The 72,089-nt window shown below is 38.1% G+C and overlaps 1 protein-coding gene and 1 long non-coding RNA gene across 13 annotated transcripts; one reads left to right on the top strand and one right to left on the bottom strand.

The window, feature by feature from the left end:
* Positions 1-12,294: 12,294 nt before the first annotated feature.
* Positions 12,295-51,118, bottom strand: FMR1 (fragile X messenger ribonucleoprotein 1). Of its 12 annotated transcripts, none has more exons than XM_054471750.1 (17): positions 50,786-51,118; positions 40,914-40,966; positions 37,261-37,354; positions 34,511-34,582; positions 34,097-34,245; positions 32,848-32,941; positions 32,646-32,762; positions 30,286-30,456; positions 30,116-30,194; positions 26,502-26,611; positions 25,512-25,646; positions 24,971-25,033; positions 22,773-22,859; positions 20,103-20,298; positions 18,376-18,558; positions 17,809-17,891; positions 12,295-14,742 (listed from the first exon to the last, which is right to left on the bottom strand). In XM_054471750.1, exons 1-17 carry the CDS (start codon positions 50,834-50,836, stop codon positions 14,581-14,583), a joined length of 1,899 nt encoding a protein of 632 aa, XP_054327725.1. In that variant the 5' UTR covers positions 50,837-51,118; the 3' UTR covers positions 12,295-14,580. The 12 variants fall into 12 exon arrangements, with proteins under 12 accessions (XP_054327725.1, XP_054327730.1, XP_054327732.1 ...); XM_054471755.2 differs by having other exon boundaries at positions 12,295-14,691; positions 18,376-18,522; positions 50,786-50,933; XM_054471757.2 differs by having other exon boundaries at positions 12,295-14,691; positions 18,376-18,483; positions 50,786-50,933.
* Positions 51,119-51,219: 101 nt separating this feature from the next.
* Positions 51,220-53,569, top strand: LOC129024965 (uncharacterized). Its single transcript, XR_008497143.1, has 3 exons — positions 51,220-51,395; positions 51,636-51,738; positions 52,024-53,569. It is a non-coding gene; the product is annotated as an uncharacterized LOC129024965 (long non-coding RNA).
* Positions 53,570-72,089: the final 18,520 nt, after the last annotated feature.

Raw genomic sequence — 72,089 nt, 5'->3', positions numbered from 1 at the left:
TGTTTCTTCTGTGGATAGTTTCTTTTGCTCTGCAGAAGGTCTTTATTTTAATTAGATCCCATTTGTCAATTTTTGCTTTTGTTGTGATTGCTTTTGGCATCTTGGTCATGATATTTTTGCCAGTTCCTATGTCCAGGAAATACCAATGTAGGTATTTCCTACATTGTCATCCAGGGTGTTTATAGTTTGGGGTTTTACATTAAGTCTTTAATCCATCTTGTGTTAATTTTTGTATGTGGTTTAATGAATGGATCTGGTTTAAATTGACTTCAATTTAAGGATATTACTGTTGATAATTTGGGTTGACCTTATCCAATTAGTTGAAAATCTTGGGTCTCCTTGAAGAAAAAGAAATTCTGTCTGAAGACTCCAGCAACAACTCCTGTCTGAGTTTCCAGCATGCCAGCCTACCCTATGAATTTTGAACTTGCCAGCTCCCACAATCGCATAAGCTGATTCCTTAAATACATCTCTAATCTAATATGTATACAATATATATTTTATATATTATATACTTTATATATTATATGCTTTATATATGATATATATTATATATAATATAGTGCATATATATATATATATACACACACACACAAAATACTGGGTTTGTTTCTGTAGGGAACCCTGACTGATACACTTGATACACTATGGCTCTAATTAATTCAGGGCTCTGCACTCTCTCCTCCTGTGGTCTTGCCCATTCCAATCCATTCACCACACTGTAACTCTTGTGTACTTGTAAAATTGTAAACCTGATTATGTCACTCTCTTGCTTAATATCATTCAACGGCTGGTGATTGCCCCAACAATCCAAATTCCTTTCCCTGGTTTATGAGCACTCACCTTCTCTGTACCTTGCTTACCACCCTAGCCTCAGCTCTTGCCCCCTCTCCCTCATTCATATGTTATGACCATACCAGACTTCCCCAGACTCCTGATGCTGTCTCCTGCCTTTGTACATGCTTTCTTCTTCTTTTCACATAGCTAGCTCCTCTTCCTCCTTCAGGCGTCAACTTAAATATCATCCTCCGACCAGGTTCAATCCGCATCTTATACTTTCCAATAAGGTTTGGTTACAATATCATTAATCCTATAGTGCTTGAATATGAAAAAATAATTCAGTTAGTTTAAATGAAGAGAGAAAGATATGCTCAATATTTACTGCCTCCTCTATGAACTGTTTGGGAGCTTTTCTGAGTCAGTATGTCTTTAAGTGGCCATACATCTGCCTGGTGGTTTTTCTTTGTTTATACTGAGTTGGGATTCCTCTGTTAAGCTAAGTTGCTGCCAAACCTTGCACCCAATTTTGTCATCCCATCAACAAGGTGGGAGAGGTGAAGAGTGCCCATTTTCCCTTATCTGGAGATTGGCATGGGACATCAACGTGTTTAGAATAGTCCCTAATTCTTTGAGGTTTCCAAGTGTGGCTAAAGCTGATGAAACTCTAAAATCTCAGTGCCTTAAAGCGGCAAAGGTTTGTTGCTTGCGCATGATACATGCCCAACACAGGTTGGCAGGGGCACTGCTGATCGTCCCCGAGAACTGTGCTGACAGAGATATCACCATCTTATGATGCTGCCATCCCAACTTGAACTTCCAAATTGTTGTATCGGGGAAGAGCATGTAGAGAATGAAACCATATCACCTCTTCAATGGCTACAGTCAAAAAGGACATGTATCCTTTCCACTTCCACTTTATTATCCAAAGGAAGGTGCAGGGCCATGTTCACTCAGGCCCTGTTCAGGGAAGCATGTACCTGGAAGAAAAGGAGAACCAGGAAATTTGGGGAGCCCTCGAAATGTCTAATGCCAGTATTATTACTAATTGCTATCCGTTATTGAGCACAGGCCATGTACTGAGCATTGTGCTAAGCACTTTACATTAATCTTCATAGGAACTCTGAGGTAAACATTAGTATCTCCATTTTGGAAAGGAAACAGGTTCAGAGAGGTTTCATGAGTTGCTCAAAGCAACCATTGATATTTAAGCTGGGATCTGAACCTGTGTCAACAGACTGGCAGTCAATGCTCTCCACACACCTGGAAGGTGAGTCTGGCCCTTCTATTGCATATCCTATGCTACATTACTGCATATCCTACGCATACACTATAGTACGCAATACCCTTCTAGAACTCTGTGCTTATACAGAGTTTTGTATGATGCCTTGGCCTGGCAGAAGTGAGAGATGCATATTTTGGGCAAACTTCTGTTCACATCTCTTGATCCAATTGAAATCCTAAGCCCTCCGTGAAACCCCTCCTGACATCCCCCCACAGAATTCATTGCTCTAGCTCAGCTGCTCTCAGCTCAAGTCCAGAGCAGGGTACTCATCACATGGTTTTATTATTATCTGTTAACCTTGTTATTTTTCCTACTACACTGTGTCTCCTTGAAGAAAGAGGCTGTGTCACATTTCCCTCTGTATTCACAGGACACAGTGAAAACAGCTTAAGTACAGCCAGCATTGATGACACATACATGCCAGGCATGAGCCTAAGTGCTTCACATATGCTCACTAATTTCACCCTCATATCACCTCTATGGAGTAGGGGCTATTATAAGCATCGTCCATTTTACTCATGAGAAAATTTCATTTGTAGAATGCTTAAATAACTTGCCCAAAGTTTCATAGGTAGCAAATTGCTGTGCTGGGGTTAGAACCCAGGTAGTTTAACTCCAGAGCCTAAGCATGCTTGGTTGCTCTGCTACTGCTTACGCCTTCTTTCAGCCAATATCTCAGCCTTTTCCTTCTAAACACTTTAGTGTGTATTTCCTAAAAACAAGAACATTCTCTTACATAACCACAGTACAATCTTTGAAATTAGTAAGTCAGCTTCGTCGCATTGTGTAATCTGCAGACTTTATTCATACTTAGCCAATCATTCCAATAATGTCATTTATGACAAAAGACAACATTTTCTGGTTCAAAGTCCAATCCAGGATCATGTTACATTTAATTACCATGTCTTTTTAGTATTCTTTGGTCTGAAATAGCTTCCCAGTATTTCTTTGTCTTTTATGACTTCAATAATTATGAAGAGTGCAAGCAATTTATTTTGTAAAACGTTCATCTATTTGGACTTGTCTGATGTTTCCATATGATTAATTTCAGCTTATTCATTTTTTAGCAGGAACACTACAGAAGTGAGGTTGTATCCTTCTCAGTGCATCATATGAGGAGGCACATTATATCTATTTGTCTCTGGAATTATTCTTTTATTTTATGTTAATTTTTGTCTCCCAGTTTATTTTTCTTCTGTATCCCCATCATCAAACACGCTGCCTGACTCATGGTATACAGTCAATAAACATCAGTTGAATGAACAAATCTATTTCTCCAAAAGAAATTGTAAATCATAACCCTGGCTTCTTCCCTTCCCCTTTCTCCCCACATAATAATCAGCAAGTCTCACTGATCCCATCTCCTAAATGTCATAAGAATCCCATGATTCTTTTCCATTCTTACTACCTTAGCATTGGCTCATAATTTCAACAGCCTGATCTTTCTGCCTCTAGTTTTGCCCATTCAGTCTGTCTTTGAAAGGTGAGTGAAAGAATACACTATTGTGTTATGTAGAATGGGCATAAGAATAGGTTTAATTGGGGGTAACATACAAGCCAAAGTGTTAGTAAGATGAAGTACATGGGCTCCTGTTCTTCTGGGAGATGTGCCTGCCCACTGGGACTAAACATAAATTGGATTTTTCAGTGGGGTTTCTGGAGTATGTGACTATGCCAAAGGAAATTTTGTAAAATAAGGAAGGTCCTAAAAGTACAAAGTTTAAAATAAAAACCTGTAGAGTTCCCTGAGATCTCTAGTCATGGAGCCCAGGCCAAACTATGAGAAAAAGATCCAAGGCTTAGATTGGGAGTGTTTTGGAGCCATATGGCTAACTCCACCAGTTGCTGAGTGATAGCTCTACTTGTATTGAAGTATTCATCCAGAATTGGGTTGACCACAATACACATTGCCTAGTTGGTAAATAATCCAAAGTTATGCAGATGTCTAACACAATCTGCGTTAGAGAGTCAACATCTTTGATAGTGAGATCCCCAGCTGTCTCATCGGTAATCTCCTCTACTGAGGCTTATAAACACCTCTTGATGAGAGAAAAACCCATGTAAAATAACAATAAACTGTGTCCGTAATGCTCCCAAGGAGAGCCTACTGATGGTGCCAGAAGCTGAGGATATAGTCTGTGCCCACTGGTTCTTTGTTTTTTGAAGAGTTGTATGACTACCCTCAGGAAGTGGACGACTGTTTGAAGGGAAAGGCAGGGGAGGCAAAGGAAGCTATCTTAACTGCACAGAAAAACTAATCCTGAAAGCAGGCGAGGGGTACACAAGTGCTACTTTGAGTTGGGTCCAAGATGATCCTCTGCATTCGTTTGGTATGGACATCACAGAGGATAGACACATGAGTGCAGAAGGCCAAGGAAAATGGTGGCTGAGGCCCCTTGCCTATAGGAACAATACTTGAGGCATCATTTGATAGTGGGATGCTAATATGATCCCCCATAGCCAAATCCAGTTGGGAGTGACATATACAGCTTTGTGATAGTTGGCACTAGGGGTCACTGCCTCAGATGGGTATAGTCTGTCCCTATCTGGAATAGGAAAACAGAGAGGTTTTTTGCCCCTTGATCCTCTACTTGCTTCTCAGGGTTGAATTCGCCCGTGCCCAATCAGTCAGGGTCTGTCAGCTACCCTCAGGAAAGAACCAGACTTTCTTTTATTTCCTAGAATGAAAATCTCTGCAGAGACCATGGGGGTAACAATCCCTTTATCAAAGACAACCTCTTGAGATCCAGGAAGATTGTTACAGCACAGAGCTGACTAATGATATGAGCATGAGAACCACAGCAGTGTTCTCAAATTGCAGAGGAGGCATGTGGCAATCCCAGATTCAGAGTTGTCTGGGGATGTGGGGGGCAGGGGAAAGGTCACCAGCTGCCATTTCAATGAAAAAAGAAAAAAGAAAAGAGCCTCCAAATTTATGTTCATCCACATTTCTGTGATCCATGCAGTACAATCCTCCCAGCTATTCATCATGGTTAACGTGGGACCAAAAAAGGAGGGAATTTGGCCGGGTGTGGTGGCTTATGCCTGTAATTCTAGCACTTTGGGAGGCCAAGGTGGAGAATCACTTAAGCTCAGGAGTTCAAGATCAGCCTGAGCAACAGAGTGAGACCTCATTTCTAAAACCAAACAGAAAAGAGGGAAATTATTATTACATAATGTGGTGGCCACTGAAGTGTACCACTTCAATCTCCTATTGTGGAGAGCATAATTGACTGACAGCCCCAGATGCTGCCCTTCTGGATCCACCACTGTGTATGCACCAAGGTTGTGCTTCCTTCTGGCTACTTTCAGCCAATAATTAGCCACTAATTGAGCATAGTGGGGGTACTAACGCAAATGCAGAACCATTCTTGCAAGTAGAACTTTTTTAACAGATGATTTCGGATCAAGCACTCCTCATCAACCTGGTTGAAATGTACTTGAAACTGCACTATCGTTGAGGATCTCCTTACCCAGTCCTTCTTTCTTCCCTATCCTTCATCAATGTCAGATCTGTGTCATGGTCTAAACTCTCTCTTGATGTTCTCTGGCTCCCTCCTCTTTAATCTGTCATGGACTCTCACCCCAAAATATCTTGCACATTTAATTCTGTCTTGACATCTGCTTCTCAGAGGACCTGAACTAACACATGGAACATGGCAGTGTATACAGCTAATGAGAATTGTGCTAGTCAGCCTTATAGAATTTGTTCTTAAAGTGGCCAGTGTGATTGTTCCTTAAGCTGGCCATTCGAGCACTTTATTTCACCTGTTGAATGAGAGTGGAAAGAAGCGTAGGAGTGTCAGTGAATTCCATGCTGACAGACTCGTTGGCCCATTGTTGTTTGACACTGGCCATAAATGAATTGTCATATTGTATCATGTGAGAACATGTCAACACATGACAAAGGTAGTAAAGTCAGTCACACACTTTAATCTATGTGTGCTGTCTGACTGGGGCAGGTGGAGTGCAACCCCATACCTAGAGAGTGTCTAAAGCAGTCAGGACCCACTATATGGCATTACATAGAGGCAGGGGGGCCTATAAAGTAAATCTGCCAGTATGAGTTGGTTCTGACTTCTGTACGACAGCCCTTCATGATGGTTTTGTTTCTGTGGTGGGTCTAAATCTGGATCTAGTAGGTCACCATAAATAGGATGGCTCACAGGCTCAATTGACTTTCTCATTCCAAATGTTTTGCTTTTCTCAGGATGTGGCCTTTTTTAAGAGATAAATACATATGTGACTTATTAATTGAGCCTGTGGATGAGTTGCATCTCTTTCCATAAGGAGCACCACATACGTATGACTTTAATGGTCTCATCCTGGGTGGTCCGACATCCTGACCTAAGAGCGAGGCCGGTAGCAGCAGCCCACGTCTGTGTAAAGACATTTTCATTCAAGAAGCAGAATGTTTTATTGCTCAAAAGCACCACTCGAAGTACTTCTATTAATTGTGCAGAGCAGCCAGTGCCATGGGACATCAACACTTATCATCATTATAACCAATGGCTTAGTATTCCATTGAAATTGAAGCCATCTTTGAGCCAGTTGCTCAGGCAAAGCAGGAGTGAAGCTTTCTCCATACCTTCTGCATAGGCAACCACTTATCCTTGCAGCTGGCTTGACTCTCAATTGGATGTACTATTTCCATTTCACATTTCTTTAGCTTGTCACACTCTGCCAATTATTATTGTCTCTCAGTTCCAAACTATCCTTCTATAATCTGCTCTGTGATGCTGGGGCTGAGACTCTGCACATCACAGTTCTCCTTCACCAGCTGCTTCCTATTAGGTTCTGACAACAAGGGGCTCTAGAAGGAGACTTGAAGATGTTAGTTCTTCACTCTGGTAGAAACAGTTTGTTCCAGTAGCAGCACTTGAATCCAGTTCCCAGATTTTTCCCTCCACACTCTCTGAGCCAGCATCGTCATGTCTCCTCAGACACCAGCGTCGGTCAGTTGGCTGGCACCCTCTCCTCAGTGGTCTAAGTCCAAGCCCCATGAGGGTCTGCCTCCAAGATACCAGTACTAACTAAGCAGTTTCCCTTTCCTAAAGGTCTGGAGTTTTAATTCCGTGGGCCCCTCCTTTGAGCTTTGGGTTCTCATCATACCAGCTTCATCCCTTCATTCCACCAGGCCTCAGGATGGTAGATGCTTCCTGCAGATCCTACTTCTATTACCTTAATGTTCTTGTTCTGCATTTTCAGCCCTTTAATATCTGTTTAACCAATCCGTACATCAAACTCTCTGTTAAAATTAGTGGTGTGATTTCTGTTTTCCTGACTGGTGGATACACTCACTGATACACTAATCTTATGAAATTTGGTTCAGTGAACCCATTGTAGAGTGGAGATGTTAGATCTGACAATCACTTCCCTTCAGTGAGACAATAGTCCCTGCCAGGGATTTATAATGGACAAATAATTGTCATTTAAAAGGCACGTACCATTCAGCAGTGGAGAGATTTCCCACCCCAGTATTGGCAGAGTCTTGTTGCCAGGTGTATCAGATGTAAGACCTGTCATAGATACATAACACTCCATGGGAATCAGGTTGTATTTTATTGTATTGCTTCTGAGGCTTCTTGCTGTAGGGGTCTCCACTTAAATTTGGCTACCAGTCTGGTGACTATGTACAGATGCTTGAATGACATTTTGAAATGTGAGATGTGCTGCCTCTAATACCCAAAGAGGCCGAACAGGTCATAGGCTTTTTCTTTTTCTTTTCTCTTTTTTTTTTTTTTTTTTTGGTAGTGTCTGTTAAGGCCAATAGACTTTCCTTATTATGCTATGGAATGTCTCTTCAGGCTGTTGCTAATACAGCCCCCAAGATATGTACTTGGGTGGCCTGGCTCTGGCATCTATCCTCATTCAAGGGCCAGGCCACCTGTGGACACTTGTGCTTAGATTAGAGAGCACGCATTACAGTGAGGACAGTTTCCTCTGTGAGGGGCACTACCAAAATGTCATCAATATAATGGAATGGGCTTGCCCAACCCATTACTGATAAATTGCACTTATTTGCTGGAGGAGTGTGAAATTCCCACAACAAACCAGAAATTAATGTTCTGTCAGGTGAAAGCAAAATATTTCTTCTGTTTCTGGAGAAATTTGGAGAACATTAGTAATATCTAGAGTAATTCTGTCCAGTTGAAATATAATGTGAGCCACATATGCAATATTAACTTATCTAGTGGTCATTATTAAAAAGGGTAAAAAAAGAGATAGGTATAATGAATTTTCATGGCATATTTTAGTTAACCCAAGAGATTTAAAATATTTATATTTCAACAGCTAAATATAAAAAGGAGACATTTTTCATTCATCTTTTCAAACCATGTCTTCAAAGTCTCATGTATTCTACGCATTCGGCACGTCTTAATTCAGACCAGCACATTTCAAGTACTCAACAGCTGTATATGGCTTAGTGGCTTAAGAACTGGACAGCGTAGTTCTAGGACATACCACGTTGCCAGTAATGGCTGCAATCAGTTCAGTCATCTGTTGGTGTATCAGGCACTTGTGAGTGCCATAGTGGCCACTGTTAAAATCACAATGATCCATAATGATCTGTAATCTGGGGCCAAGGACACTGGATTTGCTCACTGGCTTAACAGGGCTGTGGAACTGGAAGGTAGTGTAGCCTACGATTCCCTCCTGACAACGGCAGTAAATCTTGTATGAGGGGAATATTTTCTTTTGGTACATGCCAGCTTTAACTGCACAATTCTGGCAGGCTTTGGAAGTGCAGGGGGTTCTGCGAACTCAATAAGACTGATTCATAGTATTCACTAAGAGAGATTGCCATGCTTGCATCCATTCAGATGTTCTGCTTTGCTGGGCTGAGGGGACTCAGCATGTCCATATCAATTGTGGAGTCTGACAAAGGGACGGTGAGTGAGCATGGTCTTATGAAAGCAGCCAACAGCATCTGCAGTAATTATGCTGAGTCTCCTGGTTCTAAGTAAAACCAATCCCAACTCCGGCCAGGGAAATTTACTGTGGACTCGATCAGGTCCAAGAACGACAGCTTCTTGGGCTCCTGTGTTTTATTAAGTCTAGGTCTGTTAAGTCCTTCCCCTACCTATGTTCCAGGCTACATGGATTAGGACATGAAGTTAGCATCTCCTTGAAGAGGGCAGAGGAACTGGCCCTGGGCCAAGCTTGCTTTTGGTTTAAATGGACTTGAAGAGCTCCCCAGCAATCGGCCTAGAAAATCAATCTCAGGTGGCACAGAGGCCTCTGGGGGTAGGGAGTGTCTGAGAGATTTGTTTCAGCAGTGTTAAGATGTGGCCAACTGCTTAGCTTCCTCTAAACCCTTCTACAAGGACACAGGAGGCATTGGAGCTTTGCTGGCCAAGCAGTGGGGAAAGCTAACTGCCTCCATCTCCAAAGGGAACCCTCCCATCCAGAACCTCCTTGCATCAGCTCTCCATAGGGGGGTTCTTAATGCCTACTCTAATACCAGCGTTGTTTCCTGCACCCTTCTCTCTGCAAGCTCCTTAGAGTGATTCTACCTTTCCTGTCTATCTCCTTAGCTAGTCATCACTTTGTTCCAGACCAAGAGTCATAACGTACTGCCTGTGCAAGCCTAGGAAAAGTCTAGAGTGATGCTCTTCCCTTGACTTTTCATTTTTGCTGAGACATATTCTTTCCAGGGCCCCTTATCTCATTACCCCCCTTTGGGTGGGGCATATATCAGCTCCAAAGGATTATTTCATCCTTTACACTCTGGCAGAAGGAGCAAAGTTAGGGATGTCTCCGTATAAGAAACCATCAACTTTTCCAGCATTCTCTGAATTAAGGTCATTTGGTTACTACTTATCCTAGATGCCTAGGATTTTCAAGCAAGTATGCAAAAATGCCAAGTTGTCTCAAAACAGCTTTAACCTCAGTAGAATGGTTCCACTTGGCACTCAGTTTCTCAGGAAGTCTCCTCTTGGTGGTTATGTGAATCTGATTGCTCTGAACATCCAATTCAAGAACAAGGCAGGTCCATTTGCTACCTCCCCATTGGTCAGCCTAGCAAATTCATCTGGCAAAAGAGAATCCCGTGATAAACCCAAAGTGCTTGCCATTCAGCTTCACTACTTTGTAGGTGTAGCCTCTTCATCATATAAGCAATTAAAGCCTCGGGTTACTCTTGTGACCGTTGCTGGGAGTCCAATTCCCTGTTAGTGTTTTTGAAATCCCACAGGATATATCTCAATTCCTCCCAAAGGCCCCTGGGTGGCACACTGCACAATGACAAGTCTCAAATCTAAAAGTTGTGGCTGTGTGCAGTGGCTCAGGCCTGTAATCACAGCACTTTGGGAGGCCAAGGCAGGCAGATCACCTGAGGTTAGGAGTTCAAGACCAGCCTGGCCAACATGGCGAAACTGCATCTCTACAAAAAAATACAAAAATTAGTTGGGCATGGTGACATGTGCCTGTAGTCCCAGCTACTAGGGAGGCTGAGGCACAAGAATCGCTTGAGCCTGGGAGGCGGAGGTCACAGTGAGCTGAGATCACGCCACTGCACTCCAGCCTGGGTGACAAAGACCCTGTCTCAACAACAACAACAACAACAACAAAAAAAAAACCAAAAGAAACAAAAAAACGTTTAGACTGCATCAACTATTCTATTGGCACTTAGGGGCTGAGGGTTTTCTCACAACTTCTTTTTCCTTAGGTCTCACAAAGGCTGCCAGACTTGGAGTGCCAAAGGATTAAATTGTCTCAATGTCCCTTACACAAACTTCCCAGGACCTCTGTGGCACATGAACACCAATAAGCACCACACTAACATGCTTTGCAGATGTTAGCTTGGCTGGGTTTCCCATCACCAGCCCCAGCAGGGATGCTGTCCATCCCCAGTATTGCTCAGTTGATCGCTTTTGCAGTTTCCAAAAAGCCAGAGGTGAAATAAGCGGATTTTACCTCATGTTGGGCACCGTTTTTGAGGTAATGGGTTATGGCAAACTGCACAAAGCCACACAGAAGAAAGTGGTTTTAATGAGGGAAACTTGTCAGCAAAGGGTCAGGAAGAGACATATGGATATTATTCTCTCATGCAAAGGCCAGAGCACTGCTAGCTGCACCGTGGGTCTGTATTCCAGGGGAAGGATAATTCTTCCCTGTGAGTTTAACACAGAGCAAGCCTCTCTCACTAACAGAAAACCCCTTAGTATATTAAAAAAATTAAAATGGATTTCCCCAGTTTCATTATGGCACACAGAGAGAAATTGAAATAAAACTTTTTAAAGGACCTCACATAAACAGAGAAAAAAAGATGCTCAAGATTTAAATTCTGGTACATTAAGCCTTATGAACAATCAAGACTAGCACATGGTAATGACTATTTCAGAATAACTGGTTATCAGAGGCATAGAGGTTCACAAGGCTGTTTATGGCCATGAAACTGAAACTGGCTCAAAAGGGTCAGAATCATTTTGCTGCCTCTAAAAGACGTATATTCCGAGCCACCAGGAATTCTAAGACCATCATCAGATGAGAGATGGCTCTGAGAGCGCCAAGTTGAGTGTTAAGCTGGCTGCCTCCAACAGGCTGTTCATGTGTAGTGCTGAAAACTACTGTGAAACAAGGAAAATCCAAACAAGTTACTTGAGTATGGTTTCAGCCTACCCACCACTAATGATGCCCAGTTAGACAGAATGGGTAGCAAAGAACCACAAAAGCATCAGAATGAAAAACAAGAAGAGCAGAAAATAGTTATTTTTCTGGGGAAAAAAACTCATCAATGTAGAGGAGGCTGTCTAGCATCATTTTGGATTCTAACACTGGGTAGAACACTGACACTGTCACCTCTCCATTTGTACCTTTTAGGCGGGTAGGCTGTGCCAGAGTTCCTTGAAGTGATTACAATAGTCAATTCCCAGGCACATTCTACCTACAAACCTCTCATTTATTTTATTACTGAGATGTTTAAATCAATTTTTTTTTTTTTACTCCATAGACATACTTTTTTCCAAAGGGCAGGGTATGTTTATGTGTGCACAAATAGGAGTATATGTTTAATATGGTTTAGTGGCACCCTATGTAATAAATGTGTTGAAATCTTATGTCTGGGAATATGGAGAATTATTTTCAAGTATCTTCGTTTTTGCCTTTTAAGGGCTCATAAAAGATTATTTGCAACATACATTTACTTTGTATAACTTTCCCCCCCACATATCATTAGTTTTTGTCAAATGTAGAAATTTAAAACCAGGAGCAAACATCTGTCAGACTAATTTTTTGCTTTTTCATAAGTGCAACTTTTTAATAAAAATTTACATCTAGATAAACAATCTTCAGATTTTTGAAACTTTAATAAGATTTTAAAAACATCATGACTTTGAACTGAAAAACATACACGTTTAGCACACAAATATTGTAATATGAATCAACTCCAACTCCATTTGAAAACATGTGAATCAAAGTACAGTTTTAGAAGTTAGTAATTCACATTTAAGCAAGTTAGCGCCTTGCTGAATACAGCCTTTGTAAAAAAGAGACTTAGTGCATATTGTAATGGTACACTGTGGTTTTGTACCATTTGGTTGAGTTTTTCACTTTATTAAACAAGTTCTTGAAAGTTTGTAGATAAAGGCTAACTTCCTATGACGTGAAATTTCCAATGGTAACAGTTACATTTTGTAACAGAACACTTTCTATAGATTTCTTTTCCTAGCTTAAAATTTTAAAAGCAATCATTTGTAAGGATTGCATCAACATCAATTTAGCAGAGGAAGATCAAACTTTATTGAAACTGCTTGCATACAAAATATATTGCACTATAACCAAACAAATGTCAACATAAAATCCAATCTGTTGTCGCTAATATGTACAGAGAATATTGCCCAAGAGCAGTTACATTACAAGGTCATTCTACCTTGGTTAATTATCTACAGTATTTTAAAACCAAACAGCTTACAGATGATGTGTGCAAGGTACCAATTTCTGTTTTCAAATACTATACATTCCCAGAATAAATAACTAGAAATCAACATTAATGTTTGGCAATACTTTTTAAAAGACTTTTTAATATTTGTGAAATCATGTGCAGTTTGTTGCCATTTTTATATGCTTGTTTGTATGCAAGGAAAAGTAACTGTAAAATGAAAATTCAAAGAAACAAACTCACAAAATACATCAGAGGCAGAACTTCAGTTTTTACGGCTCTGTACAGATTCAGTGGTACCCCTACTAGGAGTTACTTTTTAAGAAAAATATAACATCTTAGAGTGAAGGTCCTTCACATATTTTTCCTCAATAAATTTCACTTAAAAAAAAAAAGGCTCAAAAAACAAAACCAAACCCCAACACTTCAAAAAACAAAAGAAAAAAAAGAAAAAAAACGTATTACTTGTTAACCGATCTTAGTCTTTTCCAATTCTGCTTAAACATTAGACCATATATTTCAAAGTTTACAAAACATTTAACCTGCTTCCAATGTTTCTTAGACAAAGTACCTGTACTTCGCAGGATTATTATGCATACATGGAAATGACCTTCCTATCTCTCCAAAATAAGCTTGAAATTAAAATATGAAAAATTTCACAAAACTTGGGGCAGACAAAATTAAAAAAAAAAAAAGCTCTAAGTTAAAATTGGTCATCAGGCCAAAGAGCAGGCATATCCTCCTAACTTTCCACCAGGAAGATTTGTTCCTAGCTGAAAACATTTTAGCCTCTCTCAAATGAAGATAGTTCTTTCTTCTCCTGTCTATACAGAAAAATTACACATCTCTCTCAATAACACTATTTATCAAACTTCAGTGCAACAAAACAAAAACAAAAACAAGTCCTATTCTTTATACTGCCTAACCTGATGTTTATGTAAGGAAAAAAATATGGAAAGCATGCATTCTTCTATAAAGTACTAATGTTTGACAGGGTTTGCTACATCTTTAACATTTAGTGTTTCCAACTTATCTTCCCTGAACTCTGCATCCAAATATAATATTCCTACCTGCCAAGATATAAAAAAGGCACAGATCATACAACTTTTTTTGCTAATGAAAATGACAAATGTCACATCACACACATTTCAGGGTCCACTAAAATACTGGAAAAGTGGACCAAAACATAAACTGACACAGGACATGAAATGACATAGCATTTCATGAAGACTTCTATACGAGATTGAAAACAGAAGTCTAATATGATTACCATAAATGCTATATATTAAGAAAAACTGAGAATGTACTGGTGAATGATCACCCAATGCAGGAAACTGGTCCAAATTAACAAAGAATATCACTGCTCAGTACTTTAGAAAATAAAACTAAAATCTGCCCTGAAGTGCTAAGTAGTTTTAAAAGCAATGTTTCAAATTTTAAGGTATCTTTTTGTGCAAATCTGAAAATTGTTGCTTATGGCCAATACCAAAAAATAAAAAATTCTTAGCATAATTTGTGTTCATTTCATGCCCTGTGCCATCTTGCCTACTATTTGTCTTTGGCCTAACAAAGTTTTCTAATATGGAATAAGAATTACGGAAATGGTATAGGAAATATAACTTCAGAATTATGCAGTTTAGGGTACTCCATTCACGAGTGGTTGCTGACCATCCACGCTGTCTGGCTTTTCCTTCTTCTGGTTACGATCTTTACCCGTGCGCAGCCGATTACCTTCACTGGAGGTATTCTGTAATGTTTTAGTGTGGACACTCCTTTCATTATTGCAGTCAACTCTGATCTAAAACAAGTTATAGTTGTTATATACACAGACCATATCCTACTGTAATCTGTAATTGGCCTGACAAAGAAATTTAAACCTGAAGTGTAAATTCCACATGTTAAAAAGAGAAATGGAGATGAGAACAGAAGAAGTGCAAGAAATTAATGTAAGGCAGGATTCTTTATTTGGTTTATGATTTTAAAACACTCTTCTTCTTTAACTGGAACACACTGGTCATCTCACTGCATCCAAAGTTAGAGAAAAACTCACAATCCTATCATGTCTTCTTCTAAGTAGAATAAAACAGTGAGAAACAAACAGGTAAAATGAATTACTATTACTGATTACCAGAAGACATACATGCCTCTAACACTAGAGTTAAAATAAAATTAGTGATTCTCCAAAGATTGTGAAGCCCAGGAAAAGAGAAACAAACTGTTTTCCTATTCTGGCTTTACCCTCAAATAACTCACTAACTAGACTTTAATTTACATCTTTATATCTATCACAGATAAGATCAAGTTTCTCTATACAGAGAGCTCCCACAGTCATACAGTAGAAAAACACGAGCTTTGGTTTATACTGGCTTGTATTTCACTAAGAAAATTCAGATGATCCTACAAACCTGAACTCTATCTGAAGAATGGAACGGTATAAAGAAAACTGAATATAATAATTTGTGGAAGGACTGGAATCCTAGGAGAGTATAAAGATTAATGTAATTTAAAAAATAGTGTTCTAAGAGCTATAAAATATTTTAAGTGCCAATGCTGAATACAGCACTGCTGATTCCAGAGGTACAAATGAAAGTTAACAGTGACAAATGGAACTAAAACAACTACAAATATTGATCTACTTCAAGCACAAACGCTAAAAACATCCCCAAATGGTTGTAATTTCAAAGTATGTTTAAGTAGTGGGTATGTGCATGTGTTTTAAATGTCTCGTTACCAAGGATTCAGTACTTTGATTTGTATTTTTTTTTTCCCCCAGACAGAGTCTCGCTCTGTCGCCCACGCTGGAGTGCAGTGGTGCGATCTTGGCTCACTGCAAGCTCCGCCTTCCAGGTTCATGCCATCCTCCTGCCTCAGCCTCCTGAGTAGCTGGGACTACAGGTGCCCGCCACCATGCCTGGCTAATTTTTTGTATTTTTAGTAGAGACAGGGTTTCACCATGTTAGCCAGGATGGTCTCGATCTCCTGACCTTGTGATCCACCCGCCTTGGCCTCCCAAAGTGCTGGGATTACAGGCGTGCGCCACCGTGCCTGGCCCCCTTTTTTTTTTTTTTTTGAGACGGTGTTTTGCTGTTGTTGCCCAAGCTGGAGTGCAATGGCAAGATCTCGGCTCACTGCAACCTCCGCCATCCGGGTTCAAGCAATTCTCCTGCCTCAGCCTCCCGAGTAGCTAGAGATTACAGGTGCCCACCAACACGCCTGGCTAATTTTTTGTATTTAGTAGAAATGGGGTTTCACCATGTTAGCCAGGCCGGTCTCGAACTCCTGACCTCAGGTGATCTGCCCGTCTTGGCCTCCCAAAGCGCTGGGATTACAGGCGTGAGCCACCGTGCCCGGCCAGGTTTGTATCGATTTTCATACTTAATAGAGAAAACATCACCTTTTAAATTCAGTATTCCATTTCATTTAGAAATATAAATGTGCATCCTTTTAACCAATGCAGTTAGACTGCCAAGTTCATCAAACATGTCAGTTTAAGTGGAGAATTACAAAATGGGTACATAAATATCTTATAGCTTTGTAAAAGACAGGTACATATAGTAATTTACCAATCTATCTATCCCTTGGACATGCTGGTCCTTAAGAACCCACCAATAGTTAACACTCACTTTGAGCTGCTATGAATTCCAACAAATATTCCATCATAAACTTTGTCTTAAAAAGTATCTCTCACTAATCTTGGGTGATGGTCCTAAATGAATCCATAGTCAGGAAGGAACCCTAACTACTTAAGAATTAAAAGTTACAGAAAAAGACGACAACATAGATTCAAAGAATCAGACACTAAGGTTTGACTATCATTTGGACATATGCTAGCTATGTGACTGTGGGCAAAGGACTGAAGCTACAGTGCACTCACCTATAAAGTGGAATAATAAAACTACCTCAGTGGGTTGCTGTAAGATTAAATGAGATAAAACATACACAAAGCACTTAGCAAAGGTGCCTGGATGTGCTCAGGAGATAATTTTAAAATTATTTAACAATTGGTTTAGCACTGGTGACAGCCAATTGAGAAGGGATCCTCGGACTAGGTCCTGGCTGTAAATAAGCAGATGACTGACCAAGCATGGAGACTAGCTGAATATCATCAGCTCTGTCTATCATGATTATTAGTTGTAAGAGAGACATCTTCTTTTCCTTATTTTCTATTCAAAGAGAATACCCTATCCCTGTTAACTCAGGGGAGCAAAGACACATAAGGTTTACTGAGGTCTCTAAGTACATCCCAGGATGTTCCTTCTCTGGGGGATTGTAGGTCTACCAATGTGGTATTAAAATCATAGTGTGGCTGGGCACGGTGGCTCATGCCTATAATCCCAGCACATTGGGAGGCCAAGGCGGGCAGATCACCTGAGGTTGGGAGTTTAAGACCAGCCTGACCAACATGGTGAAACCCTGTCTCTACTGAAAATACAAAAATTAGCTGGGCATGGTAGCAGATGCCTGTAATTCCAGCTACTCAGGAGGCTGAGGCAGGAGAATCACTTGAACCCCAGAGGCAGAGGTTGCTCTGAGCCGAGATTGCGCCATTGCACTCCAGCCTGGGCAACAAAAGCCAAACTCCTGTCTCAAAAAAATAAAAATAAATAATAAATAATAAAATCATAGTGTGGCTGTCAAGGTCTTCACAAATACTCAGACTGCATATTCTCTAGCGAAATCCTCTTATCTGTATACTTGTCACAAAGAACTAAGATTGACTACAATTGTAATGTTGAAGGTAAAATATTTCACATAAACTGGATTTGTAATCTTTGAACATGTTTTTAATAAAGTAAAATAAACTCATAAATCTCAAACTACCATATTCAAACAATTAAGATGAAAAGAGGCAGACAGGTTTTACCTGAAGGGATCCATCTGTTGTTCTTCCTTTAGCCTCTCTCGGATTACGTGGACGATTATCTGTTCGGGAGTGATCGTCGTTTCCTATGAGAATATTTTCAAAGGGTTCAACAGTTACTGATTCTGAAATGCTTACTGGAAGTTCTTTATTCCCACATCCTCTATTTAAACCAACCACAGAATCTGAAATGTAATCAATACCCCAGTGATTCCAGTTACACAATGGCTAATAATCTAGCCTGCTGCCAAGTAACAGAAAATATTTCACAGTTATTATAATTCTCCATCTACAGGTCAATGTGAGTTAATGAAGGGATACTGTTTAGACCCACAAAGATGCAGAACTAGTTATCAGCATTTATTCATATATCTATATGAACCATAAGGAAGGCTGCCTTATATTCTTTCTTTCTACACAAGTGGAAGGCTGACCCCTTTCCTATGGTGATCAGCATAAAACGGGAGAGACGGGATCTTGATAACAGTTCATTGCATCAGTAGAATTTCTCATGGAACTTCAAGACAGCTGTTACAATTCACTTTGATTTCTTAATAAAGATCTCCATACCTTTGAAGCCTCCTCCACGTCCTCTTCCTCCTTGTCCTCTTCCTCCCCCTCCACGCCGCCGTCCGTCTCCTCTGCGCAGGAAGCTCTCTCTCTCTTCCTCTGTTGGAGCTAATGACCAATCACTGAGTTCGTCTCTGTGGTCAGATTCTGTTTCAGAAGCATTTGATGCTTCAGAATTAGTTCCTATCGAGAGTTAAAAGTTATATACCATTGTCTGACTTTAAAAAAAAAAAAAAAAAAGAGGTTAACAGAAGCTTCCAGAGACGTTTCAGGGGTAATCCAAAACTCTTCCCAATTTATAAGCCCACAAAGAGTATTATCACCTTCCATTTCATAAAACAAAATTTTAAACTCAAAATGAAGGGCTTTGCAATATTTGAGGTAATTTCGGTTATAAACATGTTTCATTTTCATTTTTAAAAAGTATGTTATTAGCCACCTAAGTTCAAACCTTAATGTGCCATATCATTAAACAGCTGTGTTCCTTTAAACATCTATACTCTCTGGAGGAAAAGATTATCTACGACAGTTAAGTGTGATACCTTGATAAACAAAACCTCTAAAAAGAGAGCTCCTTTTAGCAAGATTTGGCCCAGGACAGAGGGGAATGTATATATTTTGGTCATTTCTGAGAGGGTGGCAAAGGAGGCCACCATGGCAACTGCTTCAGGGAAGGGTCTCTTGTGGGTCATGGATTGGATCTAGCTGAAGGCAGATACACGCTTGCCTGATGTTTGGTCCACAACCTGCCCTCCCACTCCCATTACAATAATTGATCATTAATAAAGAATTACTATAATAAATTCATTATGCCTGAAGGGGTTAATGACTTAAGAGGACAGGAGTGGAGAAAAAGAGCTCCACGGTGAGGCAGAAATTCATGAGTAAAAAGAACAGACTGTTGGGAGAGGGGTTAGGGGTTAGGTTCAAGGTTGGCCTTAGGAGTAGGTAACTCTCCCCAACTCCAGAATATCAACTCTACTACCTCTCTCTTCCTCTGTTGGAGCTAATGACCAATTATAGCTTCACCATTATAGCTTCATTCCTGTGGATCTTGAAGGCTTTTCCATCTTAAAGAGTTCCTTTTTGAAATGCAAATATGCGTGAGATGGATTATATCTTATACCATCATTAGCAAGTTACAAAGGAGATACACAGTTGAGCAAGAAAGACAGTAGGCACTGGCAGGTGGGGATCAGGTTCACTGAAAGGTACTGGGAGAGAAGAAAGAAGCACGGACAGAAAAGCTGGGAAGGCAAAGAGAAACTTCGCCTACTTCTTGACTGTGCCTAGGGCTGACTTTGGCCACGTCACTCAAAATCACCTTATGAGCCACAAGAGGCAGACCCCTGATTTACACAGTCCATCCAGCAAGTATGACCAGCACATACCTGACAAAAAAAAAATGAGCCACAGTACACAAATGAAGAAAGTTTTGACTATACAGTTATAAAATCAGGAGAGGCCTTAAGAAAGTCATCAACACACAAGGGCTTTGCAGATTTACCCCCAATCAGAGCATGAACAGAACTTGCACCTGCCCTGTGAACTCAACGTGTTTATTATCAGGTTTTTACTCTATGTCTCCTATAACACAATTTAAGCCACTGTGAATTGGAAACCATGTAGCGACAAATTGTTATAATGGGGTTCTAATGAATATTAGAGATTAGCAGCTGTAAGTCTAGGAACAGATAAAGTTACTGAGTAAAATGCTTAGTTTGTACCTGAAGTATATCCAGGACCGCGTCTGCCGTGCCCCCTATTTCTGTAAGGTCTACTACCTCGACCCATTCCTTGACCATCATCAGTCACATAGCTTTTTTCCTTATCTGTACGATTTGGTGGTGGTCTAGAACTAGCTCCAATCTGTCGCAACTGCTCATCAATTTGTAATCTCTCCAAACGCAACTGGTCTACTTCCTATTTAAAATATACAAGATAACAGTAAAAATAATTTGACATTTTACTTAATAAAACCTTTCTCCTTTTCATCAGATAAAAATATACTGGAATATTTCAATTTCAGTTCTAAATTTACAGTAAACACTGTTACACAGAATTATCAGGAAATTGAATGATCTCCTTAAAAAGAAAATTACTACAGATAACAGATTATTGATGTCGAGAATTAGAGATATAACAAAAACACTCAGCATTCAAATTATACTGAATAAAATTTAAAGTTGTCTAATTTGGCACTATTATCCAATTATTCTACTGCTAAGGCACAGATATGCTATTTTGGGGACTTCTTCATGATAGGATATTAAATAAAACATGCTAAAATGTATGAATATAGATAAATGACATTCAAGGTATAACCAGCTAACCTTAAAAATCACACATTGTAAATAATCTTGATTAAAATAGATCTGCCAGTTAATATCTTAATTTACAAAGCATTGAGTTTGGGCCATCTTTTGTTTAAAAAGAACATATACTATGGTTAAGGAACAATGATTTTTTCATCAACTGAAAATGCTGACTATTCCTCATGAGGGGAAAACAAAACTATTTAATAGCTGACCAGACAGCTAGGTCTTACATCATGCCTTGAAAACTTCCTAAAGACCACAACTCTGCTACAACAAGTACGAGAAACAGTATACATTTAGTTGATAGAAATATACACCTGGGGTCCAATGACAGACCCTTACAAAAAGCACTTCCAGTATGTTGGGTTCTGTTAAAACCAGATGAAACCTCATTTCTAACCACTGTCCTTCCAATCCACTCATGAACATCTCATTTACTGGCTACAGGGAATCAGATTCATAACTATAGTAGTAGTAGGTGTCTCAGTGAAGCAGAGGTTATCATAGAGACTGTCTATATGAACAGTCATTGGAGAAACCCCTGTAAAGCTAAGTGTCTAAAATCTTGGTTGTGGCAGCTTCTGGAAAAGAAAGGTCAGGTAAGGATTTGGTCAGTTTCATCTGTGCTCTGCCATCTTTAGCAATTTACATAGTTACACCAGAACCTGTTTTACATAGAATTTGAGCAAAGGAGAGACTGCAGCTGAGTGAGTGACTTCCTCCAAAGGTACAGTAATAGCTCATGGAATGGGAATATCTTGCAAAACAGAACAGTAGTCCAGGTTATTCCACTGGGGCAAAGCAGTCACCTTTTGGTGAGAGATGCCAGGCCCAAACAAGGGAAGTTCTGGTGATGGAAAGAATGGCAACAGGGCAGCTGCTGATAACCAAACAAGATATTCTTGAGAATAAATCAAAGGATCTAAGAAAGAACATTAGTCAAAAGAACAAGGGATTTGATACAATGTAATCCTAACTCTCCAGGCCTTCATAATGATTTAAGCTAATTATGAAGAAACACACACAAAAGATTACACATAAACATACTTAAAAAAAAATCAAAGAGGTATCCTACCCATGTAAACCTTGCTGGATGAAACCTTCCCACTTTTAATTAACTGGCCACCATAAGAATGAATGGCATGCCCAATATTACACTTTTTCTTCCTTTCATTCTTATTTACACACAAGCAGAAATCATGTACTTTTTATTTCTTTCAAGAAATCAGCAAAAAAATTCTTAATGCCATAAATAAAATAGAGTTGAAATGCTTTTTAAAAACATTTAATACCAGCTACATTATAATTTTGATATGTACGGATACAAATAAAACATTATGAAAATGAAGTAGATCAGTTTCCATTTCATTAAATTATAGAACATTTTGGCCAAAAGGAATTTCAAGAAGCATCCAGTGTAGGGAAGTGACTTGCCTAAAGTCACACAGCTAGTTCATTTGCTGAAGTCTTATAAGTAAATTGCTGGATTGCCAATCCAGTGCTTGCTCCACTACACCTTGTAGCCTCCTTGTTCCTATTTTCCAGTTTGACATTTTAAGGAGGCATAACTGCATCACACTAACTAAACTGAACATTTATGAGAAGACACAAGTAGTTTGTATTTTGAATAACAGTAAAGAGAAAAACAGAGAGGGTAAACATTTAAACAAAGAACTTCATGAAATGCTTAGATTTCCTTGATAAATGACATAAAAGGAACAATAAAGGCAAGAGTTATAGACACAAATTTTTGCCTGGAAAAAACCAAAATGCTAGAAAGGATCAAATGGATTAATAGGCTATGTACAGGATTGCCTAAACTGAGTGTAAGGGTTTAAGAGAAGAATAAAGGGAAGTATAAAATTTTATTGAAAACTGGTATATTGGTACTTAAATTTATAAAGACTTCCATTTTTTAAAAAAATTATAAGCTAAACAATGTATTTTCTCTATTACCTTTGACAAGTCATACAGTGTTTTGCACAGGCTAGAATGAGTCCTAACTGCTGAAAGATCTACTATAAAGTTTGTATATTTTAGTACAAAAGGATTAGAAGTTAAAGTTCTTTCTGTTCTCACCTTTAAATAGTTCAGGTGATAATCCAAAAGAACAGTGGCATTAGCAATGCTGTCCTTTGTTCCCACAAAAACAAATGGTACCATACCCTGAAAAAGAAATTGCAACAATGATCCTATAAAAGTAATGACAGATTAATCTGAAAAATGCAAATAATGACTAATTCCCTAGCACAGGATCTGGTGAATAGCAGGTATACAAATGTTTGCTGTAAATATAAATCAATATATGAAAACAAAAGTAGTTGATATACTACTTTACACATCTACTGTGAATATGAATAGATCAATAGCAACCTTTTAAACGTATCAGATTATTATAAAGACTAGTATTCAGTACCAGCAAAATCACAAAATGTATAATTCAAAATTATACAAGCTTTAACATGAGATGTATAAACAAAATGAGTAGTATAAGATGCTCTAATTCATTTACAAAAGGCTTTATCCTGATGAAATTTTTTTCTTTTTTTGTGAGACAGGGCCTTTTTATTCTGTTGTCCAGGCTGGAGTGCAGTGGCATGATAATGGCTCGCTATAGCCTCGACCTCCCCAGGCCCTAGGTGTTCCTCCCACCTCAGCCTCCTGAATAGCTGGGACTACACGTGCATGCCATCATACCCAGCTAATTTTTGTACTTTTTGTAGAGATGGGGTTTCGCCACATTGCCCAGGCTGGTCTCGAATTCCTGGGCTCAGGCGATCTGCCTGCCTTGGCCTCCCAAAGTGTCGGGATTACAGGCGTGAGCTACCGTGCCTGGCTGATCAAATTCTTTAAAAAAAAATCAAAATGAAATACCAAGGGTACAAAAGTAAAAAGTACATTACTTCTGCTAACCAAGTAAATAGAGTACACACAAAATACAAACAAAAACATCAGGATAAAAATGCACTGAATAATCTGTGAGACAAAAAAATAGGTACATTGACAAGCATAAGTTTTATCAAGCCCATACACATTTCAATAATGTACTCTGAAAATTTTAAAAGGCTGAATCACAAGGAAAGTTTGAACTTCTCTTTATGGACACTACTTAACATAAGAACAGATTTTTAAAAGGCATATGCTAAATGTCTGTACTCCTAGCCCATATATATATATATACACACACGGTGAGGGAAAAAAACCAACTACTTCTTGTTCACAAGTTATAGGGCAACCTAGAAACAACTGTGCAAATTAATAACTGGCAATTCATTTCTGCATGTTGGGTTTTTCTTCAACAAGCTTTATTTGTTACAAAGCCTTTAACTGTATTATTTCCCAAAATACCATGTGATGGAATGAATGCTACACCCTTCCCTCTGGGTCAAATATCACCAAAATAAGCTTTAAAATCCTATGTAATAGATTTAGTTAGATTGACTTTGGAGCAAATTATTTACAAATATCTTTTCTTGCAACATGTCTAAACTGTTGGAGTACCCCAAGGGCCACTCTAATTTAAGCACTTCACGAGTAGACCTGAATAGTAAATTAAAATGAAGAAAGGCAAGAATGGAATGATGGCCTTCAGTACGGACACCAGAAAAAAGTTACTCTATGTTCTGGGATAATGGGCTGCCCGGCAATGAGACATATCCAATCCACTTGCCGTTATAGTCCTCTTTGTAAAATGGCACCTTTGCTTTTAATCCATGAGTCCACAACATTTTTTTCCATAAACAGTTCTCACCGGCTCTCCCTGCCCTCAAAGAACTTACAATGTGGTTGAGGAGATCAACAAATAAACATCTATGTTTAAGTGCTATGCTAGGGGTGAGCACACTGCAAAACAGAAGGAGAAGGCTCTTGAACCAGTCAGGGTGGGGATCTTTGGCAAGTGCACAAGGAAAACTTTGTAAGGAATAAGGTCAAAATGAAGTGACATGTGGAGGAGAAAAAGCATTCCAGGCAGAGTAAACCTGTACATACGTCTAGAAGCAAAATAAGCACGAGAATGTTCAGAGTACGGCTTAAGCTTCTCTAGAGTGCAAGGGAGAAGATAATTTAAAGATGATAACTGGGCAAGTAACTGGGAAAAGCCTTACAAGCGGCATGAAGGTGTTTAAGCTTTAACTCCAGGGCAATGGATCCACATACCCACAAACACTCCTCCCTCCAGTCCCTAATCCTGATAATCATTTGTAATCTTTCTTAACAAGGGGAATAAACATTAAAATATAAACTGAAAGTGTATTTCTCAAGGAATGTTTTCCTACCTGCCAAGCCTTGAGTTCAGGTTTCTGGGATTCCCCTGCTACAACTGATGAAGCCACTAACACCTAAAGCAGTATAAGGAATGCAAGGGATGTCATTAACTATAACAAACGATACACAGAAGCCTGAACGCAGGACTTTCACTGCAGGACTTTTAAACCCATGTCTAAACAGATTAGTTCAAATAGAGAAAATTAGTTTCTAAAATATGGTTCAAGCAGTAACTAATGCATCTAAGAGAAGGTGTATTTTGAGCTATGATACCTGCAAAATTTAAAGAGAGAAGGCATGGAAGAAAGAGAGTCCACTGTCAAAAGAAAAATGTGACCACTAAATGCAACCCCATTATTTTGTGTTTATGCGCATAAGAGTTGTTACTGTGAATAAATTGAAAAATATGTATCACATTAATATGTAGTATCTCATAAGCTGGCAATTACATTTGAAAAAAAAATAGAACATAAGTAGCCTACAAGTCTAACCAATTGTGACATCTGAGACAAATTACTTGTATTGTAATTCAAAGTGACAAGTAATTCTTACCCTCTGGACTTTTGTACTGTTAGGTTGAGAAAAATGGGTGCTGTTTTCCTTTATCTCTAAATGTTTTTTTTCTTCTGGGGCATTAGGTCCAACCCTTGAATTATTGGAAGGAAGGGAATTTGGTGGCATAATTTCCTTGGTAAAAAACAGAAAACACAAAAGAGAAAAAAAGGACCAATTTAAGACTTTATTTAGCTCTATTAATGTTATCAATCATCATATTTTTTAAAAATTTAAGTTATTATAAACAGTTTTGGTTTACAAAATTACAGAATACAAATTGTAAGCAGAAAAAAAAGATTTAACTTTAGCTAAAAGAATCTTTCAAAAAGAAAGCTAGACAATATGTAAAAATTATGGTTCTTTGATGAGATAGTATCTTAAGAGTACTATTGCACAGAAAGGTGCATCCTCACCTCTCTACCCCATGCAAATACTTTAAAAGCTGCTACAAAAAGCATATACTTATGAAGATAAAAGGGTTACAGAATTTAAAGGTAAGGAGGATGGGGAAGAGATATTAAGCACAGAAATAAATTTAAAGCACACAGAATAAACACACATACTACACAATCCCCAAACTAAAAAAGTGAAAAGATGAAAGCCAGAAAACCTAACCTGTGTTCCAATTTTGCTTTTGTCAGCAACATTAACATTTACAAAGTGCTTTACAAAGCATTTACACATATATTATTTTATTAAATTGTCATTAACACTCGACCCAGTGATGTATGTCTCATATTTAAAAATTTATAACCACCCATTTTAAAGATTAGGAAAAAAGAATTCAATAAAGTGACTAATCCAAACTCACAGCATTAGAGGAGAGAGGGGCCATTATCTACAACTATAACATTAATTATAGCGGGCATGCTTGATAATCAGAATATCTGCATTCACTTTATGCACATATCGGAGGTCCTCAACATATCACATAAAAAACTTTTACTTTTATTTTACGAGCCACAAAATATTCGCACTGTAACATACCTCTTCTTGTGGAACATTTTTCTCATTTTCAGCCTCAATCCTCACCCTCACAACTCCTGACTTGTCCACAATCTCCTGAATCAGCTTTCCATTTTTTCCTATTACTTTGCCTAAGAAATAAATAAATCAAGGTTGGTTTTAAAAACACATACCTCAAAGCAGTAAGCACAGTCCTACTGTAAACTATTACATTCATACAGACAGATATTTTTATGTGTATGTACTGAATTGTAAGATTTCAAAACCAAAGTAGAGACTCTTTTCAACAAGATGGTTAATCTGGTTTTCCGTTTAATTAGGACATCATTGTTTAAACTCCTTTGGTCAGGTACCAGAGTTAACTAATACTTGCAAACTGATTCGGTAGTTTTGAATTTTTAAGGCAGTTCAAAGATAGCCTCTTATTTTTGCTCAAAAGGGTACACTTTAAACTTGCTGGTCCTGTGGTATGTATCATTCTTTCTGCAAAGTTCTATAAGAATTCAGAAAAAAGGAGAGATCATGGGAAATATATTCACTTATTCAACACTTTCAATTCTCATCTGTACCTGATTTAAATCTGCTTCTTTGTCCATGGTAAATATTTTCAGAATTCTGTATGAAAGGCACATTTATAAAAGATAATCTAAGTCTGAAAGTGGCTTAAGCAGCTATACATACATCCAAAAGGAATACAAATTCTTCAAGGTCAATGTGTTAACAGAGTATCACTCCTGTGCATTACTTACAAACTTTAGCAATATATTAAAAAGTGAAGGGATTAGTCACAGAGTAAAAGATTAAGAAAACTCACTTTAAGATAACTCAAAACCACAATGAAAAAGCTTAAAACCAGTTTAAGTATTTTTCAGTAACATCTATTAAAACTTGGGATTTCAGGTACCAGTAAAAAATAGGTACTTGATCATTTCCTTATTTATTTTACAATCATATACATTACTGGAAAATGACCGCTTTCATTTGCATCATCACACGAGTGGTAAAAGCAAGACATTACAAACTTAAGAATTACTAATTCTAGAAATGTACATGTGAACTACATCTGATTCTGAGGGCTCACCCAAGGTACCTAAGTACCCTTACATTGGCCACATCCACCATGTGCTTGCCCTCACCATCTCATCTTCCATTTTTTCCTTTTTGCCTTTAAAGGCAAAGCTCAAGGCAAAGTTGGGGGAAAAGACGGAAGCAAAAATTTGCTTTGAGCCAATGCTAGATAAGACCTCAGTGAAAAGCCTTCTCACAAAAAATTCTTGTGGCTCTTGTAATCAGAGCATAGCTTTGACATTCTTGCTGTGTGTGGCTGCCTCATTCACCCCTAGAAACTCTTTGACTGGTCATAGAACAGAACTGACACCATTAAATCAGGATTCTTGGTCTAGGTCCTTCTGTCAATTATTTCTGTTCTTCTATAATGAAAAGGGGAAAGGTGAGGTGAGAGAAGCTACTTGGAGTCTTCACACAGTTTGATTTTAAACTGCAACACTTATATTTTCATGAATTAATGTTGACTTTAATAAAGATCTAAGTGAGTTAACAAACGAAAAATGAGATTTGGGGATTTTTTATTAAGATAATATCTTAACTATCCTAAGTACTGTGTGTTAACTATAGCTGACTGAATAGTCATACCAATTCATTCTTAATGAGTGAAGAATCCAATTTTAATGGAAAGATAAATTAGTGCACACACTAAAGAGAGTTTGTGAAAAATAGAGATCACAAATAATGTTGGTTGACTCAAACAAAACGCATGCAAAACTGATTATGACACCTCTCTAAATATCTGCCTTGCAAAATCTTACACAAAAATGCTTTCTGAAAAGTTCCAACGTTCCCAGTGTTGCAATGGACCATCTCTAAAACAGAATTATCTCATTTTACTAACTAGAAACAACAAAACAAAAACAAGGCTGATTTACTTTTAGCAGTCTTTCTGGCTATTTCTGAGATCCTCTTCTTTCCAGGTAACCACAGGTAGAATCTACTTTTAATATTTAATGGCAAATAATCCAATTCTACATTACACACTTATTTCCAAATCCCAAAGAGCAATTTACTATGATTCTGTTCTACTGAAATGGAGTTGTTTTGAATAAGGTGAAGAACAGAGTCCCCTACTGTGTCCAGAATTGTCCCCTACTATATCTTCCAATTTAATTATCACATCAACTCTGTGAGGTGGATACTATTATCACATTTGATAGGTAAGAAAAATAATTCTCAAGGGGGCTAAGACAGTGACCCACAGTCACACTGCTACCAAAGAATAAAGTAGGACTGAAATCCAGATCCAACTCCAATGCCCAAGCACTTTCCCCACTACCATCATGCCACCTTCAAAACCAACTTTAATGAATCTGACACATAATTCTCTACTCATTTGCTATTAAAAAAAACAAACAAACTACTGGCTCTTTTTCCATAAGAATTCCTAAATTTACAATAACCTTTCTAACTACAAAAGGTATGCAATTGCTTGACAAGCTGTAAAGAAGAAAATAAATATTATTCATCACCCGACTGTCTTGAGATTAGCACTTTATCTTGCGCTATGCATACATTCCGTACACATACAATTGGTATGCAAGTTACCTTAGTAACATTACAAACACATTCTCCAGTTGTCTGTAGTATACAGCTGAGCTAACACTTCTGCATTATTTCCCTACTATTTGTACTTTATCTTCAAGCTAATTTTCTTTGGGAGATACATTTATCATTTCTAGTGTTTGTTAATGACAAGGAAGATGTTTATGATTCTATGCTGACAAAAAAGCAGGCTAAATTAGCACTGAAACTACGTAAACAGAATGTATGAGAAGTCCTTACTTTCTTCTTTAAAGTTTCCAAAGAACATGTATTACTTTATATAAAACGGCCATGATCTCAAGTTTAAAAGATAAAAAACATATAGGCAGTATGTCCCAATTTTATTTACAAATTAAAAACATATGTAGCTTTCTTGATAAAACTGCACCTGGTTTTGATATGTTCTACTAAAGATATCTGCAGCATTTAGGAGTATTGGTGAAGAGCTCCTAAATATTTGCTGATACTCACGATGGTGATGGTCATAAAACAGTACTCAAGTCAAAATGAAGAATTACTATTGACTTTGCAGAAAGTCCCAGAGACATTTGAAGTTTCTTCTAGCTTTGGAACTTTTTAGATTTAAGTAACCTATGTTCAGATCTTCAACCCTGAGATAATTAAAATGAATGCTATCATTTTATAGTCCCATAAGAAAGATCAAATACAAATCTATTTCAAATCATAAAGCTCCCAAATATCATTCATTTTGAAAAATTATTTAATTTTAAGATATAAAAAGTATACAGTCAGGAGGGCTGGGCAAGATTTATCCTTTCAGGTATTAGTAGGTTTGAACTAGAAAAGCAATCTCTTTTGAATACCTTCTGAAAATGTAACCTTTGAGCATCATACTTAACAAATATTTTTTTGTACGCTATAAGAACAGATCATATTTCAAAGACTATGTTTCAATTAAATGATACCCACCAGTAAGAAAAAATGAAATTCTATCACTATAAATAAACTGTTTACCTAAACTTAGTTGTTGTACTATATGTCAACAGATACTTCTGACTTACCTACTAAGTTCCTTGGAACTTGTATTACATCTTCAGCAAATTCGAGAAAGCTTCTAGCTTTTTTCACTGCATCCTGATCCTAATAAAAGGGGAAAAGTTTTAAGACAAAAGATTAGCCAGCTGAAATACTTGTTTGGGGGAAAAAAAAAACTACGCAGTAAAGTATTTACCTCTCCATAAATATGAAATGTGCAGGTATCTTCATCCAGATCAATAGCAGTGACCCCAGGTACTTTTCTAGCTTGCTGAATATTAGCACCATGAGTACCAATAGCTAGACCCATCAGATCTTCTCTTACGATAAACTGTTCATGAAATCTCGAGGCAAGCTGCCTTGAACTCTGAAGAGAAATGGACGTCTGATGAATACACTTTATCAACTATTACAACAACTGTATTTAGGCCAGCCATGTAAATTATCTTGACCCTGTATATGAGGGGTCCATAAATTATTAATAGTTTTAGGTGAAAACTAACAGGTTTTAGAAAATACCTCTCACAGCCTAAGTACTTTTTAGGTTACTAAAGGTCTATGACATTTTATATGTTTTTGTTAATAGGAAAGAACTTGTTGACATTTTCCAAGGTAACTGCTGAAAACTTATCGCAAGGCTGCCTTAGTTAACCAATGACATCAGCGATATAATAACTAAGAAGCAGGTCAAATGTTCCCCAGTAAAAACCAGCTCACTCGGTCTGACAAACTCAATGTTACTTATTTAGGTAAAAAAAAGTTTAAATATCATCTTTATAGAAAATTTTATTCACTTCATTTTTATTAAAAGGTATGAGTATATATTTTCTGGAAATGGTGCCATTTTTTATAACATCATTAGGTACTGTGGTCTAAACATTCCTCTGTTGAAATGACATTAAAATGACACCTCCCTCAAAACCTAAGGAATCAAAAATTGTTGGTACAGTAGTTAAACTGAATAAACAAAAAATGTCAAAAATTAAAAACTTAGTAAGCATCTGAAAGCTAACATGAGACCAGAGTCCGTAAGACCTTGTGATCTGGATCCACAATTATGATGAGCAGTTGTAAATATCCAGTGATGACGAAACTAAGTTACAATGACATCCCAAACTTGTGGATAATCACTGTCTTTAAATACCATTATCAAAATTTAGTGTTTAGTTCTAGCATGCCATTAATGAAAACCAAACGTATTAGTGGCTCATGTTGAAAAACGGGAATTTCTTATAGGAACATGTAAATCTCTTTAATATTAGTAGTGAAGAAAGATAGGCATGCATACTAGTTTCTCACTGTTCAACAGACCTGATAATTTGAATGAATGAATATAACAAGCATAAATAATTTAAAAGTGCAATATCCATTTTTTTTTAGACTAGAGTAATAAAATCTATAAAATAATTCTAGGACTTTTCAAGAAGTCATGTTTTTTGAGTCCTGGTTCATTAATCTGGTTCATTCTTTTTCACTGATAATTCACGGATAAATGGTTAGCCAAAAGTATGATAGATCATTTAAGAATAATTCGATGTTTAAGAAGAGGCATATGAGTATATTTTCATAATATTCACAATCAAAGTAAGGAGGCAGCTCTGGGCTAAAAGTTATGAGAGAATCACTAAAGGAACCACAAAATCATGAACACAGGGACATCAAGAAAGAATGAGAGCAAAGACCAATTAAACAGACCTCCATGGCCTTAAGAAAAAACAAAGTGGCAAAAGGAGATTAAACTTTTCCCCTTCTGCTAAGAGTTCAGCATCACACATCAAGTTGACAGGTGGCAAATTTCACAGGGTTTTTATAAGAACACAGTCTTGACTACCTTTTCTCCTAAAATGCAGTTTGGAACTCCTTTTTTTTCTTTACTATCTCCAATGTGTGGTGTTTTCCTTCTAATGAATAATGATGATGAACTCTGGAATTTGACAGTAATATAGTAGAGCTGGCACATTCATCTAAGATCCACTTAGTTAGTTTCTATAGTAATGGATGGACGTACTTGATAGTTATCAATGAAAACAAATGTATGGTGATGAAAATTATTGGAGGATTAATAAAAGTAGATAAAATGCACCTTAAGAGACGAAATAGTAAGTTAGGGAAATAGCCTCTGGCGGGAATCTGAAGACAGGAGTTTTAAAGAATGACAACCAATTAGAATGAAGAAGTTCTATACCCTTTTAAACAAAGATAAACATACATAATGAAAGGAATATGATTAGATATTTAAATATTCTCTAGTATTTTTAATGACAACATGTTATATGGAAGAAGCATTGCCGCATTTTATTAGCGACTTTGATAAACTTCTAGTAAAAGTGAAAGTACCAGAAGTCCCTTAATATACATAAGCTGCTGTTTAATTTTGAAACCTCAGGCATGGAAACTTTAGTATGATTATGCTCTGTACAATTTTCCAACTATAGAACCTAAGGAATTGTTAAGAAGCAGTAAATAAATGACAAGCTCCCCAATATTCAAGTTTTGGAATGATAGAGTTATCGTTCCTAGGTAGCCTTACAAGCAGTGCTAGGGAAAGTGACATACCTCCAGCTGCTTACTAGCCTCTTCATTTCTCATTATCAGAGACAACTTAGTGCGCAGACTCCGAAAGTGCATGTCAATCAGCATATGTGCTCGCTTTGAGGTGACTTCATTGATGGACTAAATGATTTAAATTAACAACATTATTATCAGGCAATTGCCCCAGATGAATTAAACTAAAAATAAACAACTCAAAAATGCTCACCAAAATGACAAGCTGATAATTTTCTGGATCATAAGTTACAGAAAAGGCACCAACTGCCTTTTTAAAGTCCTTATGTGCTGACTCTTTGGCACACCTAGAAATTAAAAAAAAAAAAATTAATATGAGTAATTACCAACTACTGACATAAATAAATGCAGGCAGATTTACACATATAAGAATCATGGATTCATATTAAATTTGATTTATGCAAAATATGCTATATCCATTTAGAAGCTTAGCTCCTTTTCTGTACATTTCTGAACTACAGCTTAGATTACCAAAAGAGACATATTCAGGGGAACCACCCTACACTACAGGTTTCCTGATTTCAGTTACATACAAGTCAGTAGTTTTCTTAAGTCAACTATTGAAAACTTTTGGAGATAGCTACCTACAGGGTATCTGATTTCTTTCTTCTTTTCTTGTTGCAGGCCTTTTCTTTTTTCCTTTTTAATTTTTAGTTTTTGTGGGTACATAGTAGGTATATATATTTACGGGGCATATGAGATGTTTTGATACAGGCATGCAATATGAAAGAAGCACATCACGGAGAATGGGGTAAGAAACTGCTAAACAATTTGAGGGAGAGAAGGAAATGTACACGAACCAGAAGGCACAAAAATTTACACACATACACAATCTCTAGAAAAGGGAGGATTTCTATGTATTCTGAACTGAAATTTAATGTTCAACAACATGTCCAAATCAAACGTACTGTATTCACTTAATAAAATCTGTAAAAAAAAAAAAAAAAAAACTGCATCTCTTCTATAGTCTTTAAGCATTATTCCAGATCAAGAATTATAAGATGAGATGACTTTTTAAAGCTTCTTTAGCTCTACTTATTACACATTTATCTGAAAACATTTTAGGTAAAAGAGAAAAAAACGGGAGAAATCATTTAGTCTATAGTTTGTGACGTATGACAGAATTATCACATTTGTTTGATCAGTTTTTAAATCTTAGAATGAACAAAGTTAGTTTAGAAAACAAATGTACATTATGTACATCAGCCACGTGTGTAGCCAAGTAAGTTCAAACAAGCGCAAGGCTGCCTTGATTCTATAAGTAGGAAAAGTTAAATAAGTTTTTTCCCCATTGCTCTTGCAAACCAAACTATTTTTGCTGAAGTCCACCAAATTTAAAATCAATTTCTAGTATTTTAAAAAATTTTTAAAATACTAGAAATTCTTTTAAACTAATTGCATATCACTTCCAAGTTCTCAGCATTTCTTGTGTATCAACTTACATTTGTCGTAAGTCTTCTGGCACATCCAGCTTGATCTTATGGAAAGTATCTTTTGTGGCAGGTTTGTTAGGATTAACTGATCTTAGACGTTCAATTGTGACAATTTCATTGTAAGTTGCATCACATGCTGCATATTCTATCACATAAAACTGAGAAATAAATAAAAGTCACTTCTAATCACAATTTTTAAAGTAAGAGTAAGAAGTTCTCCCTATTCAGTTATTTTAAAATAAATTATCTATGTGAAAAAATTTATGACCAACGGAAACATACTGAACACATAGTGAAAACATTTTAATTAAATTACTCAAAATTAGATATTACTTCAAAATAGAAATCCACACGGGAATGTATAACCTGGGTTTAAAAAAAGGAAACAATACAAGAAAAAAATTTAAATAGGCATTTTCCTACCTCACCCTTTATCATCCTCACTTTAGCTAACCACCAACAGCAAGGCTCTTTTTCATTTGCTCTGGAATACACCTACACAAAAATTACAACACAGAATATTTCATGATTAACATAATTTTGAAATCTACAGATTATCAGATATCGAGGAAATTTTCTTAAAATGCCCCAGGTGTCTTTAAAAATCACATGTCATATATCTTCAACCAAATTGTAACCCTATGTACCCCGAGGTAGGCAGAGATAATCAGAAACTACCTGAGATTGCTTTGAAGCTCCTTGTAAAAATCAGTTTTCCTATATTTCTGTTCTAATTCAGCAATAATTAGTGCTCTGAAAATAGACGCTCATAAATACAAGCACACTTTCCTTGGGTACTCAACAAGTTACAAAAAATGTATCTAAAAATGTATAAGCTTATTTTTGCTTTATTCTAGTAAGCAAAAATTGACTGAAAGTTACTGACCATGCCCTACTGTCTTGTTGCTTGGTCACTAAAGTAAGACCACTGAACATTCAGCCCACTAAGGATACCACTCTGGCATTCATATCTCCTGGAACTAAATGGACAGATCCTTGGTCACTCTCTGGTCTCCTGCTTCCTCTCCACTAAAAAGGAGAACTTCATGGTGGCAATCCTCTGGATATCACTTTCCTGGTCTGTCACACACTGCAGATCAGTTCTTCTAACTGATCTATTTGGTGACCACTTCAAAGTTCACTTAAGATGTACAGCATGGAACCTTTCATGAAGACCCTAGCAAATCAAGGTTAACAGGAAAAGAGACAACAGAGTATATATGGAGAGAGAGACAGGGATACTCAGAAGCAGAAAAGAGAAACAAGAAAGACAAGGGGGATAAGGACATGAGGCCAAGAGAGGTACAGCGTCTAGGGCTGACCAAGTGAGTAAAAGCTCAAACTTGTCTCCCTTTTACAACCAAAGTTAATGATCATACAATACAGTGACTGAATACAACTTAACATACCTTTCCCTCTTGCTTCCATCTTTCTCAACTACTCTAGCCAGAGAAATTACCTCAACGAATCGGTGTCTAAGACAGTGAGGTCATCCTAGCAATGGTATCTCATTGGTCCCCATCTGTCAAGTGACCAAGCTGGGGAGAAAAAGTCCCTTTCATCCCTCCATCAAACACTATTCTGGGTACTCCTAATACAGACCAAAGACCTGCGTCTTGCCTTCAGAGAGCTTACAGTCTCCTGGGGAAGTGGACAGCTAAGCATACACAGTGCTTCTGTTCCCTATTAAGATCCCTTGCAAAACCAAGCCCAGCTGCTTACACCTAGTAGAGATTGGTTACATTTTTGGAAAATAAATAACACTATATCCTATGTCCACTTTAAAACTGTAGAGAGAAAAACACAGGCCTGGACATTGAGCGATCTTCCCTGACTACTCTCTGAAACAGCAATCCTGCCCCTATATCACCTTCATCCTCTCCCTTTTTTTTTTCTTTAAGACTCACATCTGTCATATTAGCTATCCTTACTGGAATGTGATTTCATCAAAGGCAGAAGATTCTGTCCTGTTTTTGCTACACCTTTACTACCTAGTGCAGCAAATAAGAATTCAAGGACCAGCCGGGCATGGTGGCTCACATCTGTAATCCCAGCATTTTGGGAGGCTGAGGCGAGTGGATCACCTGAGGTCAGGAGTTCGAGACCAGCCTGACCAACATGGTGAAACCCCATCTCTACTAAAAATATAAAAATTATCTGGGCGTAGTGGTGGGTGACTGTAATCCCAGCTACTCAGGAGGCTAAGGCAGAAGAATAGCTAGAACCCAGGAGGCGGAGGTTTCAGTGAGCCAAGATCACACCATTGCACTCCTGGGCGACAAGAGTGAGACTCCATTTCAATAAATAAATAAATAAATAAATAAAGAACTGAAGGACAGGACCTAGAACCACTCTGCCTCACCTGCACAAATGTCTACTTAGCGACATCCTTCATACTACAAATATTCATGGAACGGCAACTATTATTAACTAATAGTAAGGCATTATGCTTATTATTGTGGAAAAAGAAGAGAAGCAGCTCAAAATGGAGTATGTGAAAGGATACGAAGGAGAGAAGATACCACACAAACTATATGAGGCACTGTAAGCGCCTTAAATACAAAACCAATTTCTAATGGAGAAAGAAATCACAAACACAACATTTCTGTTCACATGTTAGATCTCCATAGCACATTTTGGTCAAAGAGCTCAACGGAAGATAAGCAGGTAGTTCACGGTATAACCTGTGAAAAAGAGATTTTACCAATATGTATAAACTAAAGCTTGTAGGTTTTTAAAAATATACCAAGAAGATTCACTGCTACTTAAAGAAATTCTAGTATACTATTTTGTAATAAAGCATGATTTCTTTCCTGTGTAAAATTAATTTTCATAATCCATTTTGCTTACAATGGGGACACAGTTGTAAACAAACAACATACTATTCAAAGATTCAAAAATTGAGAGAAGGAGAAAAGAATTACTAGTTGGCAAAGGAACTTGAGGCAGTGACTTTCAAATATATGCTCTGAGTACTGCTCAAATAGCCAAATGTAAGCATCATGTATCATTTTGAATTATTAATAAGATGAGTTAGTCAAAAGCACATGTCCATTCCAACTGTAATTCTCAAAGTAATTTAAACAGTGTTAAAGACAAAGTATTAAAAAAAACACAGATAAATTAACCCCACTCCTTCAGTGCTAAATGACTTTATGGCAGGGAAAACTCACCTCAACTTCATCACTTTCATTTATATCTTTATTATAACCTACAGGAGGTGGGAATCTGACATCATGGAATGGAATCTGCCTATCAGGCTGCCAGCTGTAAATAAGCAAACATAAAATTATTTAACATGCTTTTCATGTTTAACTGAAACAATGACCACTCTGCCATCAACTTTTGGTTAAGCCTGACCCCTCTTTTTCTAGTTTCAAGAAGCAAAAGCTTTAAAATCATCAGTTTTTGCTGAGTGGGACATAACGGCAATACAGTAACATTTCAGCAAAGTCTGCATGCAGCACAGCAGCCTACTCCCATTTGGAATATTTCTCTAAACACAATACAGCAACATTATGATTTTCAAAACAAGTCTTCTTTCCAATAATTTCAACTTCTAAGAGCTTTAAACGTAAGTCCACAACAGAAATTTCCTTCAATATTTGAATATTAGTACCAGTAATTGTTAGTAATATAAATATACTTCCACTTGCAGAAGAATTTTAACCACATTCCAAGGACCACAAAAACTGCCCTCTAATTCCCAAGCAAAATGGGGCTGTCAGCACATTAGCAATTCACAACTCACTTTTCCCCCTTTAAATTTTAGATCCCACGAGGTGGTCAATTCTTGCTGTGGGTAGCTGGATGCTGATCAGTATGACGTTATCAGCATGCACTGGGATGGTGGGGTCTCCTAAACCACAGAAACCCGATGGAGACAGCCTATAGGAGTTTAAGTTGCCTATGTTTTTAAATTTAAAATGATATTAAACAACTCTGAAACATACCAAATTATTTTTTATATCTATAAAAATATAAAATATTAGGGGCGCAGTGGCTCAAGCCTATAATCCCAGAGCTTTGGGAGGCTGAGGTGGGAGCACTGCTTCAGGCCAGGACTTCAAGAGTAGCCTGGGCAACAAGGTAAGACCTGGTCTTTACAACAAATTATTAAAAAAAAAAAAAAAAATTAGGTGCGGTGGTATGTGCCTATAGTCCCACCTACTTGGGAGGCTGAGGTGGGAGGATAGCTCAAACTCAGGAGTTCAAGGTTACAGTGAGCCATGATCATGCCACTGCACTCCAGCCTAGGTAACAGAGTGAGATCCTGTCTTAAAAAAAAAAAAATATATATATATATATATATATATATATATACACACACACACACACACACAAATAAAATATTGAAAGACAAACTGCAAAAATACTGAGGATTCAACTTCCAGAGCAGTCACATCTGGGTTCTTTTTGGTGTTCTTCATCAGCAGACACTGAGATACGTTGTATGTATAATGTCGATGTTTTACTAAAGAGCTTTCTTAGTAAAATTCTATTGAGAAAAGTACTCGTTTTTGTTAAGGAAGAGCTGTTATATAAGAGGGCAAATATTAAGTCAGAATTTGTGGAAATCTGATTAGGGCCTAAATTAACTGAACCCTCCTCTGAGTTATTATACACACCTAATAGATGTTATACATTCATTGCTAAATTTGATTTTAAAACATATAATAATATATAACTTAATGGTTCCAACAAAGAAATAATGATTTTAAGTGTATACAGATAAAAATTCAAATTCCTTCTTTAAAAATGTGAAATATGAAAACACCTTTATGCTTTATGGAAGGTTTAGGAAGCACCTAAAAACAAAGCACCTAAAACAATCTGGTATCAGTAACAGGAACTTCTTCCTGATTGAAAGGAAAGAAAGGGTAAATACAATCTGGCGTTTTACAAAACACTGTTTTCGTTTTGTTTCTAACAGAAAACCAAAAAGGAAACACACAAGGAAGGGCAAAGAGATTACTTTGGTAGAGACCTATTAAATCCTATTCATGTGCTCAAACCCAGTGTTGTATTGCAAACATACTCCATGAACACAAGGAAAAATCAATGATCTATTTCAAACTCCCAGGATGACAAAGAGCTTGAAGAGAAACTTTCATGCAGATATGGTACAGGAGATAAATAATTAGAAGGTCCAAAGATGAAATAATTTTAAGTTTATGGTAGAAATCTGATTGAAAATCAAAAGGAAGTGATCTGATAAATCAATGTATAAACCAGACAAATTCTTAAATGCATAGAGGAAATGAGTGTTTGCTTAACACTTTAGATTATAGACTACAGGAAAAACTAAAAGAGTAGCAAATAAAGACAACTCTTCCTTTATGGGAAACAGCATTTACCTAGTGATGTAAGTAAGCAGATAAAGTGTATAATTGTAAGAAAAAAAATACCCTCCAAGTTATCAAAGATTCCTCTGTTGGTGTGATGCTGTTGTCTATTGCATAGCCATGGATATATGAAACAGCGAAGAGACAAATACTAAAACTTTTGGCTTTATGTATTCAGGGAAAGGTATTCTATTATTCAAATTTGTATTTTGGTCTGCGATTATTAGTCCAGAGCCAGAAATAGGGTTAGATGCTTTCAATTCTTTTATCTCTGTCCCCCTACATGTGTTTCAGGCATCTAAGGATACTACTTTGTCCTGTTGCTAGCCAAAAGAATCTGCTAAGTTCAATTATGAAATTTATTTTCTAGACACTGAAACCCAGGCCTGGTTTTAAATTATTTAGAAGCAAGATGTGTGTATTTATTGCTCAGTATGCCTGGGTCACATACTACATTTCAGCAGACATAATCCACATATCATTATAATTCATCAATTTAAATGTACAATTCAATGGTTTATAGAAGGTTTACAGTTATGTGCAATAATTACCAGTCAATTTTACAACATTTTCATTGCCACACACACAAAAATCCTGCACTCTTTAGCTATGTTCTCCCCACCAGCCCCAGCACTAAGCAATCACTAATCTACTTTGTCTCTATAGATTTGCAGCCTGCTTTTGATGTATTATTAATTTTCTTGGTATATAAGAGCCAAAAAAATGATAACTGTTAACCATCCATCAGAGTTTAGTAAAATCCTAAGATCATAGCCACATCTACACTTTGACTAAGGAGTTTATATGTACTTTACAATCTTAAACAGCTACCCTGAAAATAGCCTTTATTAGCATTGAAAACATTTAGTCAAGAGACTTGTCTTCTCCAATAAAATGTTAACATCTATACTACTGATGCTTTCATACAGTTAATATTCCTAGGCCTATGACTGTTTTTATTTCCTCATCTAGCAAAAGAGAGCAGAAAAGATCAGCTACTGCTATTGCTGAATATATGAAACATTAAAAAAAATCAGATAATAGGTAAACATGACTGTTTCCATAAAATATACTAGACAACTAAAACCATCAGTTTTAGATTTAATGTTAAAGAACTCACATACAGCTTTTTAGCAACACCCATGAATCTCTTCATTACTATCTTTTAAAAATTTACAAATATTCCTATGTGAACTTCCAGTTACTAATACACAAGAATCTCTGGTTTCTTTCTTCACATTCAAGGGAATTAAGATGTAAGGATCAATACCATACAATAAGGGACCTCCAGGTCATTAGTAGAAACAGTCATTCCAAAATTAGTTTAATACTGAGTTGTTGAGAAACTTCTCAGTCAGTAACATGAAGATCCATTCCTGAAAAGCACTCAAACTAGACTTGAATTTTTAAAAAATGAAGAGTAGAATTAGCATAAAATATTAAAGAACCTCATCATTAAAATTATATAACAAGACACTTACTTGTTTTCAAATGCAACTGTTATTGAATCTTCATGAACATCCTTTACAAATGCCTGTGTAAGAAAAAACGTTAAATTAACTTGTGAGCTTAAAGATAGTTTTTGTTTTTAGTTAAATTTTACAGTGATACCAAACGTTTTATGAATAAAATAGAACTTCAAATGAAGGTCTGTTTTTGAAGATCATTTTATTCATTAAGCACATCTATATTGCCACCTTGTATGTGCTATACCCTAGAGATACAGAAAGCTAAAACACTAAACATGAGAAAAAATTCTCCACAGATTTCAACATCTCAAAAAATAGACAAGTATACTGAAAATTACAACGTGGTAGTGAGTACAAAGCCGGACGTACATTTTAGGATAGAATTACTGAAAACTAAGAAAATTGTTCCAGAACCATATATCAGCCATATGTTGTAACCTACCTTTTTCTCCTTAAAATCTTAGAATACCAATAGTCAATGATTAAATATAACCTCAAATCTATCTATCTATATATATATACACACACAAATATACTAAACTTTCTTTAACAATCATATGCTGCAAACAACACTAAAAAGTCCAGTTACTAGAGTTGAATTAAGTTCTCAATCTCACAGGCACTTGTAGAAAAAATATATAAAGTCCAGAGGTTTAGATCTTTTAAATCTGATGACACAATTGTTAGTAATCTACACAAAGACAGAACAAAATAGCTAATTATCAAGAATTCTTTAATCAGCATGCTGTCCATAATTTTATAAAATTAACCTTTTAATAGGTACAGAAAAGGAGGGTTTTTGTTTTGTTTTGGACAATTAGAAGAATAGGACAAAGCATAAAGAAACCCAAAGGCTTTATATCTTAATTCATTTTAAAAGGGCTTGGGGAGATTTAAGCTTCTTACTCAAATTTATTCTGTATGTGTTTCTCCCTGCCTGCAGGACCATAGCCAAACTCCTTCTCCCGCTGTAAAAGGCTCTACAGGAGCTGTCCTCCCCAGCCCCACCACTTCTCCAACTTTATCTTTCATATCCTTAGAATTTGTGACCCAACAATGCTAAACTACTTGTGCCATACTCTGTAGTTTCTGGGCCTCTCTCCATTCCTTCTTTCCTATTGTCCTTCCCCTCTTTTTACATAGCTATCTCTTACTGGTCTTCCAGATTTCAGTTCAGATGTCATCTTCAACGGGAGAACTGAGAAGTCTAGGTTAAATTCCTGTCCTCTCCATTCTCATAGCATCCTATGCTTATCCCTACAATAAACTTACCCCACTCTATTATTATAGCCCATTTTCTCACTAACAGTAAGTTTCCTGAGGGTGGTGTCAGGTTTTACTTCATTTACGGATATACTGCAGAGTGTCTAGTATGAACTCAGTGAGTAGTTATCAAATAGATCATTGCCTAAGAGGTTCCTATCTCAGCCTTAGGGAAAAGGTATGTGTGTGGGTGATGGTGGTAGGTTGATAAGACAAAGGAAAACATACTGAAGAAGATGAGGTTCCTACTGACCCCTTAAAGGATAAGGAAGTATTAGCTAAACAAAAGAGAGTGGAGGATGGAGAGGCATTCCACTAAGCCTAAGGGGCAGCAGGCATAAAGGTTTAGACAGTAAGAAACAGCTGGGTTGTGGCAGAAATAATAAATCCTTTGTCAACAAAGAAGCCAAGACAATTCAATGGGGAAAGCATAGTGTTTTCAAAAAATGAAGCTGGGACAAGTGGACACCCACATGCAAAAAGAATACGTTTCAACCTTTACCTCATACTGCATACAAAAAAAAAAAAATCAATGAATATGCATCAAAGACCTAAATATAAGAACTAAAACTATAAAACTCTTGGGAGAAAACACAGTAGTAAATCCTCATGACGTTGAATGTTTGATATCCATATTGGATAGTGAGACAATAACTAGTTCGGATTAAGACCATTCTCTAACTTCGGTGTCCTCAGTAAATGGCATAGTTTCTGGTATATAGAACATGCCTGATACATGTTTTTAAAAACAAATGGTTCAATGCAGATGTCTTGGTAAACAAATATGTCTTCAAAGGCCTATGATATAAAAAGATTATTTTAAAAAATGAAACTTCCCAAAATATCAAATTAAAGCATATGGAGTGAAGCATTAATTAGCTGTTCTTAAGAAAAACTATGGAAGCTGAGACAGGGCCCTGGAAAACACTGATACAGAAGCAACTTAAACAGAGATACCAAGCTTCTTCAATAATGCTTAAATAAAAGTAAAGCTACGCTAAAAGAAAGCTTCCTTGTAAGATCAAGGTGGACTATAATGGCATCCATATGTTGTGCTATACCCAAGGTGGCTAAATAATTATTTTTAAGTTAAGCATGGGTATATACCCTTATAGTTACTGGTTCAAAAAGGGACCAACACTTTATCATTTTGATCTTGCTTATTTTTACTCAGCTATATTTAAATGACCAATATAATTTATAATTTATAATTTAAATGACCAATATAATTCAAAAGGGGATCAACATTTTCTTATCATTTTGATCTTGCTTATTTTTACTCAGCTATATTTAAATGACCAATATTTCCTACAGCACATTTTGAGAACTCTAGCTTAATACTGCCAATGATATTTTAGGATTATTAGATTTCATAAGGGTGCATGCCCCAGTGTTTCAAGGGATTGTTTGCCTCACTATTACTTCAACAGAGAGGCCTAATTTTGAGTTAGGTTGCAGGAACTGGTCACTCTTAGGCTCTTATTTCTATAGGTCGTAAAAATTATGGCGAATGGGAAAGAGGACTCTCCTGGCCCCCATTTCTCCCTTGTCTTTACAGGATGGCTAATAACAAATTAACAGTTTGCTTTTTGGGGGTGCTATTAGATTACTAACTAAAATTAAGACACCTATTAGGAAGCAACTGAACCCTTATTTACAAAGAAGGGCCACTGCTTCTGTGTTCATCCTTGTTTAAAGTTTTATAATGTTTATACATCTTGGCAGTAATTAACATTAGTTCCTTACTGTATATTATATGCAAAAAATGTTAAGTCCTTTAATCAGCTATTAGAACCTTGTTACAGCTAGGTAAAGAAATGTTCTAAGTAAATCAAGTATCTACCCAAGACTACTGCCCTTGTCTAAAACTATGCTATCTACTGCAGTAGCCACCAGTCATGTGCGACTACTTACATTAAAATTAAATAAAATTAAAATCAGTCTCCAATTCACTCTTGCAACACATCAAGTGCTCAATAGCTACATAGGGCTTAAGGGCTACTGCAGTAGACAGACCCGATTTAAAATATTTACAAATGTTGGAGACTGTTTTCAGATTCATCATAAAAGCACTATACTATCAGCCTTATTACTACATTGCTATATTTTGTTTTTTTCTCTTTGCCTAAAAGTTATTGCCCAGTTGAATCATACTTATTTACCACATTTGCTTATTTCCTAAAATCAAATATTCTCTCAAAGGAGGAAGATCTGCAAGTGCTGTAGCTATTTAAAAAAAAAAAAAAAAAAAAAAAAAAGCTTTTGCAGGCTCTGAATGCATTTCCGGATGTAGTGTCAGAGTGTCAGAAATGGTTTGAGTAATCATCAGAGCCCAACAAGGCCACTGCCTTTGAGTTAATGAGGCTTATCTGTAAATGGATGTTTGCATGACTTTTTCAAAATCAGTCATTTTAAGTGAATACAGAAGGTATATAATACCTTTGGTTGCTGCTTTAATAAGTGGAATAAAAGAAACTCATAGGTTATGCTTGGTCTACACTCACTGAAGGACAAATACCTCCTGTGCATTCTAAGGTCTTTCACTAATTCCAACAAGGTTCCATCTTCCTGTTTCTCATCATAGTTTTTCCAAAAGGCCCCCCTTTTGGCTCTGTCCTTCCCCTTATCCACCACTCACCCACCCACAGATACACTCATACCTTCCTTCTTCGGCCATCTCCAGAGCACTATCACTCCACCTATCACCACCTTGGAAAACTGTGTTTTGCTATGATCCCTACCTATCAGGCAAAGCTGATGTCTGTAGAGAAGAGAGGTTGAGGAGGTTCCTGAGAGGTTTCCAAAGGCAGCAAATTCAATGAATTTGAATGAACGCACAGGGGAATTAAAGTGTATTGCGTGAGGGCTAGGGCTCTTACTGGATTCAGTGTACTTCGTGGTTAACGGTTTTGCTGTGATCAGACCTACGTTCAAAATCTTGGCTCTAACACATAATAGCTGTGAGACTCTCACCAAGAAGTGATCTCTGGACCTCAGATTCCTCATCTGCAAATAAGGAACTCGACCAGCCTCCTAAGACTGCTGTGGGTAATGAAATTACACACATGGGTGGCACTAAATAAATGAGAGAAAAGTAGAGAGTGTCATATTTTATAAGAGATGCAGAATCATAAATGCTTTTGCATTTGGAAAATGTACATCCCAACAAAAGCACACTTTTTTTAAAAAAGCTTTAAAAGTTGGGATAGAAAAAGAAAAGAATGTTTCCACAGAGATACTTAATATTAAAAGGTTATTTAGAGTTTGGGAAGAAAAAAAAATGTGATGAAAATCTTGGGATTTGAGAAAGGTGATAAAGTACAGTTTAAAAGAGATACAAGTTCTTCATCAGGGTGAATAAACAGGAAATAAATCATTAAGGGGTCCCTAATTTACTGGCAACTGGGCCAAAGAGGTAATTACAACAATCATATTTACGAAAGTATGTAATGCCTAGAGCTGTCTATTCAAACATTCTATTACCAGGACTGATGAAACAAAGACAGAAAGTCCATCCTTATTTGGGTAAACTCTCCCCAGCGACACCTCACATTCCTTCCCTTAGTAAAGTATCTTACAAACAGGAACCACTGCTCACAGGAGAGGATATTATGTGTCAAAGTTTCAATGTACACCCGACCACCAATGAACATAACTACAACATCAGTAAGCTTCTATCACTTACTGAAGACAGAACATGTAGTGCTATGATAATTCTCGTTAGGAAAAACTTACAGCATTGTAAAATATCCCTCCTAAAGAAAACCTGCTGGAGGCCAGATCCGGTGGCTCATGCCTGTAATTCCAGCACTTTGGAGGGCTGAGGCAGGCAGATAACTTGAGATCAGCCTGGCCAACATGGCGAAACCTCATCTCTACTAAAAATACAAAAAAAAGCCAGGAATGGTGGCACATGCCTGTAATCTCATCTACCTGGAAGGCTGAAGCATGAGACTGGCTTGAACCCGAGAGGTGGAGGTTGCAGTGAGCTGAGATCCCACCACTGCACAGTGAGACCCTGTCTCACTGCACAGTGAGACCTGGGCGACAGTGAGACCCTGTCGAAAGAAACAAAGAAACAAACTAAAGAAACAAAGAAACAAACTAAAGAAACAAAGAAACAAACTAAAGAAACAAAGAAACAAACTAAAGAAGCAAAGGAGAGAAATGAAGGAAAGGAAAGAAAGGAAAAAAGAAAAGAAAAAAGGAAGAAAGAAAAGAAAGGAAAGAAAGGAAAAGAAAGGAAGAAAGGAAGAAAGAAAACCAAAAAAGAAAACCAAGAAAGAAAACCTGCGGGAGACAGGATAGGGACATAGGAAATGTGATAAAAGTATGATTCAAACCCAAGGCTTCATATATAAAGCAAGTTATCATTTTGTCCCCACTCCCCCCACCCCGTTGTATGGGGACACTAGCAACATAAAAGAATAAACAGAGACAATAAATCTCATCAACAGTCCTTCCAACCATACCACATGTCCAGGACTTCATATAGGCATTTGCTACAAATTATGAGAAAAACACATTCTGCTTCACTCTGACCAAAAGACAACAGAGACATGTGCAAAGAAAACGTTATTAAATTAGTTACTAACTTTTCTTGTGTGTATATATTCTAACTTTTGAATACTTCAGTTTTACGAGCTCCCAATATAACAAAGGCAAATTTCCTAGCAGGGTCAAAGATTTCTAACTTTATCTTTCCTTAACAGGCATCCACATGAAGAAGTACAGCGCCAAGGTTCAAGAATTAATAACAAAAAAAGCTGGCACATAAACTGAAGTATTTCATGATGGCTTTGTATTAACAATAAAAAATGGTAATATAACATTGTAACTACAGTTATAGGATGCTAAGGCAGTGTTATAGCACAAAATACAATCAGAGACCACAATGAAATTGAAAACTAAGCAGGAAATCAAACCTATTTCTTCAAGCTAAATTTCATCATTTCAGGAATTCAGAATCCTGACCCTTAATGGCCCTGACACTTGGTAGTAAGTCACTTACCTAACCTCTCTGTGCATCATTTAAAGAATGGGAATAACAACAATACATCAAATAAAGTATCAGAGAGAACAGTGCCTGGCACCTAGAAAGTACTCATCCCCTGTTAACTATTATTATAATCACGATCCCAATCTTCTCAGGAAGCACATTCCTATAGTGGGCAGAAATCAGAAACTCCAGTAATATACCACTGAATGTTGCATCTAATTAATAATTTGGAGGTTATCAGAATATTTAAGCATGGAGTTAGAAAATGTACAGTTCAAAAGGGGAAAAATGATGCAGCCACGAAGATCCTAAAAACTAAAAAGGGCAATTAGATTGTAGGAAGGAAAAAAAAATGTGGTTGACCCCAATAATTCACTTCCTCGAAGTACAGAATAACACCTTTATGCAAAGTTAGCTCAAGAGACTTCAGAGAAACCACGAGTGCAAGTTTATTTACACTTTACCCAAGTTGATTTATAAACTTATAAATTTATAAACCTTATGCAAGTTTATTTGTAGTAAAACTGATTTTACCACATTTCAGCTATGTATCTGAAATGACATGTTAGACCACTAATATCTTCATTAAAAATGTCCTTTTGATTGTACACTTTATCATATTTAGCTGCTAGCTGCCATAATACTACTAACCAAGTGAAAGTCTGTCCTCAAACACTGAACTTAAAAAATAAAGTATAATCTAACAACAAAATTACAATCTAGTATAATTACACCATATTACAATAAGGAATCAGAAATCAGAGGCTGTATTTTCAGAAAACAAAAAAGGTTTGTATCTTATGTCTCCAACATGTGATTTATCCATCTTTAGTAATTTTCATACTAGTACACAAAACCTACAAATCTTAGGATTTATTAGGGCATTCATATTGGAGTGATACGCATTCTACATTTAAAATGGAGTTAATTCATTACCATTCTCAACACATCAAAACTTCTAGTCCAAAGAAAACAAATTATGTGGGGCAGATGCACCTAGAATAAAGACTTTATTTCATCATTATTCATTTAGAAAATACTTTGTAAAGATTTTATGAGGTGTAAGATATGAAGATATGTCTTCATATCTTAACACCTGCAGGGCACTATAAAGTGGTACACGTGACCAATTTTTTCTAAGTCAAACAAATACCTAAGCATAAAAGTAGTGGCTCTGGTGATCGCTAAATCTAACTTTTAAGTTTTTAAGAATAAACACCAGAAGACAGAGAGCTGTCCTTGGAAATATGGTGGTTATGTTAGGCAAATCAAAGTTTGAATTCAATTATACTCAAGTTGTTTGATTTGTTTAGTTTTAAAAGCTTTTCTATCAATCTGATGAACAAGGTTCCTATCTCTTTTTCCATAAATGTAACACTTCTCCACAGCAGTTCATTTTTAATTGGTTTTTATTTCACATCTTTCCTGTCCATCCCACTGGACAAGCAACTCAGTTTACTTTTGCTTTACTTTTAAAACTCACAGCAATATTATAAGTCATATAAAAATTTCAGGCTTTTTTGTTACAGAAACTGTTTTTCCATCAGTGCAGACCATTTGAGATTTTCTTAGAAATCAAACTTAATTAAATAAACATAACAGCAATTTATCTGACACACACTTGTTCAAGTGTTACATTTCTCCTCAGGGAACTAAGGGGCAACCAACCTATTCTTCATTCACCTTCAAGTTAAACAACTTCGTTACAAAACAAAACAAAAAAGGTGGGAATTAATAGCAAAAATAGAAGGCATTTCTTATATTCCAGTCAGTTTGCAAGCAAAATCACTGGAACAAATCATAAGTTGCTGGAAGAGAACAGTAAGTACTTCAAGGCCATAATGTGCTACTTGCCCTCTGTGGTAAGCAAACTTTAGTGGCATCCAATCTAAGTTTATATCACAGGTCAATCAAAATCTTGCTTAACCGTTAGCCCTTACTCACACATATATATGTATATGTATTATAGTTATTAGTGCCAGAAATCTAGTGACCAAAACCACTAATCTAGGACCGTGAACGATTCTACGCAAACTCACCAGAAGAAATTATGGATCAACAAAATCAATGAAATTAAAATTTTCACTGCAGAGTCAACTGAAACAATTTCATATTCATGAGACTGTTAAAAACATAAACGTGGGGTTACCTTTTGCCTCCTTTTACAGCAAAAGATTTTATCTTTGTGCTCAAAGTATGGAACAGTTTACATACTTTACTCATTTATGAAATATACTGACCTCCAAATGTCTTCATAAAATTGGTAAACACAGAATAAAGTCAATTGTTTATTTTCCTATAGCCAAACGTGTCCTGTTTGAAACATTTAAGCCATTCTACGATACATTTAAGAATTGTGTTGGACACTGCTAATAACTATTTTCCAGGCTTCCTTCCACACGCACCTTCTATTGCCAAAATACTGTAGTAAGGTGGGATATTATTTGAAGAGGTTACAGACATTCAAAAGGAAATGAGAATTTATAGATGAATAGATCTACAGCTACTACATACTAACAAACGCACTACTGCTACATCAAATTTGTAAATCTTCCTTTTAAAACTGAAAGGTGTTAGTTGATCTTCAATGGTGTAACTTTAAAAAGCACAGTAAACCCATGAATGCCTATATAAAGCCTCAACAATTCAGTCCACAGCAACACCACAAATTCAAAGGAAATGTGGTCAAGTTCTTAGGGGCACAAAAATATTTTCGCTCAGTTGAAAAAAAAATGCCCTAGTAATAATATACTCTCAGTTAATTACCTGAAGTTTCACGGCATATATTGAGGTCTTTGGAAACTTAAACACACACACACAATTTTTAAGTAGCAGACTTGCTAAAGGTTTTAGACGCTGAAGCATGTGCATTCCTGAATTTACCCCGTTTAACAAAAAGGGGGACGCGAATATTCACGATGATCAACTTCTTCAATGCATTGCTGGGCCATGTTAGGGTCTTCCTGAAACTTTTGGATCTAAAATCTCCTCCGAAATCCACAAAGAGAAGCCACTAAAAATCAGTTGCCATTGTGATTTGGTGCCGACTACCGCTTCTCACTACTCTTTCTTCACAGCCCTCGCCCAGAACAGTGGAGCTCTCCGAAGTCCCAATGCTAGACCGGAAAAGAGAAGCCAAAGGAGACCTGAAGCCCTCTTGGCGCTGCAGGAGGCGGCCCGGCTGAAGCGCCCCCCGCTCCTCCACAAATACCCACACGACAGGCCCGGATCCCGCTGGGAGCAGATGTTTAGGAAAGGGGGAATAAGCCGTCGCCGTCACTTAGCGCCGATTTCGGCCCTTCCCGCCCGGCTCTAGTACCTGCCGCCGGCCCTCGCCCATCCCCAGCTCACCCCGGCGGGGCTCGGCGCCGAAAAGGAACCCTCTCCTCGCTGGTCTCTCATTTCGATAGGCGCTAGGGCCTCTCGGAGTCGGAGTGGGGCTCGAGGGGCTTCCAACAGGCCCCAAGTCCAGTCCTTCCCTTCCAACAACATCCCGCCGAGCGTGCCCTGGCACCCAGGCGCGGTGCTCGGGAAGAGGGCCCCGGGCCTGCCTCCCGCCGACACCAAGAAGAAAAGGGAGGGAAGGAAGGGCGAAGATGGGGCCTGCCCTGGAGCCAAGTACCTTGTAGAAAGCGCCATTGGAGCCCCGCACTTCCACCACCAGCTCCTCCATCTTCTCTTCAGCCCTGCTAGCGCCGGGAGCCCGCCCCCGAGAGGTGGGCTGCGGGCGCTCGAGGCCCAGCCGCCGCCGCCGCCGCCGCCGCCGCCTCCGCCGCCTCCGCCGCCTCCGCCTCCGCCGCCGCCGCCGCCGCCGCCGCCGCCGCGCTGCCGCACGCCCCCTGGCAGCGGCGCCTCCGTCACCGCCGCCGCCCGCGCTCGCCGTCGGCCCGCCGCCCGCTCAGAGGCGGCCCTCCACCGGAAGTGAAACCGAAACGGAGCTGAGCGCCTGACTGAGGCCGAACCCTCGGCCCGCTGCGCGTGTAAACACTGAAACCACGTCACGTGATCAACCCTGTTCCCTCCCCCCGCGGGCTCAGCCCCTCGGCCCCGCCCTCTCTCTTCAAGTGGCCTGGGAGCGCGCGCATGCTCGCTGCTGGGAACCGGCCGGGGTGCCGGGTCGAACGACAGACGCGCGGGCCGGGCGTGCGCGGGCTCGGCGGAGGGCGGGAAGGCTGAAGGGCGGTGACAGGTCGCACTGCCTCGCGAGGGCCAGAACGCCCATTTCTGCAGAGGTGCACTCAGTGGCGTGGGAAATCCAATGCATCCGGTTATCCCAGTTCGGCCTCTCTGGGATTCCGCGGGGGTGGGGGGGGGTGTCTGGTTTGGTTTGGTTTGGTTCAAAGTAGCGCAGAGCCTGACTGAGCGGGAGGTGGAGTGGAAGGAGAGAAAAGGGGTGAAGGATTAGACAGAAGAAGACTTTGAACTAGGAACAGTGGCAACCAGGGTGACCCAGGCTTTTGTGACCCGTAGAGGCAGAGGGTGAGGAGTCACGCCCTCTCTCGCCAGATTTTGGGCGGCCCTGTGGAGACACCCTGTGCCCTTTAAGGGACGTGGATTGAGTCGGGACCTCAAAATGTGAGCCTTTCCTCAGACCCAGCTTTGACCCACGTACTCGCCTTTCCTCAACTCATTTTCATACTTTCGCTTGGCTATATATTTTTTAAATATTGTGTTAAGCACTTGAGGTTCATTTCTGCCCCTACTGTATGTGCACCCTGTGCCAGAAGGTGGGGTGAACACGTGTGTAGCAGTCATGCGTCCTGTCTACAGGGGCCGATGCACCTCCTTGCAACCCTTTACATTCCACTGTGAAACAAACCTCAACTTTTTCTTATTCCTGTTTTTCCACCGTGCTTATAGCTGCCTTAATCCATGTTCCCTTCGGGATGCTGGTATCCAACTGAGAAGTTTATGGAGCACCTATCATGTGCCAGGCACTGTGCTAAGTGCTAGTGAGAAATCGGTGAGCGAAACAGAAAAGAAAAAAAAAGAAGAAAAGACTGCCAGCATTGAACTTAGTACCTAGCAAAGTAGATGGACATAAATCAAATTATCAGACAAGTAAATGAGGAGTTGCAGCTGTGATAAGGGGTATGAAGAATAGGCGCTTCCATGATGGCGGAACATGACCTAGTCTGGGGTGGAGAAGGGGAGATGATTCCAGCTGGAATATGGCAGGTGAGAGTTAACTGATAGCACTGAGTTGGCAGAGGCAGGATGACCTGCTCCAGGCAGGTGCCCCAGAATGAGAGGACGTTGCTGCTGGTGGAACTCCAGCTTTAAAGCAGTGGATCTAGGGCCACATTCCTCAAGGCCATAGCAAACAGGAAAGACCTTTTGGACTAGGGTCTTTGGAGTAGTCACATGAGGCCAAGACCCCAATAGGGCTGAAAGAGAATCTCATCATAGGCTGAATGGGAGCAGAGCATTAGCTGCAACTCCAATGTATTATAGTAAAAGGGGACACATTGATTAGAATGATTATACCCCTCCAAGTGTAAGCTGTTGTTCAATTTACCCAGGGCTTAAAAATATGTCAACTCTTCACAACCATTTTTACTGCAAGCCACACTCAACCTGTGTTGTTCCCTGAACCTGTGATGCACTTTCATCTGTTCATGTCTCTACACATCCTTCCTGGGCCCCATAGAGGCCCTGCACCTTAAGGTTTTCAGCTGGATTCCTATTAGCTAGTTATTTTATCTCAGGTACAGAGAGTTAACTTTGCTCCTCAATTTTCAGCACATTGTCTTATCAGTTCCTACAAGGTCCTTGTTTATATTATTTTTTCCTCATCTTTCTCGATCCCCACTCTCATTCTTCTAGACACAAACTGCAATATGTTCGATAGAGATCCTTGATAATTTAAGACAGATAATGTTTTGTTTATGCCTCTTGCATTTACGGAGATGTTATTGGACTGTAAATCTCTATTTCCCACTGTTTTACTCAACACTCTGTTTTTGAGCTATACCCACATTGCTGTGTGTACACCTAGTTTGCTACCGAGTATGCCAGAAATTTTATTCATACATATCCCTACTGATCGGGCATCTAGGTTACTGCCAACTCCCTGAAGTCATACTGTGGTGAAAACCCTTGTGAATGTCTTTACAAACCTTTGCCAGAACTTATTTTGTGCTCTTGTAGAACTTTGTGCGTACCCTCTGCTTCCTCATTACACTGCTTGGCATATAGCAGGGACTCAACAAATGTTGCATACCTCTACTCTGATGGTTAGTGTACTAGAATAATTTATTTATATTTCTGTTTTCCTTATTGGATTATTAGTACCTTCCAGACAGGGCAAATGTCTTTTCTATCTTTGTGTCCCTGGCACATTAAAAGTGGTTGATTTCAAGTTATGTTCAATGAATGAATAAATACTTATCTTCACTGCCAGTACATGCTGCAACTTAGTCTTCCCCACTTGACTCTGAGTTTCAGCCTTACTCTGATCTCTAGCTTTTGATATTTCCCCTTTCAAGATAGCTTACCTGAATTCAGACACTGAGCTCAGGCCTGATCATGAGCCTGCTCTTCCAAAATCCTCTCTCTCTCTCTCTCTCTCTTTCTCTCCTCTCTCTCGTTACAGGCAGCTCCTGCCTTCCAGTTCATTGCTCAAGCCTAAAACTGAGACATTTTGACCCTGTTTCACACATCAAATCTATCAGCAAATCATTGTAGAATCCAGAATCTATTTCTCATCATTTGCTCAGCTAAAACCATAGTCCAAGCTTCCATTCTCTTACCTGCATTATGGCAGCAACTTCTTCGCTGGTATCCCTGCAGTCACTGTCCACTGTGTACCCTCTCTGACAGTGCTCAGCACAGAAGACAGAATGACCGTGTTGAGGTATCAATCAAGTCACTCTACCACTCAGAATCCCCCAATGACTCCCTACATCTCTCAGAGTAAAAGCCAGAGTCATTATTTATTCTGGCTTCGGTGCCCTATGTACTCTGACTTCTGTTACCTCCTCTATCTCACCTTCTACTTTCCCCCTTCACTTCATTCCAGTGCATGAAATCTATCTAGTTCACCTAGATTTTCTCCTATGTTATCTTTCAGAAGTTTTACAGTTTTGTGTTTTGCATTTAGGTCTATGATCCATTTTGAGTAAATTTTTTTCAAAAGATGTAAGGTCTGTATCTAGATTATTTTTTGCATATGAATGTCCAGTTATTCCAGCACCGTTTATTGAAAAGGCCATTGTTTCTCATTCCAGCCATAATGTTTTCTTTGTTGTTTCTTGAAAATAGCAGACAGGTTCTGTCTGTCTCCCCTCACTAGAGTGTAAGCTCAGTGAGAACAAAGATTTCCATTTGTTTTATTCATTGCTTGTCCCCAGCGCCTACCACAGTGTCTGGAACATAGTGAATGTTTACTAAATATTACATGAATGAACGAATATGTGTTGAGGACCCGGCCGAGGTTGAGTCAGCTCTCATGCCTATATTTATCTGATATTGGAATGATGCTTCAGTGTTTCTAGCCCTGCCTTGGCCCTTGGTTTCCATTAAATTGCTGCCTGTTGTCTTTGCATTGATTTATTCTGTGCTATTTCCTGCTCCTTCGCAATTTGAGCCCTCTGAGTCTTTTCCATGGCTCAAACCCAGCTGAAATGCCTTCTGCCCTTTCCGACTCTCAAATCTTATGTACCCTTCAGGACCCAGCTAAAGTCACACTTCTTTCTTGACACTTTCTCTGACAATTTCCTTTAACCATGACCTCTCATTCAAATGAGATATTAGAAAAGGAATAATTAATTGGCTTTATTTTTTAGAACAGTTTTAGATTTATGGAAAAATTAAGCAGATAGTGGAGAGAATGTCTATGTACTTCCTAATCTCCCTCCTCCCCTACATTTCCTCCTATTATTAACATCTTGCATTCGTATTGTACATTTATTACAACTGATGCATTATTACTAACTAAAGTCTATAGTTTACATTAAGATTCACTCTTTGTGTTGCACAGCTCTGTGGGTTTTGAAACAAGCATAACATATCCACCATTACAGTGTCAGCAGAACAGTTACACTGCATTAAAAAATTCCCTGTGTTCCACCTATTCATCTGGTCTACCTGCAACCAACCCCCCCGGCAATCACTGATGTTTTTACTTTCTGCAGAATTTTGCCTTTTCCGTAATGTCATAGAGTTGGAATCATATAGTACGTAGTCTTTTCATACTGCTTTTTTTTTTTACTTAGCAATATACATTTAACATTCCTCTTTGTCTTTTTATGGCTTGATAGTTTGTTTTCTTTTATTGTGCACAGTATTCCACTGTATGTATATACCATGGTTTGTTTATCCATTTATTTATTGAAAGACATCTTGGTTGCTTTCAGTCTTTTAAAATTATGAATAAGGCTACTGTAAACTTTCTTGTACAGATTTTTGTATGGACATAAGTTTTCAACTCATTTAGGTAAATACCAAGGAGCATGATTGCTGGATCATATGGTAAGACTATGTTTTGCTTTATCAAAAATTACCAGATGATCTTCCAAAGTGGCTGTAACAGTTTGCATTTTCACCAGCAATGAGTGAGACCTCCTGTTACTCCACATCCTTGCCAACATTTGGTGTTGCCAGTATTTCGAATTTTGGCTATTTTAATAGGTGCATAGTAGAATCTTATTGTTTTAGTTTGCAATTTCCTAATGGCATGTGGCATTGGGCATCTTATGCTTGTTTGCCATTATGTATCTTCTTTGATAAGGTGTCTGCTCAGATCTATTACCCATTGGGTTTTTTTTTATTGATGATTTTTAAGTGTTCTTTATATATTTTAGATATCAGCCCTTTATCAGATTATGTATTTTGCCGATATTTTCTCCCAGACAGTGGCTTGTCTTTTCATTCATTTAACAATGTCTTTCATTGAGCAGACATTTCTAATTAAAAAATTTCAACTGTTCAATTTTTTTCAGGGATCATGCTTTTAGCATTGTACCCAAAAAGTCATCACCAAACACAAGTTCACCTAGATTTTCTCCTGTGTTATCTTCCAGAAGTTTTACAGTTTTGTGTTTTGCATTTAGGTCTATGATCCATTTTGAGTAAATTTTTGTGAAAGATATAAGGTCTGTGTCTAGGTTGTTTTTTGCATGTGAATGTCCAGTTATTCCAGCACCGTTTGTTGAAAAGACCATTGTTTCTCCATTGCATTATTTGCTCCTTTGTCAATGATCAGTTGACTGTATTTGTATGGATCTAATTCTGGCATCTTTATTTTGTTCCATTTATCTACAGTTGGCCCTCTGTATCCATGGGTTCTGCATCAACAGATTCAACCAATGACAGATCAAAAATATTCTTTAAAAATCCCCTAAAAATGGCCAGGAGGGGTGGCTCATGCCTGTAATTTTGGCACTTTGGGAGGCCAAGGCGGGGGGATTATCAGGTCAGGAGTTCGAGACCGGCCTGGCCAACATAGTGAAGCCCCATCTCTACTAAAAATACAAAAAATTAGCTGGGCATGGTGGCGGGCACCTGTAATCCAAGCTGCTCAGGAAGGTGAGGCAGTAGAATCGCTTGAACCCAGGAGGCAGAGGTTGCACTGAGCCAAGACCGCACCACTGCACTCCAGCCCTGAGGACAGTGCAAGACTCAGTCTCAAAAAGAAAATCCCCTAAAAATAACAATATAACAATAAAAATAATACAAATAAAAAATCAATAAAGTATAACAACTGTTACATACCATTTACATTGTATTAGGTATTATATATAATCTAGAGATGATTTAAAGTATACAGGAGGAGGATGTGCATACGTTATATGCAAATACTACGTCGTATTATATAAGAAACTTGAGAATCCACAGGTTTTGGTATCCTCAGACATCCTGCAACCAGTTCCCCCCATGATACTGAGGAACAACAGTATTTCTCTTTTCTTTCATCAATACCCTACTGTCTTGATTACTGTAACTTTGTAATAAACTTTGAAGTAAGATAGTGTCTGTCTTCCAACTTTGTTCTTCCTCAATATTATACTGCCTATTCTGGATCTTCTGTCTTTCCATATAGACTTTACAGTCAGTTTGTCAATATTCACAAAATAACTTGCTAGGATTTTGATTCAGATAGCATTGAATCTATAGATCAAGTTGGGAAGAAGTGACAGCTTAACAACATTAGTCTTGCTATTTATGAACATGGGATATTTCTCAATTTATTTAGATTTTTCATTTCTTTCATAAGGTGTTGAACTAGATTCTGTACATATTTTATTAGATTTATACCTAAATATTTTGTTTTTCAGTGCTGATTTGAATGGTATGTTTTTAATTTCAAATTCCAATTGTTCATTGCTGATATATAAATTTCCCTCTCATCACTGCTTTTGCTGCATCCCATAAATTTACTAAGTTTATTTTTTCATTTAGTTCAAAATATTTTTAATATCTCTTGAAACATCTTCTTTGATCCATATATTATTTAGAAGTGTGTTGTTTAATCTCCAAATATTTGAGGGCATTGCCTAGCATATTTCTAGGTTTCTAAAAATATCTAGTTTAATTTTATTGTAATCTGTGAAAATATCTTGTTTGATTTCTGTTTTTTTAATTTTTAAGGTGAATTTTATGAAACAGAATGTGGTCTATCTTGATTAATGTTCCATGTGAACATGAGACAAATGTGTATGTCTCTGTTGGATCAAATAGTCTATAAATATCAGGCCAGGCACAGTGGCTGATGCCTGTAATCCCAGTACTTTGCAAGGCTAAGGTGGGAGGATCACTTGAGGCCAGAAGTTCGAGACCAGCCTGGCCAACATAGTGAAACGCCGACTCTACTATAAATGCAAAAAATTAGCTGGGTGTGGTGGTGCATGCTTGTAATCCCAGCTACTCAGGAGGCTGAGGCATGATGAGAATCACTTGACGCTGGGAGGCAGCGGTTGCAGTGAGCAGAGATTGCCCACTGCACTCCAAGCCTGAGCGACAGAGTGAGACTGACACACACACACACACACACACACACACACACAATAAAGTCTATAGATGTTGATTAGATCAAGTTGATCCATAAGGATGTTCAGTTCAACTACATCCTTACTGATTTTTTTGGCTATATCTGTAAATTATTGACAGAGAGGTGTTGAAGTCTCCAAATATGACAGTGCATTTGTCTGTTTCTCTTTGCAGTTCTGTCTGCTTTTGCCTCATATATTTTGACACCGTTGCTAGATGGATATACAATAAGGAATTTTATGTTTTCTTGGAGAATTAACACCTTTGTCGGTAAGTAATGCCCCTCTTTATTCCTGATAATGTCCTTGCCCTGAAGTTTGCTTTGTCTGAAATTAATATAGCTACTTCAGCTTTCTTTTGATTAGTGTTAGCATGGTATATCTTTTTCTATCCCTTTACTTTTAATCTAGGTATATCTTTATGTTTAAATTGGGCTTCTTGCAGATAATACATAATTGGGTCTTTTAAAATAATTCATTCTGACAGTATTCATTTTTTAATTTATGTATTTAGACCATTCACATTTAAATTGATTATTATAATAATATAGTTAGATTCATATATACCATGTTTTAACTGTTTTCCACTTATTCCACTTGTTCTTGGTTTCTTTTTTAACTTTTCCTCTTTTTCTGCCTTCTCTGGTTTTAATTGAGCATTTTATATTATTCTCTAATAAAAGAGATCTTAGATATTGATTATACTTTAAAAAATGTAGTAGTTTCCCTAGAATTTGCAGTATATATTTATATCTAATTAAGTCCACTTTCAAATAACACTATAGTGCTTCATGGGTAGTACAGGTACCTTATTACAGAGTATTCCCAATTCCTCCCTTATGTCCCTTAAAATTTTGCTATTATTCACTTCACTTATCCGTATACTATAATCACCCAAAACATCATTATTTCGAAAAAATAGTTATATGTATTAGATCAATAAGGTTAAGGAACATTAAAGAGTTTATTTTATGCTCATTTATTCCTTCTTGAAAGCTCTTCTTTTCTTTATGTAGATTTCAGTTTTTGACCTATGTCATTTCATTTCTGTCCGAAAAATTTCTTTTAACATTTATTTCAAGGCAGGTCTACTGGTGACAGAGTCAGCCTTTGTCTGAGAAAGCATTTCTTCTTTGCTTTTGAAGGATAATTTCACTGTATCCAGAATTCTAGTTTTATCCTTTCAACACTTTAAATATTTCACGCTACCTTCTTCTTTCTTGCATGGTTGCCAATGAGATTTCTGATGTAATTCTTATCCTTGTCCCTCCTTAGGTAAATTTCTCCTCTTCTGTAGCTTCTTTTATGTTTTATGGTTGTCTTTAGTTTTCTGTGATTTGAACATAATATGACTAGGTGTGGACTTTTTTTCAATTTTATCCCTTGGTGTCTTTTAAGCTTCCTGGTTGTGTGGTTTGGTGTCTGTCACTGATTTTGGAAAATTATCAGCCTTTATTATTTCATATATTTCTTCTGCTTCTTTCTCTCCTACTTCTGGTATTCTCATATAAGCATATTATACCTTTAATAATTGTTCTACAGTTCTTGGATATTTTGTTTCTTTTTTATTTCTAATTTTTGCATTTCAGTTTGGGAAATGTTAAAAGAAAAACTTCACCCAAATTAAATTTAAAGGAGTTTAATTGAGCAATGAACGATTGGTGAATCAGGCAGCTCCCAAAATCACAGCAAATTCACAGAGACTCCAGTGCAGCCATGTGATGGAAGAAGATTTATAGACAAAAAAGGAAATGACATACAGAAATCAGAAGTCAAGTACAGAAACAACTGGATTGGTTACAGCTTGGTGTTAGCTTTATTTAAAACAGGGTTCAAACAGTTGGCTACATTTGATTAGTCAAAACTCAGTCATTGGCACAGGTGTGGGCTATAGTCGGTTTATACCTCCACTTGTTATAGTTCAAGATGTACAGAAAAACCTTTAGGCCGAACCTAAATATGTAAGGAGGCAACTTTAGGATAAACTTGATTAACAGAAGTTTCTATTAACGTATCTTCAATCTCATTGGTTCTTTCCCCTGATTCTTCCCGCAGCTGTTTCCAGTCTACTGGTGAGCCCATCAAAGGTATTTGTGTTTCTGTAACAGTTGTTTTTTAAAAAATTTCTATCATTTTAAAAATTCTTTCTTGGAGATTTTCTTTCTCTCTCTCTGCTTACATTACCCATTTGTTCTTACATGTTGTCTACTTTTTCCATTAGTGCTCTAAACATATTAATTATAATTATTTTAAATTTACTTTCTGATAATTCTAAAATCACTGTTATATTTAAGTCTGGTTCCTGTGCTCGCTTTATCTTTACAGACTGTGTTTTTTCTTGCCTTTCTGCATTCCTTGCAATTTTTTGTTGAAAGTCAGGTATAATGTATTGGGTAATAGGAACTGGGGTAATTAGGTTTCAGTTTGAGTTTTTATGTTAATCAGTTAGGAGTTGCGGTGTTTAATGTTTGCTGTAGCTGTAGGTGCCAGATGCTTTAGTTCAGTATCTTTGTTTTTGTCTCCTTTGCTGGCTTTGCATTTCCCTATCAACTTCTTAAATGGTCTGGGTTTCTCAGCTCTCCCATTGTAATCTATTGCTATTATACTGGAGCACTGTTGATGCAGTTGCATGGTGTTAGGGAAGGGGAATGTTCTATAATTTTATGATTAAATTTCAGATTTTTAGTTGAGTTCCTGGGCTGTAATCTTCAGAATTATTTCTTAGCTTTTTTTCTCCCTTTAGATGAGATAAGAAGGCTAGAAAGGACTAGCACTGGCTAATAATCCCTTCCTAGGTCAGGAATGGTTCTGGAAAGGTAGTTTCCCTCGTAGGGCAAGCATTTGTTATAAAGAATATACTGAATATATTTCAAAGTGGTTGCTTCCTGCTCCTCCTTCAGGAAGCAGGAAGCAGAAATTCTCTGATATACACTGTCAGAAACTGGTGGGGTTCCTGAAGGCAAAAGCCATGAAAGTGTAGCCTTTGCCTCCCATTTGTCCCCTAGGAATTTTCAACTTTCAAACTAGCCCACACCCAGCCTCAAGCAATTCACCAAAACCACCACTTAAGTTTTCCTGCCTAGTTGGTGCCAGTGGCTGCTGCTTCAGGAAATCTAAGTTCTGCTCTGATTCTCTGTATTCACCTGTCGCTCCAAATTTGGTGCTGGCAGATTGCCCTGGGGCCTCAAATCTCTTGGTCTAAGAGAAGTCATTGCTTTTTTGTTTGTTCAATGTTTTGTTGTTGTTAAAGGAGTGCCAGTTTCCAAGCTCTGTACCTATCAGAGCTCAATATTAGACATTTGCGTTGGAATTTCTTTCTTGGCTTGGAGTCAAGTGTCAGGACTGATATTCACAGCCCAAACATCACCAAGAAGCCTGTATAAGTAGAAGTATTGACCCTCAAGGTCATTTTAGTATTGATTTCATTATGAGATAATCACATTATTTTCTCTTTATCCATTGAGAACAAATAGCATGCAATCTGTCACAGTCACTGGTTTGGCTAACTTGACTTCCATGCCCAGCCTTATTTTCTTTTGCCTGCCTCTAACCTAGAGACTGGAAAACCTAAATATGCAAGTTTCCAGCCAACCCTGAAACCACAGTGGCCACATGACTATTTTTGTTTTTTTGCAAATGTGATCTAAACATAAGTTTACAGGGAAGTTTTTAGAAAAGCTTTTGCTTTTTTGAGAAAAGGGGACAAATTTGGCTGATGTTGTATCTTCTTTTGTAATGCCTGGCTTGGTTATGGATGCGACACCTGAAGTTAGGGAAACCTCGAGGCTGTGGTTAAGAGAATCGCAAGCCATCCTCCCACCTCAACCTCTCGAGTAGCTGGGACTACAGGTGTTCGTCACCACACCCAACTAATTTTGTATTTTTCTGTAGAGCCAGGGTTTCACCATGTTGCCCAAGCTGGTCTTGAACTCCTGAGCTCAAGCGATCCGCTCGCCTTGGCCTCCCAAAGTGCTGGGATTACAGGCATGAGCCACTGTGTCCAGCCACCACCAGACTTATGTGAGAAAAATAAACCTCTGTTTGATTAGGTGTTGCTAAAGTGGCTTTTCAATAACCTGCAGCCATATGCATTTCTGATAGATCACCTAACCTATATGGAATCTGAGGTACAAAACCAAACAACCAGACTAATAGATAACAACTATGAGGAGCAGGAGTCAACTTGGCTACAGTGAATCATGTTGAGACCCACCCATTCAAAGAACTAAAGCAAAGATCAGTCTCAACATTGTTGAAATTCCAAGTACTAGAGTTTTTCTGGTTGCCATTTGTTATGCACATATGTCACATGAAATGTGGAGGGGATGTTGTCTCTGTAAACTCAAAGTGCCAGTTTCATTCCTGTAATCCCAGTGGGAGGCCAAGTTGAGAAGACTGCCTGAGGCCAGGAGTTTGAGCCAAGCCTGGACAACATAGTGAAACTTCCCCCTGCACCCCCCACCACTCTACAAGAAAGTAAGAAAATTAGCCTGGCATGGTGGTGCATGCCTATAGTCTCAGTTACTTAGGAGGCTGAGGTGGGAGGATCACTTCTGGCCAGGAGTTTGAGGCTACAGTGAGCTACGATCAGGCCACTGCACCCCAGCTTGGGTAACAAAGTAAGACCCCGTCTCTAAAAAAAGTTTAAGAAAGGAAAAAAAAAGGAAAAAGCATTAAACCAAGGCGTCAGTGACCAGTAGCATGAGAAAATGGCAATTTTCAAGGAGGTGGGAGCCTTAGTAGTTTCCCTGAGCTGCACAGATGGATCTGAGAAATAAAAGTAAAATTCTAAGCCTTCATCTGAATGAACAGAGCCCCTCTTGGCCAGGGGAACTGCAGAGAAACCTTGAAAGCTGAATTCATGGCCATGACAGGATGAGAGATTGGACACGCCTCATTATACTCCCTCCCTCGCTAACAGTTATAGGTTTTATTCCCTAAGGGCTAAACAGAAACCAGCCCTTTCAAAAGACTACTAGATTATTGTCCCAGGTACAGAACAAAGACAAAATGAGATTAATCATTTATTTACCTCTCCCCAAGAAATTTGCTTTCTCCATTCCCTTTTTCTTCAAATGTTCACCTTGTTTTATGTAAGTGTGGATTTACTGGCCACTAAAGTCTCACAAATATATAATTATTTGTCTCACTACCACCCCTCATTTTTTAAGGAAAATGTGTAAATACTAAACCTTCTGTTAACCTCTTTGGGAAAAAAACAGCCACAGATGCTTCTGTGACTCACATTTTTCCTGGTGCACCCTCAAGCTGGCTCAATAAACCTTGATGTTTTGAGACTTACAGCACAATCACTCATTTTGGTTATCAGATCCAACCAAAGGATAGATTTCTAAGGTTTTTGTGAATTAGGAATGAGGCTCTTCTTTAACCAGTCTTCTTGGGCAAGTTACTTGATCTCTCTATGCTTCAGTTTCCTTATCCGTAAAACGGGGATAATAAAAGTATGCATCTCATTGGAGGTGTGAGCATCAAATGAGATAATCTATGTAAATAACTCAACCAGTGTCTGCACACATTAAATGTCTTTTCAATGATGTTAAAACTGAATTGTGGACCTAGCCCTCTGCATGTATTGCCCTCATCATCCACAAACCCACACAGAATTTTGCCTCTGAGGAGTAGCACTCATGACTAGTTTGTTCTCATATCAAGGAGTGCTTTTAAGAGAGCTCTTAATATTGAAGCAGAGAAATATTTCTAAGCTGCAATGGACCTTGGCTTGTGCATTAATTTGGGCTCAATGAGCTGCCAAAGTTAAGTGAACTTTTACCTGAAGGGCAGTAAACCATGTCTTTCAGAAGTGTGACTCTGTTTAGGAAGAATAGTGTTTAGAATTTTTCCAGGAGTTGATTAAGCTGGGAGGTTTGTATGTTTCTTTTGAAATATTGAAATGTGGAATATTGTCTATCTCTAATCGCCTGACATCTTTCTCAGAGATTATTTAAGGTAGTTACTAACTGTCACTGTCTACTGCACTTACTGGGTCAGTACATGTCACAAATGTGGCTCTGTTTATTGATCTGGTTACATTTGACTATATATCACTTAAATCTGAAAAATATTGACTTAAACAAGTAAAGGCTTTATTTTATTTTATTTCATTTATTCTTTTTATGTAACAAGAAGTCTGGAGACAGGCAGTGAGGATGTAGTCTGGTGGCGCCTTCTTCTTCCCACTAATCCTCCTTGAAATTCCCATGCTGGGAAGTTGACTGCTCCTTCTCTAGACCATGAGTTTACATTTTATGCAGGAAAAAGGGTTTAAGAACAGAGTGCAAAAGGCACATGCCAGCTGCTCCTTTAAAAAGTAATAATCAGGAAAATACTTGCTCTCCCTGCATTGAGAAATCTACATTCAGTAGATTTCTGCTTACATCTCATTGGCTAGGACCATGTTACCTGACCACACATAGCTACAAGGAAGCCTGAGGATTGTAGCCGGACACCTTGCTGTCCTAAACAGAACTGCATTTCTTTTGGAAGAAGAGGATGATGGTGTTGGGTGTGCAGCTTGCTGTGAGTGCTGCACCCTTCATCCCATTACTCAAAATGGCAAACTAGTTGACGGAGCAGAGGATATGGCTTAAGTGTAGAGATGTTTGCTCCAAGCCTGTATGAAAAGGTTGCCTGTTTTAAACAAGTAAAGGAAAATCCAACCTCAGTAGCATAATCCATGATTATATTATGAAGCAACATTTTAGATTTTTCTTGCTCCTCTCTGTTGACAAATATGCCTTTTTAGAATTATTGGGAAATAACATTTTTCATAAATTGTAGTACCTTGGCAGAGCAGGCCTCAGATCCTTCCTGTCAAACTGACATAAAAATATCCTAACCATAGCCTGGGCCACATGGGGAGACATCGTCTGTACCAAAAAAAAAAAAAAAAAAAATTAGCCAGGCATAGTGGTATGTGCCTTTAGTCCCAGCTACTCAGGAGGCTGAGGTGGGAGGATCACCTGAGACCAGGAGGCAGAGGTTCCAGTGAGCCAAGATTGCACCACTGTACTCCCACCTGAGCAACAGAGCAAGACCCTGTCTCCAAAAAAAAAAAAAATCCAATCATTTAAAAATTAAAGTGACAAGACAGAAATGTCAATAGACCAAAGGAGACTAAAAAGACATATTGACAAAACACAATGTGGTATCCTGGATTAGATCCTGGAAGAGAAAAAGGAAGGTAGTGAAAAAATGAGCAAAATCTGAAAAAAGTCTGCAGTTTAGTTAATAGTAACATACAGATGTTGCTTTCTTAGTTGTGACAAATGTAACATGCTAATGAGAGGTGACAACGTGCTAGCAGCCCTCATTTGCTCTCGGAGCCTCCCCGGCCTCGGCGTCTGCTCTGGCCGCACCCGAGGAGCCCTTCAGCCCGCTGCTGTGCTGTGGGGGCCCCTCTCTGGGGCTGGCCGAGGCCGGAGTTGGCTCCCTCCGCTCACGGGGAGGTGTGGAGGGAGAGGTGTTGGCGGGAGCCCGGGCTGCACGCACAGTCGTGGGCCAACGCGGGTTCCGGGTGGGTGCGGGCTCAGCGGCCCCACACTGGGCGTGGCTGGCTGGCGCCTGCTGGGCTTGATCGGAGGCTGGGTCCCGTGCGTGGACTTCCTTTACCTCTTCGTGGGCTCATTGGCCACCATGGCGGGTCTCTGTCTCTTTGTCGCTTCCCGTTTTTTCCTTTAGGTTGTCTGGGAGGAGCTCCCTCTGGGCTTCCAGAGTGCCCGGGCTAGGTACTCCAAAGTCCCCTGGCGAGTGCCAGTAAGAGGTAAAGCCTGCTGGGCTTCTGGGACAGGTGGGGACTTGGAGAACCTTTCTGTCTAGCTAAAGGTTTTTAAATGCACCAATCAGCGCTCTGTGTCTAGCTAATGGGCTGAGGATTTGGAGAACTTTTGTGTCTAGCTAAAGGATTGTAAATGCACCAATCAGCACTCTGTGTCTAACTAAAGGTTTGTAAACGCGCCAATCAGCACTCTGTCAAAACAGACCAATGAGCTCTCTGTAAAACGGACCAATCAGCTCTCTGTAAAATGGACCAATCAGCAGGATGTGGGTGGGGCCAGATAAGGGAATTAACAGCAGGCCACCCCAGCCAGCAGCCCTAACCCACTCCTATTCCCTTCAATGTTGTAGGAGCTTTGTTCTTTTGTTCTTCGAAATAAATCTTGCTGCTAGTCTTTCTTTGGGTCTGTGCTGTCTTTATGAGCTGTAACACTCACCATGAAGGTCTGCAGCTTCTTTCCTGAAGCCAGTGAGACCACAAACCCACTGGGAGGAATGAACAACTCCAAACTCACCACCCTTTAGAGCTGTAATGCTCACTGCGAAGGTCTGCGGCTTCACTCCTGAAGTCAGCGAGACCACGAACCCACCAGAAGGAAAAAACTCCGGACACGTCCGAATATCAGAAGGAACAAACCCCGGACACACCATCTTTAAGAACTGTAACACTCACTGCAAGGGTTGGCAGCTTCATTCTTGAAGTCAGCGAGACCAAGAACCCACCAATTCCGGACACACTAATATAAAGTGTTAACATTAGGGGAAACTGGGTGAGGGGTGAAGTTTATATGAGAACTCTGTATCAGTTTTGTACCTTTTTTGTAAATTGAAAATTATTCTGAAATAAAAAGGAAAATAATTTTTCTTCCAACATTTCCTCATTATAAAAATTAAGGGCAGCTGAGCACAATGACTCACACCTACAATCTCAGCACTATGGGAGGCCGAGGCAGATGGATTGCTTGAGCCTAGGAGCTTGAGACCAGCCTGGGCAACATGATGAGACCCCCATCTGTACAACAAAATACAAAAATTAGCCAGGCGTGGTGGTGTGTGACTGTAGTCCCAGCTACTTGGGAGGCTGAAATGGGAGGATCGATTGAGCTGGGGAGGTGGAGGTTGCCATGAGTGGAGATCCCACCACTGCACTCCAGCCTGAGTGATAGAGCCAGACTCTGTCTCAAACAAACAAAAAACAGAAAAAAATTAAGGGAATGCTGGAGGAAAAATTATTACATGACAAAATAAGTACTTACATAGAAAAAACAGCAACTGCAATTAGAATGAATGAGATCCAAATGTACTAGCATGAGCCTAAGGTATTTTCACAGCTGGAATTTTGGCATGTCCACAAAATTGCTGGTAGAATGATCTGCAATAAGTCTATTTTTTCATGAGGAATGGGAGGCCTATTAAGAAAGAATGTATAGAGAGATCAAGCAAATGTGGTTCAAGAACAGTGGTCTGCATGGACAGGAGGACTGATACTAAATACATTATCAGTTTTTCAGAATGCATCCTGGCTCTGGAACCCATGGCCTCCTGCTGGAGTTCTCCATGTAAAAGAACCAGTAAAAGCATTCATAAAGCTGGCATACCGAGGAGGCAAGGAATTTATTGCATTGGGACAAGATCTTTATTATTTTATTATTATTATTATTTATTTGTAGAGATGGGGTCCTGGTATGTTGCCCAAGCTGGTCTCAAACTCCTGGCCTCAAGCTATCCTCCTGCCTCAACCTCCTGAAGTGGTAAGCTACATTTTAAACACACTATTATTATTCATGGAAACTGACCAACTAATTATTCAGAAGAAGTTAATTCTTCAACATTAGCATTTGGAGCTGGGATGTTTTCAATAAGCCCAGATAGTTACTGAATATTTTTTCCCAAGGCCACAAGTCTTGGGAAAATAATAGTTTGTTTGCTTTTCTTTTATTTTCTTTTTCTTAGACTTAAAATCTTGGCTTGAGGCTGTGGTATCTGAGCTGGCAAATGGAAAATTTGGACTGTCTAATAAAAGTTGGGAAAGTGCAGATTGTAAAAGATGGGAGGAGTTGTTAAGTGGACAGTATTATTGGACAGGAGGGAAATCTATAGTATTAACAGTTCAGTAGTAGTTCTGGCATTGGGCACACAGGACAGGAGTAAACTGAGCAAGGCATAGGAGATCCCGTGCCTCCCTATCACTGTCAGGTCACAATGAGCTCCTCCTGCATGAACAGCCAGAACCAACCACAATGAAGGATGCCATGAGTCAGATAGGCAAAGGAAATCAGAAAGACCTGTGGAAGAAAAGCTGCACTGCCTAGCTTCAGAGCTCAAAGGGTCTGACTGCAGGCACAAGGAAAACATAGAATTAGAAAAAAACCTTTTCAGAAAGCAACTCTGGGGAGACAGGCTTGACTGAGCCCTGCCCCCAGATTAAATTGCTGCTGAAAACAGGTGCTGATTGGACATGCAAACTGAGAACTGCTAGTATTACCAGCCAGAAGAAAATAGTTCATCTGAAGCAGTTAAATTCCTGAAGAATATATTACTGGCATCGGTCCCACCCAAGTCTAAGTAGGAATTTCATCTTCTAGTTGACCTCTTATGGTTCTGACAAAATCACACACCATTCTTGAGGATTTTATGAACTCTATTCACTAGATTATTTGGAAGGAACAGACTTTGTGCCTTATCACTGTGTTGATCATGAGGTAACCACAGAGTGCAAAATGGAGTAATTTTGGATTTTTTTGTCCTTTTCATTGAAGTGTAATTTACATAAAGTACAATTTACAGGCTTTGATGTATGGTTCTATGAATTTTGATAAATCATCACAGTTGTACAATCACAGTCTCTCCCTGTCATACCCAGCCCCTGGCAAAAACTTAACCTGCTTTCTTTCCCTGTACTTTTTCGTTTCCCAGAATGTCACATTAATGGAATCATATGTAATATATTCCCTTTGGAGTCTGAATTTGTGCACTTAGAAAAATGCTTTTGAACTTTGTCCATGCTGTTTCATGTGTCAGTAGTTTGTTACTTTGTATTGCTGAGTAGTAGTGCATTATGTGCATATATGGACATGTACCACAGTTTAATCATTGTTTAGAAGACACTGGGTTGTTTTCCCTTTTAGGAGATTATAAATAAGCCTGGCATAAAAATTTGCATAGAAATATGTGTGTGAATACAAGTTTTTTATTCTCTCAGGTGAATGTACAGAAGCAGGATTGCTGGGTTGTATGGTAACTGTGTGCTTACTATTATGAGAAATTGCTAGCTGATTTTTGAAAGTGGCTATTCTGTATTGCCACCAGCAATATATGTTGCTGAACATTTTTGCCAGCACTGGGCATTGTCATTAAAAAAAATTGCCAGCCTGATATGTGTGAAGTGATACCACATATGGGTTTTAATTTGTATTTTCCAGACAGCAGCATGTTAAATTCATGTGTTTATCTTCTATAGTAAACTGCCCCAAAATTTTTTGCCCATTTTTAAAAGGTTGTTTGTTTATCTTAATATTCTGTTTTGATGTAGTAAAATTTATTTATTCTTTATAGATTGGGCTTTATGTGTTCTGTCTAATAGAATCTTTACTTACCCCAAGATGGTAAAGGTCTCTTTCCTATATTATATTCTAGAAGTTTTATAGATTTGATTTTAGATATAGGTTTATCATCCATTTCAATTTAAAAAATTTTAAATCTATTTTTTCTTTTCTGTTTTTTTTTTTTTGAGTCAGGGTCTGGCCCTGCCACCCAGGCTGGAGTGCAGTGGTGCGATCTCGGCTCACTGCAACCTCTGCCTCCTGTGCTCAAGAGATCCTCTCACCTCAGCCTCCTATGTACCTAAGACTACAGGTGCACACCACCATACCTGGCTAATTTTTTTTTTTTTTTTTTTTTTTTTTTTGTAGACACAGGGTTTTACCATGTTGCCTAGGCTGGTCTTGAACTTCTGAGCTCAAATGATCTGCCCACCTTGGCCTCCCAAAGTGCTAGGATTATAGGCGTGATCCACCATGCTTGGCCTCATCCATTTCAGTTTAACTTTTGTATAAATTGATGGTATGGGTTAAGCTTCGATTTTTTTCAAATAGATATCCAATTGTTCCTGCACCAAATGTAGAGGTTAAGCTGAAAGATGGGAGGTAAGGAGAGATAAAGGCCTTTTTAAAGGATAAGGAGACGAAGGTAGGGGGAGGTGAAAGTGTTCTAAATGTTTTATCTTACTGGCATTGGAAAAAAATGGGGAAGAAATAGAACATTTTGATAGAGGCCACATTTGATATGCTATTTTAAGTAAATAGTAAAGAAATATGTGTATTAGAAGAAAGGAAAAATAGCTAACAGCAATACAAAATAAATAGTAAATATAAAGCAAGCTGTAAAACAAAATAAAACGTGATACTTGATATTATATTTGAATGGACTGATCTCTCTCGTTAAATTACAGAGACAGGAGATTAAAAATACACTTAAATAAATTGATACATATTTAACTTAAGGGGTTGGCCAAAAATATTAGGCAAATGCGAATAAAAAAAGATGCAAGTGGAATTTAAAGTTAAAAGCACTAAACAGGACAAATAAGAACATTATATAATTGTAAAAGTCAAGACCCTAATAAACATAAACATAAACCTTTGTTCAGTAAACAGCATAGCAGCTAAAGAGAGTGGAAGGAGGTCATTGATTTATAAACAGAAATTATTGGGTGAGGTTTTAGGAAAGATATGTAAAGAAGGCTGATTCAACTGGAAAATGTCTTTTGCCCCTTCCCTTTCTTATTTCCTCTGTCTGTAATGTTGGATATGATGGCTGAAATTGCAACAGCCATCTTGTGGCCATGAAGCAACTTTGAGGATACAAAGTAGAATTCAAGATTGCAAAGCTGAAAGGAATCCAGATTGTTAATGACATCATAGAGCTGGCATATCTTTCCTGGACTATCTGTTGCCAGATTTGCTTTGTGTGTGTGAGAGAGAGAAAATAAATCTCTTTCTTGTTGAAATTACTGTTGTGCTTGTTTTCTTTCTAGCAGCTGAAAACAATTCCTGTCTGATACATAGAGGATTTAAATAACACAATCAATAAATTTGAGTTAATAGGTATGTGTGGATTGATGAGCATACTATTTTTGAGGAAAAGGGAGAAAGTAATGGAATATTTAAAATATCAATCAGGATTTGGTCCAAAAAGAAAGATGAAACAGAATTTTAAAATTAGTTCGCTTACAGATTATATTTAATCTGTAAACATAATTTACAGATCCAATTTAAATAAAATGATAATATAAAGGTGGCCTTTATCTGCTTATATTAAAAACACATTTATAAATAAACTTTGGATCAAAGAAAAAAAGAAAATTGAAAACCATTCAGAAAGCAATGGGAGTAATTTAAACCACAATAGGTATTCTCAGAGGAAAATGCATAGCCTTAAATGTCTTCATTTTAATAAAAGAATATAACAAATAATTATTCATCTAAAATATTAGAAAAAGAACAGTGGAAAAGCAATTCAGAGATGTAAAAGCTAAAATTAATGAATTAAGAAACAAAAATGTTAGTAGATAGGATAAAACACAAATGCTTTTTCATTGAAAATACCTATAAATTAGCTAAACCCTTTGCAAGATTAAGAAAAAAAGTAGAGAAACCAAAAATTAACAAAATTTGCAAGCAGAAAGATGTAAACGCATATAAAATATATAGTGATAATTATAAGTAAATAATTACATATGTGTGTTTAGCAGCAGATCTGAAAACAGAGAGGGCTTACTGATTTCCTTTTAGTATATGATAACAAAAATTGACCAAAGTAGAAGTTAGAAAAAGGAAAAGACCAATTTCATGTAAGAGATTGAAAAAATAATTTACAATGTACCGTGGCAAAAACCACCAGCAAAATGTTGGATAAACCATTCCAAACATCTCAAAAGTGTTATCTGAGCTCAAAAGCAAATAAGGGCAATTCCCAGGGAATGAACCAAATGAAATTGAAAACCACTGGGGTAAGCTAGAACCAGAGCTGAAGCTATGGCTGTCATGCTTGCCAATCTCAGTTAAAAAAAAAAAAAAAAAAAGTGGGGTTAGAATACAATGACTGTGGCAGGACAGAAGATAAACTCATGAGTCATCACATAAA

The sequence above is a fragment of the Pongo pygmaeus genome, chromosome X (assembly GCF_028885625.2).
Source record: "Pongo pygmaeus isolate AG05252 chromosome X, NHGRI_mPonPyg2-v2.0_pri, whole genome shotgun sequence".
Classification (NCBI taxonomy): Eukaryota; Metazoa; Chordata; class Mammalia; order Primates; family Hominidae; genus Pongo; species Pongo pygmaeus.
The sequence above is the reverse complement of the archived record's forward strand: the minus strand, read 5'-3'. Positions and strand labels throughout refer to the sequence as shown.

Excerpts from the sequence above, each read along its gene's own strand:
- FMR1 (XM_054471750.1), bottom strand. The coding sequence starts at position 50,836 with ATGGAGGAGCTGGTGGTGGAAGTGCGGGGCTCCAATGGCGCTTTCTAC. Across the intron at positions 40,967-50,785 it reads CCAATGGCGCTTTCTACAAG|GCATTTGTAAAGGATGTTCA; the intron begins GTACTTGGCTCC and ends TTTCTTACACAG. Across the intron at positions 26,612-30,115 it reads AGTTCCAAGGAACTTAGTAG|GCAAAGTAATAGGAAAAAAT; the intron begins GTAAGTCAGAAG and ends TTTATTTCTTAG.